This window comes from Carya illinoinensis, chromosome 1, assembly GCF_018687715.1.
Source record: "Carya illinoinensis cultivar Pawnee chromosome 1, C.illinoinensisPawnee_v1, whole genome shotgun sequence".
In the NCBI taxonomy this organism is placed as follows: domain Eukaryota; kingdom Viridiplantae; phylum Streptophyta; class Magnoliopsida; order Fagales; family Juglandaceae; genus Carya; species Carya illinoinensis.
This window is the reverse complement of record NC_056752.1, coordinates 35,666,818-35,738,906: the sequence shown is the minus strand read 5'-3', so window position 1 is coordinate 35,738,906 and position 72,089 is coordinate 35,666,818. Positions and strand designations below refer to the sequence as shown.

General features: G+C 36.0%; 4 protein-coding genes and 1 pseudogene across 7 annotated transcripts; 2 read left to right on the top strand and 3 right to left on the bottom strand.

Moving 5' to 3' along the window:
• The first annotated feature begins 14,489 nt into the window (after window positions 1-14,489).
• On the top strand, window positions 14,490-27,887 carry LOC122316284 (non-lysosomal glucosylceramidase-like). Its single transcript, XM_043132817.1, has 18 exons — window positions 14,490-15,350; window positions 15,697-15,807; window positions 15,964-16,020; window positions 16,185-16,261; window positions 16,351-16,450; window positions 17,687-17,760; window positions 18,415-18,515; window positions 18,953-19,056; window positions 20,493-20,546; window positions 20,651-20,706; window positions 20,803-20,841; window positions 23,392-23,533; window positions 23,840-24,024; window positions 24,425-24,492; window positions 24,699-24,771; window positions 25,194-25,255; window positions 25,405-26,671; window positions 27,322-27,887. Exons 1-18 carry the CDS (start codon window positions 15,270-15,272, stop codon window positions 27,575-27,577), a joined length of 2,907 nt encoding a protein of 968 aa, XP_042988751.1. The 5' UTR covers window positions 14,490-15,269; the 3' UTR covers window positions 27,578-27,887.
• Window positions 27,888-34,287: 6,400 nt separating this feature from the next.
• Window positions 34,288-36,512, top strand: LOC122316269 (UPF0481 protein At3g47200-like). Of its 3 annotated transcripts, none has more exons than XM_043132804.1 (2): window positions 34,288-34,513; window positions 34,822-36,512. In XM_043132804.1, exon 2 carries the CDS (start codon window positions 34,832-34,834, stop codon window positions 36,326-36,328), a length of 1,497 nt encoding a protein of 498 aa, XP_042988738.1. In that variant the 5' UTR covers window positions 34,288-34,513; window positions 34,822-34,831; the 3' UTR covers window positions 36,329-36,512. The 3 variants fall into 3 exon arrangements, with proteins under 3 accessions (XP_042988738.1, XP_042988741.1, XP_042988744.1); XM_043132807.1 differs by having other exon boundaries at window positions 34,377-34,513; window positions 34,653-36,512; XM_043132810.1 differs by having other exon boundaries at window positions 34,379-34,513; window positions 34,656-36,512.
• Window positions 36,513-36,953: 441 nt separating this feature from the next.
• Window positions 36,954-43,153, bottom strand: LOC122293008 (annotated as a pseudogene).
• Window positions 43,154-48,887: 5,734 nt separating this feature from the next.
• On the bottom strand, window positions 48,888-51,946 carry LOC122316258 (disease resistance protein RPM1-like). 2 transcript variants are annotated; one of them, XM_043132796.1, is made up of 2 exons: window positions 50,186-51,946; window positions 48,888-50,014 (listed from the first exon to the last, which is right to left on the bottom strand). In XM_043132796.1, exons 1-2 carry the CDS (start codon window positions 51,817-51,819, stop codon window positions 48,973-48,975), a joined length of 2,676 nt encoding a protein of 891 aa, XP_042988730.1. In that variant the 5' UTR covers window positions 51,820-51,946; the 3' UTR covers window positions 48,888-48,972. The 2 variants fall into 2 exon arrangements, with proteins under 2 accessions (XP_042988730.1, XP_042988727.1); XM_043132793.1 differs by having other exon boundaries at window positions 48,888-51,946.
• Window positions 51,947-58,115: 6,169 nt separating this feature from the next.
• LOC122302468 (disease resistance protein RPM1-like) lies at window positions 58,116-61,200 on the bottom strand. The gene has a single exon (XM_043113753.1). The coding sequence runs from the start codon at window positions 61,144-61,146 to the stop codon at window positions 58,288-58,290; it is 2,859 nt and encodes a 952-aa protein (XP_042969687.1). The 5' UTR covers window positions 61,147-61,200; the 3' UTR covers window positions 58,116-58,287.
• Window positions 61,201-72,089: the final 10,889 nt, after the last annotated feature.

The following is a 72,089-nucleotide window of genomic DNA, read 5'->3' as shown; positions in this document are numbered from 1 at the left end:
GTACAAAAGAAGTGGAAGCTGAAGCAGAACATGAAAAAATCAAATATTACGAATAAATTACACTAAAAATACCTAAACAGTGAAAAAGTATCTTGAAATGTGAAAAATAGCCACACTGTGGCAGGATGATCTAATTGATTGAGCACAATGCGTTCCAGCTTCACATAAGCTGTTTTATTTTCTTTGGTAATGAACTTTTTGTCCATGATCTTCAACGCATACACAATTAATTCCTCTGTCCTTCTTTGCCCTAACAACCTGTTAGCATCATTTATTTCATGTCCAGAGAAGATCAATAACTACTCATTGTAGCACTGAAAGGTAAAAAAATCAAAAACAGGAAAAAAGTGGTAAGTTTTCGTTAGTGTTGGTTTTCGTTAGTGTAATATAAGTTTATATGTTGATGTTAGTGCATCCCACATTGGTTTAGTAAAGCTCTTGTATAATCTTTGGCCTCCTATATATATAGGTCACCTTATATAGTACAATTGATATATATATAATTAATACAATTCTAACATGGCATCAAAGCCACTATTATGATTATTTAAGTACTAGTAGTTTTCATCATTCTTAGCATTTTTCTGCTGCCTCTGTCTTCTACGACTGAGCCATTCAAGTCTTGCTCACTATCGTCAGATAGTTGCAATCACCATAAGGACTACTACAAAATTTCAAAATCATTATACCTGAAGCTATGTTTTCATCACGTGGCATAGCATTGGGAATATCTCATTGAGACCGACTCAACGCCGTCAAAATCACTTAGATTAGAACTTGCACACATCCCAACATGCTGACACAAGTTTTTGTCCACCACCCACGTGCCTCACGCGTTGCACAAGCTCTGCAGCTCCACATCTACGTGCCACACACGCACTTCTCATTGTTGACACCAACCCTAGTCTTATTAGTAGCCACGTCATCCTGCCACCTCAGCTGCAAGGTGCCATATTAGTAGCCTTCCACATCAACATTGTTGACTGTTGACTTTTTCTATCTAGGTGTTTTTTACATATTTTTGCGTGTTGGTCTCATTTTTGCTATCTATTTTTGCATATATGGTCTCATAATGGCTCAAAATAATGAGATTATTTGTCATATTCATGTTATATTAGATGGTAGATACTATTTAGTGAAATCTCCATCTTTTTGCAACTTTCTTAAAGGTCGTGAACTATGATTTTATTGCACGGGTGATTGGACAAAGCCAGTGCAAAAAGAAGATGAACGAGTAGAACAATTTCTATAGCACCTTCTCATATGAGATAGCCATTACCACCAGATCCTTACTTGGATGTGCAACACCTCCATTCTAGCTATTTCCAACCTACTTGGTAGCTATGATGATGCTTTACCTACTTAGACCATGTTAGCCAGACATTATGCTACTCCTCATGGGTCCAGAGAGTACCAACTTTTGATTGAGTTATATCAGCTCAAACAGGAGCCTGACCAATCCATCAATGATTTCTTTGATCGTCTTTATCACATATGGAATCAGATTGATTTCTTTGACCCACTCTGGAAGGATCCCATTGATGCTGACATGTATGCCATTTGTCGTGATCAGTATTGTCTCTATTAATTTCTCATGGCCCTATAGGACGACTTTGAGCTAATCCGTAGTCAAATGCTTAATCAACACTCCGACTTCTTCCCTAGATTTTGCTATCAATGAGCTGATACGTTAGGAAACTCATGCAAACATTATAGTCTCAGAACAAGCTTAGTGTCCTGGCTACCGCTCCATTAGTTTCCTCCTCTGGCCAACCTTAGTAGTCTGGTTCTAGAAAGCATGGTCCTAGCAACTACCGATCCAATAGGTTGTTTTGTCATTATTGTAACGTCCTGTCCAGGTCATCGAGACCTGTTACAAGTATAACAAGAAAGTAACTCCTACTGATGCTATTGCTAGTTCATACACTCTCAGGTTTCTAAAACCATTAGAGATGTGTCTTAGCCTTCTGGATCCACTATCATTCTCTCCATAATTGACTTGGAGAACCTCCTCAATTAGGTCCTGATCCGGTCTAGGAATGCATCATCCTCCTTTGTTCTTTCTATTTTGCTTGGTACATCTCTCTCTTGGCTTATGGATTCTACCTATCACAATCATAAGACACCCTCCTCATCCTTGTTCTCTAAAATACATTCTGCACATCCACCACTTGTTATAAACACTACCAATGGATCAACAATGCTTGCTCCTAATATAGGCTCTATCTCTACGTCCAACATTTCCATTTCTGAAGTGCTTCATATTCCTAAACTCTATTATAACTTGATGTATGTGGGGGAATTGGCTCAACTTGGCAACCATATTATTTTTTACTACTCTGGTTGTACTATGCAGGATCCATGGATAGGTCAGGCACTTGGGATAGGCCATAGAGTGGAACGTATGTTTCTAATAAGCACTTTGCATCTTCCCTCAATTCCTCTTGGTCTACCCATTGGTGTTTCTTCTTTCACATCTGTTTCTCCTTCCTTCACCCTCTAGAACTCTTGACTTGATCATGCATCCTCTTCTCGGATACAACAGTTACTTTCTCAAGGTCTTTTAGGTTCTATGTCCCAAGATACATTTGATTGTATTTCTTGTGAGTTTGGAAAACATCATGCTTTGCCTTTTAATAGCATTGAGTCATTGTCTAGTAGTATTTTTGATTTGATATACTCTGATGTTTGGGGACTTGCCCTCATAACTAATATCGGTGGATCTCGTTACTTTGTTATATTTATTGATGATTTAACTTATTACAGTTGGATTTATCTTATGCTCTCTCATTCTAAACTATTGCATATTTATTGTAACTTTACAAAAATAATTGAAACTCAATTTTCTAAATGTATCAAAATTTTTGATCTAACAATTCACTTGAATACATGAAATCTGCTTTTCAAAGTATCTTACAAACATATGGCACTATCCATCAAACCTCCTGTCCAAGCACCTCTCAGCAAAATGGACAAACTGAACAAAAAATTCGTCATATCTTTGACATAGTTTGAACTCTTCTCCTCTTTGGTAAAGTCCTTGCCCCATTCTAGGGTGAAGCTACCCTTACTGCAGTTCATACCATTAAGCACATTCCAAGTTCGGTCATCTCAAATCAATCTCCATATGAGCGTCTGTTTGGATCTCTCCTTGACTATTAACACCTCAGTTCCTTTGGTTTCTACTTGCTTTTTCCTTCTTCAGTCTCATGAACATACAAAGTCGGAGCCCCATTCTCGCTTTTGTTGCATTTTTTTGGCTACGACGAGATTCAAAAGGGCAATCGGTGTTATGATCCTATTGCTTATCGCCTCCGCATTTCCCATCCCATCATGTTGTGTTTTGGGAACATTGTCTGTTTACTGAGATATCCACTTTTAGTCCCTTTATTTCTCAATCATATGCCTTAGAACTTTTTCTGGATGAGCAATCTAATCATTCTCCACCTATGTCCATATCCGATGTTCTATGCATTCCACCTACTTACTCCTTGGACACTCCTAAGCCAGGATCTTCGTTTCTTGAGCTGCCTCACTCTCTGACTGCAGTCCTTGAATCTACCTTGCCTGCAGATGACACAGCTAACATTTCCCTTCACCGTTCTTCTCGGGTAAGATCTCTTCCTACGCATATGCTTGATTTCTATTTTTACACTTCCATTGCTACTTTGCATGAGCCTCAGTCCTATCATGAGGTCTTCACTAACCCTTTATGGAAAGATGCAATGATTAAGGAACCATATACATGGGATCTAGTTTATTTGCCTCATGGAAAATATGTGTTTGGTTGTAAGTAATTTGTGTGAAGAGATCTATATGCAACCTCCACCTAGTTTCTCTCATCCATCAGCCAAGGTCTTCCGCCTCCATCATACTCTCTATGGCCATAAGCCTTAAAGCAAGCCCCTCACGCCTGGTTTGCAAAATTCACATCTATGGTTTCTCGCTTAGGCTACTCCCTTATTTCCTATGACTTGGCCTTCTTCATTCTTCCAACAAAGGTCTCATTTGCTACTGTTTTATGTGGATGGCATGATTATTACTAGCAATGATCTTAATTGCATTCAGGAACTTAAGGACTTCCTCAATCGATAATTTGAGATTAAAGATCTTGGTCACCTTAGTTTCTTTCTCAGCTTGGAGATCACTTCCTCAATAGATGGATTTTACCTCACCTAAGCCAAGTATGTCTCTGATTTTTTTTTCTTGAGTTAGCCTTACTAATAGCAAGATTGCTTATACACCTATTGAGCTCCATGCACATCTGACCCCCTCGTGCAGGGAACTATTGTCTAACTTCACGGTTTATCGACTGTTGGTTGGCAATCTAGTTTACCTTACAGTCACTCGTCTAGACATTTCTTATGTTGTGCATCAGGTGACCCAATTCATGTCTGCCCCTCGACAGGCCACTATACTATTGTCCTACGCATTCTTTGGTATCTTAAGGGCACTCTCTTCCATGGTTTGCACTTTTTTGCTCAGTCTCTACTAGTTCTTCGAGCATACTCTGATGTTGACTGAGCAGGTGATCCTACTGATCACCATTCCACCACAGGTTACTGCTTCTTTCTCAGTTCCCCATTAATCTCTTGGCGTAGTAAGAAAATGATTATTGTCTCTCGATCCAATACACTACTGCTAAACTTTTTTGGCTCTGATGGTTATTATAGGATTTAGGTGTATCTCTCACCTCTGCCACTCCTCTTTACTGTGACAATCGATGTGCCATCCAGATTACTCATGATGATATTTTCCATGAGTGAACCAAGCACATTGAGATTGACTATCATCTCATTTGTCATTATTTGCTTCAGGGTTCTCTTCAGTTCCTCTCAGTCTTCTCTCAAGACTAGCTTGTTGACATTTTTACAAAGTCTCGTCCTACGGCTCAATTTCGTTATTTGGTTCACAACCTTAAGGTAGTTTCTCATCTGCCTTGAGTTTGAAGGGAGCTATTAGTGTATATGTTAGTATTAGTAAGTCACACATTAGTTTAATAAGACTCTTGTATAACCTTTAGCCTCCTATACATAGGCCACCTTATCTAGCACAATTGATACATATATATAATTAATATAATTTTAATAGTTTTTATGTTCGTTAAAGAAAAAGGTCAAAGCTTGAAGTTTGGACTTGGTCGTTTCTTTTGTGGTATATACTCTTTGACATGAAGAAGATTCTTTCCCTACGTGTGGTGGAAAAGGACATCGATCTTGATGATTATATTATGGACTTATAGTATTGTTTAATATAATTTCACAAACTGATATGGTTTCCTGTAATTCATCAGATTGTAAAATTAATTTTATTATAAAGTAGATCTAATGGATCACATAAAATCATGTTAATTTATAAGATTATTTTTTTGTAATCTCATTGTTTAATAATAATTAAGGAGACTGATTTATTGTTGATCGTCGAAAATGGATGTTTGACTGAGACGGGGGAAGCTAGAGAATTGAATTTCATTGGTTTGGCAGGCATGCAAGCAGGTTGACCGATTCGCTCTCAAAATTTTGTTAGCTGTTTGAAGTTTGGACATTAAGGCATTGATCTTCTTCTAGAAAGTAGAAAATCAGGAATCAAAGCCTCGCCGGTTAGTTTTTTGAAGTACTCTAGAAGTGCCGTTCCTTCAAAAAAACACATTGGTTAGCCTAATTCGGCTGACCATCTTCATCAGAGGACAAATTGTCTTATTAAAAAATTACTGTAAAACTGAGGAGTTTGATTTATATTGTATGATGGATTCCAAGAAAATTAGCCCTACTTTGGCACGCTTACTACTTATAATTAAGGGGTTAAGATTGTGATGTAAATAATTAAATTTCTTTATCTTCAATTTAATGTTTTGAGATAAATGGAAAGGATAATGATAGGTTTACTAGTTTCTACCACCCGTTTATTACTCCATAATATATTTGAAACTTTTATTTTTTTATTATTTTTTAAGTATTTTTTAACATCTTTAATTATTAAGAAAAAATTAAAAAAATATATACAACTTCACTAATAGTTATTTCTTTAATCATTAAGTAAAAAATAATAAAAAAATAAAAAATTACACGTGATAGGTCTATTTATTAAGGAGAGGGTTTAGTTTACGTATGAGGAAGAGTGTTAAAAAATAAGTTAAATAATTAAATTTATATTTTTTGATCAGTTTAAATTTTTGATAAAAAAATAATAATTTAATGACAAAGGGTCAAGACTACTTAACATGTTTGAACACTCAACATCTCAAAGACAGTATCTTTCCATGCATGATCTTTGTAAGAAAAAAACAGAAAGCATCTTATCAGGCTCAAAATACATATTTCCATTGATCTACATGCTCTCTCTCTCTCTCTCTCTCTCTCTCTCTCTCTCTCTCTCTCTTCTTTTTCTTTTTTAATGTATATGCATTCTTTGGTTTCAACAAGTGTTGAGACTTTAGTGGCATCCATGCACATGATGGTTGCTTGACGATGGCTATATATATATGGTAGACATCAACATGAATCAGATAAATTACAGTCGTGGTGTTAGGAATCATGACAAGAACAATATTGTCAAAACTATTTTACTATCAATTAATTGATGAGATTATATCACTTCATTTAAAATATAATATATTTAAAAATACTATTATATTTTAAATTTTAAGATTTTTATCTGGTCTAAGTTTCAACGTTGGCATAATTGCCTCTCGCAACGCCATGCCATTGAAATTTAAGCTGGTACAGGCGTTTACGTCATGTATAAATTGAGATCTAGATATTGATTAATTTTCCTTGGAAACATTAATAATTGTGTTCTTTGACTATCACCTATCCATGCATGTCGTTATAATTTTCTACTAAATTATTAATCTGATGTCGACAACATGCATGAACACAAATGTTCATAAAACAGTGGCTGAAAAACCAGCTCATGATCATAAGGACGTACCATTGTTCAAGCCAATGACTGACGGCCACCCGTCAAAGTTTAGTCCACGAATTAGCCCTCGTTTTCAAACTCTAGTTCATTTTACGTACAGAAGATGGATAAGGCCGGCGATGATATATGAAGCAAGACAGACAAGTTTGATTGCATTAGATTGAGACCACTATTGTCTATTAGATTAAGGACGAGGGGGACTGGGAAGAGTCGATGATTGTAGCATTCATGAATCATGAGGTTCTTGACGACGAGATATTTAAAAAGTAAGATATTGCGGTTTGTCATGTCATGGATAATTTTTAGTACGTATCTTTGCTCCTGTTTCTCATGTTGTTCTCATGTTGTGGGTGTTGTTTTTTCTGTCTTTTAGCGGGTGGATTGTTTGTAAATAAATTTAATGATATGATCAAATATTAGATTAGGATTTTCCATAATTTCTCATCTAAATGCTTTTTTTCAAAAGATATTTTTCTAAAGTTAATAGACTAAAATTGAAGAAGACTCTAGTTGCCTTCTCATATGCCCAAAAGGACGCTGTTAAAAACAACATGGTGGTTGTTGGTTGTGGCTGTCTTAGGAGGATGAGAGAACTATTGGTTCTTCATCAACTATATATTAAAGCATTTTGGTGAGGGTTGACAAAAATGCTAGTCATGCACCAACAGCAACCCATGGTGCTTATATGTCGACAATACATGAAGATTAAAAAATAGTCCATCAATGGAATAGAGATTTGGCATTTTAGCCATGGGATGCATGGCCCGATGCTGGTTGTTGGGAATTGGGTCCGTTCGGTCATAGAGTGAGCTTAAAAAGACTAATATGTTTGGTTACCAAACCTCCTCAACTCATTTCATCTCATCATTACACATTTTTCAAATCCTCATACACTTTTTTAAATTTTTATATAAAATATAAAAAAAAATTTAACTTTTTCAAATTCTCATACACCTTTTTCAAATCCCCATACACCTTTTTCAAATACCCATACATCTTTTTCAAATTTCTATATAAAATATAATAAAAAATTTAACTTTTTCAAATCCCAACACACTCATAATATTTAAAACTAATATTCTAACAATATTTTATTCAACTCAACTCAACTCAACCTAACATCCAAGCCCCCCAGCTCGAGCTGAGCAAGATCGAGTAGAGGTGGGTGCCCACTGCTCGTCTGCCCCCTTGTCTGACCCCCACCTAGCTGGGGCGAGGTCTGCCCACAAGTTTGGGCTACCAAGGTACAGGACCCAGGCCTGCCTAGGATTTCTCCAGTCTAGTCCACTTATATATATATTTATTAAAAAAGTTGATTAGGAGGAAAATCTCAAAACGACGTTATTTTATTATAGGGTTTTTATTATAAAACCTCTTAACCTTTTCCCTCATTGCACATTTCTTTTTTTCCTATCTCAACCTCTCCGTTTTATGACATCATCGTCACCCCCAATCGGTATATCTCTCTCTAGTTGGTTTTGGTTGGTGGTTCACTTGTTTTTGTTTGGGTGTAAGCCATGAGTGGGCGGTGGGTAGATGGCCATGGAGGGCAATTCGCTCTTGGCATCCTGACAGGGACACCAGCTCATCAGGGCCGGGGCCAAGGCTCATGGGTCCAACTCTCCCCTCCACCTTCCGTAGCGAGGATGTGAGGGTGGGATTGGGGTGGCCCCGTTTGGAGGGCGAGTAGCACCCCTAAGATCAAGTGGGAACAAGGCTACTAAACAAAAGGCAAGAATCCTAGGATGAATGCTATTAAAGAAAGACAGCAAAAGTAGGGCAGCCAATGTCAAGTACGAGGTGGCCAATATATAAAGATAGGCAAACGTGTGGGGTCGATAGTAAGAGTACGTTGGGAAGCACAGCTCTCCAAGGAAGTCGAAACCTTATATTTGAAAATTAGACTCAAGAGAAGAATAACACCAAATATGAGAAGAGGAATGATGATATGTGCAACGCTATAGTACTATCATCCTATATGATAAAGAAAGATAGCGCCAATATATATAGCATTAATAAATCGGGTAGAGTTGTCCCCCAAACTTTAAAGAAAGCCCGAAGATCAATATCCCACGAAATTTGACCATGAAGATCAATATCACTCTTACTTGGAGCTATCCCTTGCTACTTGCTAGACCCTTTGACATAGTTCTTCGATCTTTTCTTATAGAAATAAAAGGAACATGAAGCAGTGATCTTGACCATGAGAAACTGTATCAACAATGACAGTCATGGAGTAAACACTTGACATGGAAAAGATAAATTAATCAAAGAGAAAGACGAAGAGTGAATGAAAACTGAAAAGGGAGGAAGTTAGAGGGAGGTCCGGCGTAGCCAACCAACCTAGCAAAGCCTTTTTAATTTGGGTGACTTCAGGCCTCACAGGGGATCCAGAAGGAGAGACAGGCACTCAAGTTTAATTTTTGTATTGGAATTCACATGCATTAAGCTTATCTCAAGACATTAATGCATTCTTTTATACATCTGACTAATTTTTTTATGATCAAGATTCTCTAGAATTTTTAAGGTATTGAATCTTATACAATTTGGAAAATGGCACTATTATTAATACTATTATTGTTTTTTACATTTGAAAAATGATAAATAATATATTAATATATAATATTGAGTTGGTAAATGACGTAAACATTAATGAGTAAAAACCTATATAACTATTTAATTTTAAAGTAACGGTTAAACTTAAATGACTTGTTAGATTATTTCAAATTTCCTCCAATTTGATTTTGACTTCTTTTTAAGTTTTCCTCCACTGTCATATTTTATTAGTCCCACATTGATAAGAGGTACAAGCAAACTTTTAGTGGCCGTTAATAAGTGAATCGATTTCACAATACATAAATAGGAATAATATAAGGGCAGACACGTAATAGTAGTGCCATCCAGTGCGCAGACAACACGTGCGTGCAACACATTGATACTTTAGATGCACTTAACACTCACACATAGTCACAAGTAGTGATGGAATTATTTTTAATTCAACTAAAATGATATGTTTTTTCATTTCTAATAACAGTTATGTTCACACATTTATGATAAAAACTGTTTTATTTAAATTTAAATGAAACAATACAACTGCCCTTAAACCTTTTTTGCAGAACTCAATTTCGTAAGTGAGATAATATTTATCTAAGAGACATTAATAATGGTTTCATTGTCTTTACTCTTAAATCACTGCTTGCTATTTTTCTAACACGACTCTACATGGCGGAACGGTTCACGAATCCTGCAAGTGTTAATTCATAGTTTTCTTTAAGAGTAATGTTACATACAGTCATTTTTGCGCACTCTCTGCGCATTCCACTGATATGATTGGCTGGATTAATTTTTTTTTAATACACAACCAATCATATCACTAGAGTGCACAAAGGAGTCTGCGAAAATGACTGCACATAGAATTTTCCTTTCCCTTAATGATTTCATAAACCAATAAAAAGATCACATACTATCTTGGTTCTTATGACACACAGCTAGGTTGAATGATTATATATGTGAGAATATATCTACATTTATATATAATATCACGTGGGAATAAGAACGATATTTAAGAGCAGCATAATCAACAGTCGATCATGAAATAAAAAACAAATGAAGAGATTACCACATGTTCTAATATTTGAACCGTCCATCATATATGTGACATCCGATTCTTGGATTAAGTACAATCTTGGTTCTTACGCTTGCTGGAATATGATAATTGGAACCCTCCGATCCATTACGTGAGAATCCACATGTTTTTAGGGTATATGAATATATGTGTTTGAGAGGAATAAAATAAATAAACAAAAACCTAAGTGCATGGTTTAAAAGATTAGTTATTCTATTCTCAATTGAGCTAATACGTAGAGTACATCATTTATATTGTTTAAATTATAAGATTTAATTTATAAGATTTAAATTATAAAATTAATATTTTAATAAAATTATTAATTATGCCATGTACTTTACTATATATACTCTACACACCAACTTAAAAATAGATTTTTTTTTAAAAGATTGTGGATATTGTACTTTGGATAGTGACTTAATAATAGAATAATTATTTTAAAGTGTTGCAGACGTGTTAGGCTTTTAGCTCGTGACCACGTATCCGATAGCAATTTATATGATGTCAATCAAGTGGGCATCTTGCATAATAATGGCCAAAAAAAGGGTTGTATATATGAGGCATGAGCCAACAGGGAGATGTTCCGATGCCTAAATTATAAGGGGAATTTTTCTTTTAACTCCCGATTTTGTCGTTTGTGCCATTGGAAAGGGTTCGGACGTGACTTGCGTCCTTATGCGCGAAATGATCTCTACCATACAGGTCCAATAGCTGATGGTGTTTATTGAATTGAAAAAATTTAATTGTAAATATAATCGTGTATTAATATGTATATTAATTTAATATAATTAGTTAAAAAATAAATTTTATTAAATATAATGTTAATTTAAATTTTAAATATAAAAAAATTAATATTGATATGTCAGTTAGTACACGATTTTATTTGTATGAAATAAAATTAATTTTATTTCATATATAAAGAGAGTTTTTTTTTTTTTTTTTGAAATCAAATACATCTCTATAAACCTTAAACAGCAGAGTTTACATGACTATATTCTGGCAATAAAGCCATTACATCTGATTCCTCGTTAAGAGAGGATTTTGCTAAGTTATGAGCTAGAGTATTTCCACTTCTCTTAATAAACAGAAACTTCCAACTAGAGAAAACCATTAGCTGCAATTTAATATTAGAGAAAATCATTCCCACTCTATCCCATCTTTCTACTTGAGAATAGATACCTTTAACAACCTGGGATGAATCCCCTTCAAATAAAACACAAACATAGCCCATTTCCATAGCCATTTTAACTGCTTGATATGCTCCTATTGCTTCAGCCAGAAGAGGATCATTAAAACCAGCTTGTGTTATTTTCTTTGTGCCTACCACCTGTCCTCCTTGGTCACGGGCTATTAAACCCAATCCAATAATACCCTTCTCTTCACAGATTGCAGCATCCCAATTGATCTTCAAGAAACCTGCAGGTGGCGGATTCCAACTTGTATTTAACATTTGCCTTCCTCTATTGTTTGTTCTGCTTCTTTTATGAACAGTTTTGTACTCCTCCAAGGATTGTTTGGATTGATTGACTATATGTATATAAAGAGAGTTTTAGTATTTAAGATAATAATCTAAATAATTAAATTCATTTTATTTTTTCAATTTAAAAATGATAATAGAATATAGCGTCAAGATAGTGTTGAGTAGAATTTTTCTTTGAAATGTCGACATTTACAATAAAGTCCGTTCCTTCATATATACATGAGTCGGTTGGAGACCTGTTTTACCTATCTTATTTCGTGCCTTTAACACCATTATTTCATTTTAACCTTTACGTTTCTCATTTCGTGCCTTAAGATCATTATTTCTTTAAGTTCTAATTCTACCATCTTAACGTCTTGGGCCCAATACTAATGAAGACTTTAGTCTAAGAGATTGATATAATTACAAGAGTAATGCTATTATATCCCTTAGTTTATATCTCTCATTTCATTTCCTTAATATGCCATTACAATGTAATACCACGTGACTTATTTAAAAAATTAAAAGCATACATAAAAGGGTTGAAGGAATTTCGAAATTTTATCTTCATCTTTTAGTGTTTTGAATATATTTTTAAAATTTGTTTAATATGTTGCATGGCACCATACTGTAATGCCACATCAAAGACATAAAATGAGTGGTATAAATTTCGGGGCATATTAACGTTACTCTATAAGTATCTATCCAAAATATTTATTTCTATTATCTCCATTTGACCTTTCTTTACATTTTTTTTTTAAAAAATTAAAAATTGATGGGCTATGCCACTTCATCATCGTGAGATATTGAGCTGAGTTAAGTTCTTTATAAATAGTAATGAGTTGAAATAGTAAAATAAGTTTTATGAAATCCACCTAATATGAATTTAATGTGTTTAGATGTTAAAATGAGTTAAGATTATAAATGTCGTGTGTAAAAAAGTGTTGCGTTGAAAAAAATTGTGAATCTCAATATAAAAAAATTTTAAATTAAGATAAATTTAATAATTTAAAAATTAAATATTTAAATATTCGATTCAATATAAAATTAGACTAAATCAATTCAGTCCAAATTGGAAATGGTGGCTAAGAATTTCGACTTTTAAGTTTTTAACAACTTTTTTCTCACCGACATCCGTAGATTTGTACGCATCAAAACAAACACCGGAGCCACGCGTTTGGTATGGAAGCCCACTGGCATTACTAGCCTTCATTGCGATCAAATGCGATCTTGAATGCGTGGTCGGGGCCCCTCCAAACACCTACACACCAACATTTTAACAAAAGCATATTGCTGAACGTATACTATACGATATATCAGCCTCATTATTTGAAGCCAAGCAAACTAGATAAGATAGAATATTTCGACATAAACCTACTCGAGATCAGCTATATATTTTTCTCAAGGAATTTCTACAATCAAGTTCGTTAATTCCCACAACTACAAAGTTTATTAGCTTTGCTAGATACAGTCGGTAAATATAGTCGGCGTGTAGTCGGCTGTACGGAATGAATAAAAAAAATTATAAAAAAATTATTTTATATTCAGGGGAAGCTACATGAATAAAAAAAAGTTATAAAAATAATTTTTTTTTTTTATGTAAGTCTCGTATTAATTCTTTTTTTTCTCCACGACTATACACCGACTGTATTTTTCGATGTAAAAAGTATTTCTCTTTCCGGTAATGACGCGAAGGGCTGAAAGATGCTTCACACGGTAGCCTACTTTTATAGAATCTTCAATGTTCCGAGTGGCGTGGATTTTGCCCTTTGAAGTTGAAGCTTTGGTCCAAAATGGATGGCCGTTGGGTATTAAAGTCCACACCATGGCCACTTTTAATTTGCACGTATTCTAAATTCCAAAACAATATAATAACTACAAAAGCACCGCCCTGGCGCCATCAATTATGTATTTGTACGGCACAATCGTCGACACCCAAACACCACATTTACCGCTCACCATCAAACAAATCTATTTTAATAGTGAATTACAAATTATAAAAAATATAAAAAGTAGTGATCCAATGCAGAGCCGACCACATTTATATCTCGGTAGTCCTACGCCCACCCAACAATCCACCGTCCCCCCCAACTCTCAGCCACAGACCACCGGCGGTACCATACTAAAATAATATCCATCTTCGTACCTATTAAAAGTAGTGGCCCAGAAAGAAGAACAAGAAAATAAAAATAAGCGCAGGAATTACAAGTTGTTTAAATAATAAGATTAAATTTATAAAAATATTTTATTTTTCTTTACTTATTTTAATATTTTTTTTATTTAGAATTATATACAGTACATTATAAATCAAATTAAAATAATAAAATTTGATTTATAAGATTTAAATTTTACATATTTTATTAAGTGTTATTATTATTATTATAGATTTAAAAATATAATTGTTTTTATTTATTATTTTTACAAATTGTTTTTATTTATTGAAAAATCAAAACATAAAGAAAGTAACCAATCTTAATCTGAAACAGACTAACAACCGGAGTATATACATTCAATACCTTTTCACTCTCTCTCTCTCTCTCTCTCTCGCTCCCGCTCTTGATCCAGCAGAAACAGACTCGGCACGGAGAAAGCTATTCTTTTGAGAGAGAGAGAGCAGAGCGTAGCGCCACCTGGCGATCTCGGAGGCGGTGTTTAGACGCTTCAAAGTCACAGGCGGCGGATCCTGCGCACGCCACGCCACGACAGCGCTTTTCGATACTATATGCTCATTTCCCTCCCACCAATCAATTCATTGTTGTTACTATCAACGTTTTGTTTTTCGTTTTTTTAGTTTCTTTTTCCTCTTTCTTAACTTCCTTTTACTGTAAGTCGAATCCCAATATATTCGGTCCTCTTTTGGCGTTTCGGTGGATTGAATTTCGGTGCTTTGGGATCGGATCGAATCGGACAGCTCCGGAGGTTTGAGGATTGTCTAGTGTTTCGGATCGTGTGAGCGAGACTGTTGTTCGTATATTTTGGCACAGACAAATGGAGGAATAATCGTATTTATGATCTTTGTTTCGAAGTCGAAGCAAACATCCTTGGTTTTCCCTTGTACGCTTTGGTGGTTGTTGTTTGGTGCTAAAGGAAGTTGAGTGGTATTTATTATCGCCTTTCTGAGAAGAATTTGTGGGGGGAGGTTTGGAAACACTAGACGGGTTTCGTCTGAGACTTGAGCTTTATAGTTTTTTGGTACTTTGGTTGGGATTGCGCAAGTTTTTTGAAAAAGATTTGTGTTATATATATTATAGAGGATTAGTCGACATGGTTAGTGGGAATTTGTTCCATTGTAGAAAGAATTCATGGCCGCCCGAGGAGTATATCAGCAGGAACACTTTGCAGTTGGTAAGCTTTTATGTCGCTTGCATTTTTTTTTTTGTCAAAAATGAATTTCTAATATTCATTAGACTCAATTTGGTTGCTGAGAAACTGTAAGAATGAAAAAAGAAAAGACAGACTTTGGAAACTAGAATTTTCGCTTTATTTACCAGAAAGATAGAAATTGAAAAGAAACAATATTAGAAGGATTGCTGTGCGATTTAAATTGTTGTGATGCACTTCATAAATGGTACATTGGTTTTGTCAAAACAATTATTGTCCATTACATAAAAGTTGACTGTTGGAGTTAGGATATCTGGTTTTAATATTGTACGTTGACTAATTTTTCTTTTTCTGTGAGTGTTTTTTGTAGTTTGATTTTGATAGTGCTGCCCCTCCGGAACAAGCCTGGAGGAGGAGATTAAATAGCCACGCTAATATTCTCAAAGAATTTAGTGTCACATTTATGGACGCAATAAGGATGGTAAGAGATGGTTCTCTTACTTATTAGTTCACTGATTATGGAAACAGACGTGTGCAATATTTAATCTTGTGCATAGCTTATCCTATATTTATATAGATTTTCAGTTTCCTTTCCCAGTTATGTCCCACTCACTATTTGTGAATTTTGAATTTCAAGGTTCGACTAGGTATACGATTGTGGTCCTATGTCAGGGAAGAGGCTTCACATGGGAGGGTAATTTCTATTTTTCCTTAATGGAGAGGTCATTCATGTTAGATCTATTTGACCTCCTTAATGTTCAAAGTCCAATGAACGAATTAAGAAACTTTTTTACATTAGTTTAGACCATTGAAACTTAGCTTCAGAAACCTGAACTGCGACTGGTAGTATCTCTGCAGAAAGCACCTATTGATCCTTTCACTCGAGAAAGTTGCAAGCCATCAGCATCTCAAGGGGTTCCGCTTGGAGGGATGGGGTATGTGATGTATCAAAATATAATGCTTCTTTTCTTGTTTGTAATAACGTTTATTAATCATAGAGGATCTACCTCTGTTTATATCACAGGAGTGGCAGCATATCTAGAGGTTTTAGAGGGGACTTTAGGCAATGGCAAATTGTTCCTGGTATATGCGAACCTTCACCTGTCATGGCAAATCAATTCTCAGTAATGCTCTGACTTAGCCTCATCTACTTGCTATGAGGTTTCTATTTTTAAGATATGTATGATCCGTGCATTTCGACATTTCTGTGTTTATGACATTCTTAACTTATCTGGTGTTACAAGGCATGGTTTTTTATGTATTTTTTGCATGCCAACTCATATTAGAATTGCATGCAGTAAACTCTTTATGTGAGCGTATAACTGAAAATAGTTTGGTAGTTTGTAGATCTTAGTCTATTGTGATATCAAGCATATTATGAGTTGAAGTGCTTCTGTAAAAACATTGTTGCTAACTGTGAACTGAATCAAATGTGAAATGAGATATCTATTAAAAATTGAAATACTGAGAGCTATTATATGTAGATATATGATGAAGCAAAAAAGTTATGGTATTTATGACCGAAAGATGCTAAGCATGCACCCAAAGATCTTGTTTCTTCATAACCTCCCTCTCTTTCTCTCTTTGTGTCTCTCTCTGCCTCTCTCTTTGTGCATATGTGTGATCAGAGGCCTCATACTTCTCTTATTGGTGAAAGTTTACATTTTAAGAGTTTAGTATGCCATTTAATTATATTCTGAAGCAAAAGAGAAAAATGAAATGAGATAAGTGAGATAGTTGCTGGATACTGAATACCGTTTGCAGTAAGAATGAGCAACAGCCGCTTAGTCAGTCTTGCACAAAGAACCAAGCAATTATTGTTGGCTTCAAAATGGGATATCACTGCTTCAAAGGAATGCAAGGCAGGCTGAACTCTAAGATCATCTGGAAACTATTCTGCTTTGTGATAAAATTACAAAAAAATCAGTCATGAGTCTCTTGCCACTCTTATTTTCATTGACATAGATGTAACACCACTGGTGCAACAATCAGTTAAATAAGTGTATTAGTTATGCCGCCCAAGCCTAACATGGGAAGCAGAAGGGTGGAGAAACCAGAAATCATGTCTTTTTAACGTCAATTATCACCAGACACTTTTGGCAAATTGAATGTGTTAAGGGCCTTCTCATTTGTTCTATTTCCAACAAAGGTCCATGTTAGGATATTAAACATTAGGAGAGGGTAACGATTTCCCCACTCAGTTAGATAAAGAGAACCTTGATTTATAAAGACCGATATTTGTATGTCCTCTTATTTGTTGTGGGAGAAGCAAAAGATCCCTGTTCCACTGTGCAAATTGGCATGTGGATCTGGAACCATGAATTTACTTCTGATTGTACTCTGTTCTTTTGCTATTTCAGATTTTTATATCAAGAGATGGTGGGAACAAAAATTTTGCGTCCGTTTTGGCTCCAGGCCAACATGAAGGGCTGGGGTAAGAAAAAATCATGAAGTTTTTAACACTTTATCAAAGCAATCATGATTTGAATTTACAGGCTATTGCAATATTTCAGCTTTAATGCTCTTAGTTTGACATGATTTGAATTTACATGCATATGCTCCTACATAAGTTTTTACTTATTCCCCTAGTATGATCCCGTGGATCTTTCTTGTAAGTGATTGTGTGTGTCGCTATAGATATTGACTAGTCAAATGGTTTGGAGATAGCCTGACGTAAGACCTGCCAAAACAAAATTATAATTATGCCTTTTGATCATATTGTTAATTGGGAGTCTGATTGCCCTTTAGGCAAGAAAAGGCAGTCTTGGCACTCTTGTTATTAGGAGAGCGATATATATTGTAGATGAATGTTCGATAGTGATCTAAATTAAGTTGGCATTGACAGATTTCAATAATCAACTATAAGGTCCTTGACATTTAATGGAGATGACATTAAGAGTTAATACCTCTACTAGATGGATTCTGAAGATCATTTTTTTAACTTCATGACTGAGAGGGACTGTTCTCTGGTTATTATTGAGTGAGGGAAGAATGGAAGAAAGAATGTATGAATCCACTCATTTCCTCTGATTTAGAGGTTTAAAAGCAGAAATTAGCTATGTTACTGATTAATTTCATGCACTGACAGGAAATCTGGTGATCAGGGTATTTCATCATGGGGCTGGAATTTAAATGGTCAGCATTCCACATACCATGCTTTGTTTCCAAGAGCATGGACAATATATGATGGTAACATTCCACTCCATTGTTTCTATTTGCTGTATGTACAGATATCTTAGGCAATATCATATTGCTGCATGAACTACCACTCAATTGTCGCTTACACCCCATAAACGTTTGACTCACAACTTCAACCAAATTTTAAAGTTTCAATGGAAATTTTTGCCTCCACTAGAAATTGCTTTAGTTTGGATAGGCATATATATAAAAAGACAAAAATACCTTAAAATCAAAGCTAAGTCTTTCGATTGTGGTGGATGTGCAGTTTCATCTTTTATATGTATTTCTGTCAAATTTGATGGTTGTTTTTGACGGAGGGTGGTAACTGATGCTGAAACTTTATATTAGGGTTTGAGGCATTGAGTAAAAATGTATGTGCGGAAGTCACATTTTGACCATATATTTTATCTTGGATTCTTATTTTGATTAAGATACTTCTCTTGTAGGTGAACCAGACCCAGAACTGAAAATATCTTGTCGACAAATATCACCATTCATGCCACATAATTACAAGGATAGCAGTCTTCCTACTGCTGTTTTTGTTTACACAGTATGTTTATTCAGTTTCTCATCTCAAATTACTGTTTAATGACATGGATCCTAGCTCCATAACCACAGAGATGTTTGCAAGAGCTAAACTATCTCTAAGTTCTAGCATCTATTTCTGTAGGCGGTTGGAGTTTTAGTAATTCAATGAAGTATGCTCATACATGTGAAAGAATAGGTATATCTCCCAAGAAATGCATCTCATATAACTGCTGTCACCTGGTTTTGTTTGAGTACTGCCCTCAGTCGCATCAAAAAAGAATATGCAGTATTGTCATAATATGTGTTGCTGATCTTTTTTAACAGGCCGGTGCTGATTTGAAAAAATACTACAAAATGTCGTATCTTTTTCCATTAATATTTTATCATCCCTATCTATATTCCCGATCCCTTTCCATGTAAATCTTTTGGAATATCTCATTCAATTATTTGTTTGCATTCCTTGACCTGAAAACAGTGTCCATACTATTTCACATGGTTACTGATGTTCTTTTTTTAAAAAAAGAAAAAGAATGGTTACCGATGTGGAGTAGCTAAATGTGCTGTAATCAAATGTGCTTTTTCAAGTGATGAATCCCATTTGGATTTGCTCATGTGCATCAACCATAAACAGAACCACTAAGGCCTCATTTGGTTACACAAACCATCTCATCTCATCTAATCATTACAACTTTCCCAAACTCCCAGACAAAATACAATAAACAATTCAACTTTTTCAAATCCCAAAACGAAAATAATATTAATAAATTATACTATAAAAATATTTTATTCAACTTTCAACATCTCATCTCATTTCATTTGTGTAACCAAATCAGGCCTAATTTAAGTTTGTTTGTCCAGTTTCTCAAGTAAGTAAATAAAATGTGTTTTATAATTTGAACTTGAATTTGCCACCAACAATTTGCATCAGCGAGCGAGCCTCAAGCTCAAGTAGCATCTGCAAAACTTGAAAGAACAAGATGGAGGTTGAGGTGGTTCAAGACCAACCGGGTGCCTTTGTAAATTACCAATAAAATAACGTATACTGTTTGCATTAAAGCTCTTTCATACAAGTTATGAATAAATCCTATCACTCGTCTTAGCAGACTGTAGATAAAGCCAAAGACAGTCTTTTTTATAAGTATAAATTTCGTTGAAAAGCGCAAAAGGCGCACTCATGTATACAAGATAGTCACCTATCAAGAATTAAAAAACGATACAAAAAGTATGGAGTTTAACCCATTAAATTCTATTGAGCTTCTCCATCGTTCGTTCACAGTCATCAAAATTTCTATTAAATCCTGTTACTCATCTCAGCAACCTGTATACGAAGCCAACAATGAGTAGTCTGATTACCTTTGTGACTCCCTCTTTAAGGGACAGTTTAGTAAGTTTTCTGATAAGTGATTTTTTGGTGATTTTGATTACTGGTTTTGAGACTGGTACTTTTTCCTGTTGCAGTTGGTTAACACTGGTCGAGAAAGGGCTAAAGTCAGCCTTCTATTTACGTGGATGGTAAGATTACTTCTTGTTGCCAGAGTTTCGTTACCCTTAATCCAAGCAATTAAAAGGTTTAGCATGGTTTCTTGGATATTCAGTCATGGTTTCCTCTTGTACAGAATTCAATTGGTGGCATCTCGCATCTTTCAGGAGATCATGTTAATGAACCCTTTATGTAAGTACATGTGCTAAAAAAAGTTTATTTCTTTCCTTCATGTTCCCTGCATCTTATCAGTATTTATTTTTTACTTTCTTCTCTTTCTTTTGATAGAGGCGAAGATGGAGTCTCTGGCGTACTTCTACATCACAAGCAAGTCATAAAACCTTAATAGCTATATGTGACGGTTGGTTTGCATAATTCTCTTGATTATTTCCATGCTTTCATACGTTAAGTGAGGGCAAGGTATTTAACAGAACACCCCCAGTGCTGTGAACGCACAAACACAATGGAAGAGAGAGGAGGTGGGGGCCAAGGGGAAGACTATAGCACCCTATCAAGAGAAACAAAATGTGCCTAGTACAAAAATAAATGAGGTCTGCATCTAATGTCTTTGTAGTAAGTTATTAGGGAAGAACTTATCAAAAAAAGTTATTAGGGAAGAAATTGCTGAAACCAGCAGAGTACGAAAAATAAATAGTTATGTTACCTATCTAATTTAGATAGATTCAAATGTTTTAAGACATATTAGGAATGAATTAGCAGATAATATATAAAAGCATCTGAATAAGCTCTACTCGGCATCTGCCTTTTACTATCTTATTCATGGCAGATACATGATGAGATTGTATATTAATATATTAGGCCGCTTTGGTGTTTTGGACACTCCTTGCTTTGAACAAGTCATAAAATGATTGAAACACTAAAAAATGTTAGCATAATTTTGAAGTCATCATGACTTTGAGGCTTTACTCTTGATTCAACCACCTCTAACGCAGTTTTACATCTCAAACCTGATTTTTCAAGCAGGTTAAGGCACTTAGGACATGGATTTGTTCTGACTCATTAGGATGTTTTTTGTGGGGTAAAAAATACAGTCCTGATGAAAATTATTATCCTATATGAAGCAACTTTGGTAGACATTTGGACTTGAATTTTAATGACTCACTTAAAATCAATATCTCAATATCTAGGAAATATGTGAATTAGTTATATTATTTTAGCGGTGGTATTAAAAGATTTGCCTACTCTTGGAAATTTATTTAAATATAAAAAATAAACCTTTTTATATCTTCAGAGCACTAATGGTTAGAAAGTCAGAATAAGTGAGATAGTTGCCTTCTTATTTTTATTTTTTTTCCTATATGTCATTGTCAGCTTGTTGAAACTCCCGCATTGATTTATACAGGCAATAAAAACCCCCTATCTGTTACTTATCAATAAAAAATAAAAACCCCCTATCTGTTTGTATGGTTTCTACTTGCTAAATATTTTAGAAGCTTGAAAGCTAAGAGAAATAAAATTATTTGACTAGTGCATATGCATTTTTGAACAATAGAAAACATAAAGCAACAGGTAATTTTTTAGTCTCGGGCAGTAAGTTCCAATTAGAAAGAGTGTTGACCCAACCATAGGTAGCCCAAGTGGTAAGGGCGAACTTGTGTGCAATAGCCTCATGTCACAGGTTCGATTCCCCTTGGGATCAAACTGCGATTTAAGTGGGAGGTCATGACGGTGGGTTGTTGTGCTAGTCTTCCCGGTGGTTTAGGTTCCATGGGTGAGTCCTAAGGGCTTAGCCATGGGGGTTCCCCTGTCATAAAAAAATAAAAATAAAGAGAGTGTTGAATGTGATGTACATGTAAAATGGATTGGTGATGCCATCTAGGAAGTAGGCATTAGATGGTCTTTTGTAGGTGTGGCAAGTTATATGGAAAAATCCGCCGCCTTTGGTTGGGGAATGGTCAAGGAGATTGTTTTGTGGCTCTTTTATTAAGGTGCATATTTCTTTGTGTCTGCATCCTTTTTGTTTTGTTGTCTTGCTCAACCGGTGTTGCATTTTGCATAATTTCTATTTTTTGTGTTTATTTGAAACTTTTGTTTCTGCTCATATGCTATATGCCTAAGGAGAAACATTATTATTAGATGGAAGAACCCATAGGAGTTGGCTCAAGTGGTAAAGGCCTTGGGCTCCCAGGTCTAAGGTTCAAATACCCTTAGGTGCAAACAATTTCTAGGTGTCATTGGACTAGGGGATTTTTGGGATGCCCTCCATATGATAAGGATAAGGGTAGGTGGTGTATAGGATCCTACATTGCCTAGGAAGGAGAAGTTCTTGCTTTTTATAAGGTTCTAATGGGATTCCAATTGTATCATTGACTAGTCCTTTTAGAGTATAGGTCATGTGGTTTGGGTCTTCCATTAGGGCGTTACAAATGGTATCAGAGCCAATCCCAACCAGAAATGTGGGACTTGAGCCGTGCCATTTATAACAGACAAGCCCGACAAGGACGTCGGGAACTTAAGGGGGGTAAATTGCCATATGATAAGGATAAGGGTAGGTGGTATATGAGATCCCACATTGCTTGGGAATGAGAAATTCTTGCTCTTTATAAGGTTCCAATTGTATCATTGACTAGTCCTTTTGGAGTATAGGCCATGTGATTTAAGCCTTCCATTGGGACGTTACAATTTTCCCCTTGAATTACCGGAGGTGAACTTGCGGGAAACTTCTTGCTGAGATCCTGTGCACCCTTAGGATTAGTTGGGATGATGTTCCTGGACACCTGGTGCCAATCAAAAAATTATTAGATGGAAGATTTGAAGTTACTGTCATTCACAACTTCGTATATTTCTTTTTAAAATTAACTAGTTAACTATGATACTCGATTTCAATTGTTCCTTAGGATTATGCCAATGTTGCAGGACTGCGAAAGGCAATCCTCCTGTTACTTTCGCAATAGCTGCATGTGAGACTCAGAATGTGAACGTGACTGTTCTTCCTTCTTTTGGGCTGTCTGAAGGAAGTTACAATACTGCAAAGGGCATGTGGGATAGCATGACCAAGGTAATTGTTTGTTATTGTTTTCCTTTTCAGCCAGGGGCTGGGGATGGTATGTAGTCTTTGCTTTGTGCTTCTTTTTTTGTAAGGAGTCACTATAGTTCTCTGTTCATTTTTTCCATGAAGACTATAGAGCTTGGAACTGAGTACATAGTGGCCATACTCAATTACTTTTGAGTCTTTCGGTTACTAAGGCTCTGCTTTTGTAGAAGTCACAACTTCTTTACAATTTTTAAGCTTGTGATCGAGTATTGACTCTAAGGCTCTAATGCTCGAAAGAATTCACTCTAACTCTCTTGCCTGTATCTTTAGGATGGGCAGTTTGATCGAGTTAACTTCAGTTCTGGACAAAGCATTCCCTCCTCACCTGGAGAGGCAGTTTGCGCTGCAGTTTCAGCCTCTACATGGGTGGAAGCTCATGGGAAGTGCACCGTTGCATTTGCTCTTGCATGGTCATCTCCAAAAGTAAAATTTTTGAAGGGAAGCTCATACCATAGGTATTATGCTCTCCTTTACCTGGTCTTTATGTACATGTCTGTGTGTTTGGTAAGTTACACTTGAAACTCTTCTCCTAAATCGGAAATTACCAACTTACCTATGTTTGCTGTGGTAATTTAAGAAGTAGCGTTTTGACCTTTTCAAATATTTTAAGTAGAAAGGTTTGGAAAAGATGTGTACATTTTCAGGCTCATAATAATTAATATAAATTTACAGGCATGTTATAAGTACTTGCTAATTTAAAATCAAGTGGTGTGAATTTCTGCACTCCCTTATGTGTAATGGTTGGAAATTGTGTCATTGTCTTTTTTGTGACAATATGTCATGACAATTATTTCTTAAGCATATTCATTTTTCTTTTGTTTGATTTTTTTTTTCTTTTTCCCTTTTTGGCTGTAGGAGGTACACAAAATTTTATGGCACATCTGAAAGAGCCGCCTTGAACTTGGTGCATGATGCACTAACTAGTATGTATCTTTTGGTTTAATCTGTTCCATATTCTATTGAAGCCAGGCCCTATTATCTGGCCACCATTTGCTGTGTTTTAAGTACTAAGCTACTGAAATATTGTAGTTTGCACTTTTTCATTTTTGTTATAAGCTTCGCAAGGGTGATGTATGTTTGAGAATGCTATGCGTGTTATGACATGATATTATCCTGAAATCTTGAACAGATTATAAGCGGTGGGAAGAACAGATAGAGAATTGGCAAAGTCCTGTCCTGAATGACGAAAGGCTTCCAGAATGGTAATACTAGTCAGACTAATATCATTTTATACCAAAATTTCACTTGGTGTTATCAATTTGTGAAAGGCTTCAGAAGCCCATCAGCAGAAGCCTTTTTAGTCTTGATGTTGGACATTCAAATCTTTCGATGTTTAAATTGTGCCAAAATTTTTTATAATTCCAAAAGTTGTCTCGGGTGCCTACAAGGAACCCTTCATGTTTGGCGAGCTCTTGAGCATCCTTGGTGTGCTTATTCTCGACAATACTCCCCAACTTCCACGTAATGGTTCTCAAAATCACATTGATAGCACTGGGTCTTTATTGCTTGCAAATCTTTTCCTAGCGATTTGCTCGAGTAATTGGTGATTTTGACTCATGCTATTTTTTCTTGATTTCTTTTCTCTTTCATGGTAGATACATAATGCTCTGTCTGATATTTGCAGGTACAAGTTCACGTTATTTAATGAGCTGTACTTCCTGGTTGCTGGTGGAACAGTCTGGATTGGTAGTCTTCTATGCTATCTTTTGCAACTTAATATTTTACTAGGAGAATTTGGTTTCCTGAGAACGATGATATTAGCAATGTCTTTTTCTGCGGCTACATGTTTGTCAGAAAGTTCAGAAATAACAGACTGCTTTAATCTTTTTTAACAGACTCTTCGTCTTCAAACATGAGAAATGATCAGCATCAATTAGTAGACGTGGAAAATACTGATGTCAGAGTAACTGAAGCTAAGGACAGCCGAAAAGACTCGGTTTTTCAGCATGCTAAAACTGGTACTGAACTAAAAGACAAAGATGAAGATGTATTTCCAAAGGGTTCTTGTGAAGATGCAGCAGTGGTTCCTGTGAAGAAGGGACATTCCAATCACCCTTTGCGGCCCCCCACATTGCTGGACCCACCAGATGAAAGTGATGATGTTGGAAGGTTCCTATACTTGGAAGGTGTGGAGTACATCATGTGGTGCACATATGATGTACACTTCTATGCTTCATTTGCTCTTCTTGAGCTGTTTCCTAAGATTGAACTCAATATTCAACGTGATTTTGCGAAGTCTGTGTTATCTGAGGATGGAAGAAAAGTAAAGTTTCTGGCAGAGGGGAATTGGGGAATTCGTAAGGTTAGAGGAGCGATTCCTCATGATCTGGGAACACATGATCCGTGGAATGAAATGAATGCATATAATATTCATGATACAAGCAAATGGAAGGATCTGAACCCAAAGTTTGTGCTTCAGGTGTATAGAGACTTTGCTGCAACTGGGGATATGTCATTTGGTGTTGATGTTTGGCCAGCGGTTCGTGCTGCCATGGAATACATGGACCAGTTTGATCGGGACGATGATGGTCTAATTGAGAATGATGGGTTCCCAGATCAAACATACGATGCTTGGACAGTTCACGGCGTGAGTGCTTATTGTGGATGCTTGTGGCTTGCTGCACTCCAAGCTGCAGCTGCAATGGCCGTTGAACTAGGCGACAGAAGTTTTGCCGAAAGGTGCAAAAGAAAATTTTTGAAGGCCAAACCATCATTTGAGGAAAAATTATGGAATGGTTCTTATTTTAACTATGACAGTGGCTCAAGTAGCAACAGTAAATCCATACAAGCAGATCAACTGGCAGGGCAATGGTATACGGCATCCTCAGGGTTGCCTTCACTTTTTGATGATTTTAAAGTCAGAAATTCTCTTCAGAAAATCTTTGATTTCAATGTAATGAAAATTAAAGGAGGCAGAATGGGTGCTGTAAATGGGATGCATCCCAGTGGAAAGGTGGATGAGTCTTGCATGCAATCACGTGAAATATGGACCGGTGTCACCTATGGAGTGGCAGCTACAATGATCTTAGCTGGAATGGAGGAGGAGGCATTTAAAACTGCTGAAGGTATTTTTATTGCAGGCTGGTCAGAAGAAGGATATGGGTAAGTTCCTTGCATGTGCCTTAATCATTTGCATGGTGATTTGATGCCTCATTAACTTGATCAAGTATGTCAATATTTTTATTTTGATCATATTTGTGGTGTGGGATGACCAACAATGATAACAGCGATTACCTACTGATAACCATGACATCTTAAACAGAGTCTAAGATTTCTGTGAATTGTGTTATGTTACTTTAGCTGAACTGGAGATGGAAATTTTCACAAAGCTTCAAATATTATACAATGCCAGCCAAAATCAGCTCTTTGAACCAAGTTTAGGGCTGTTTTGGTGCTTTCTGAAAATTTGGTCAGGCCTTGGTGCATATATGACTCCACTCTGGTTTATATGAAAACCATACTTATAGTGCTTAACAATTGACCATACAATGCCTTCTCCATTTATGTTGAACCCGTACAACTTAAAACAGCCCTTTGTTAGAAGTCCAACCTGGGTAGATTATCCTAGGTTGGAACTTGGGTGTGTGCTCTGTCCTCAGCCAAACGTAATGCAATGTGTACCAGTCAGTATCCCATGTAAGATGCAAAGACCTCACAGTTTGGAACTACATATGTTAGGGGGCTGTTTTATCTTCTCCGATAGGCTCTATCTGTATTTAATTTGAGACATCTTCCTTTTCTCTAACTTGCAGATACTGGTTCCAGACTCCGGAGGGATGGACGGTGGATGGGCACTTTAGATCTCTTATATATATGAGGCCACTCTCAATATGGGGTATGCAGTATGCATTATCGTTGCCCAAGGCAATTCTTGATGCCCCTAAGATCAATTTCATGGATAGAATCCACTCATCTCCTGGTAGTTTTAAATCCAATGAAACAGGCGTTAGAAAGATAGCCAATAAAGCAAAGTGCCTTGGAAATTCTGTTTTCCATTGTGCTTGCTGATTGTAGCGTGTAGGGTTCGTTCCATCATCATTGTAAAGAAGTGTTTATCATATTTATCCTTTTTTCCTCAAACCCACAGGTGGAAATCGAACACTAGTTTAGGTTTGGGGGAAACTGTTTCTTTTAGAAAATGGCCATAAATGGTCAGGCACCAATCCTGCCAATCCATTTACATGATATATAGAGTAGGTCTTTCCCTTTCATCAATTTTTCTTTTTAAAATTTTTTACTTTTCTTATTTGTTGTAAAGTGAATAGGTAATACCGTAATATCCTTCATCGATTTAAAACAAAGGGTACTTTTTAGTTTTTGTGTTTTTGTTGCTACAGTCTGAATAGTGAACTAAAATTTAATTCAAATCTATAAATAGTTACCTTAATCTCTTGATGCAGCCCTCTCTCTTTCACCCTATGTTATCACTATCTTTCTGTCAAAATATATTAATTATAAATAATAAAATAGTGTGGTACAAAGAAGTAATAACCTACTATACAAAGTCCTATCAAAACACGATGCATCGGCTTTGCAAAGTTAATAATCTAGAGAGAAAGCCTGACAAAGAAGGTTAGAACAGCTTGAGCATATGATGCCAGCACCAAAACATCTTTTTCAACATAAGCTGGCATGAATACACCAGCTTCATTACTAGAAATATTCATTCAGTGTTTGTAACTATTGATTCTTAATTCCTTATATACTCTCTTACATTATTCACTTCATAGCTATTGTATTTTAAACTATTTGTACTCTTTCTTTAATTTTCATGTTTGGTGAGATATAAAAAATTTTATGACACAAATTTTAGAAAATAAATACATGATAGTTAGGTAATTATTCCCCTATATTTAAGGATGTGCATTCGGACTAGATTTTTTTCTGATCCAGTCCGAAACTTGGACATCCGGTTCAATCAGGGCTGTTATCCTTGGACCCAAGCAGGTAAGAATGATATTATACCCGCTTGCATCAGATTATGGATGCGGATACTGGATATCCACATCCCGAACTTATCATATAAAAGTCTTAATTTGTTCAATTCAATAGATTTTAAAGACCAATTATTATGAATCTAGAAAAAAGAAAACAATTTTGCCCTTAAATAGGCCGTTCAAATCAGAATCAAGTGAACTTTGTAAGAACCAACGACTCCATGGAGGGAAAGTATTTAACACAATTAAATATTTTAAATAAATCGCTCTGGTTTCGGAGGTCCGGAGAGTTGGCTCTTATTACTGAATATCAACTCCAATATCACAACTATAAAATCTAAAAAACTTCATAAAATATTAATTCATTTGCTCAACCCATCCATGTTCCTTCACAAAAACACTAACCAAAACTCTCAATAAAATAGAATAACAACTCCACAAAGACTTGAATTATTCATAGCTCGACGTACCAAAATAACCGCTAAATTACATCTACAAAAATATGATCCTCTAAAAATACTTGTACCCTTAATACTTATTAAAAAATGTTTATAAAACTTTTCCAATACTTCTTAGTCGTGTTCTCTAGCTGAACCATAAAAAATATCTTAAAAATGTTATGGAGATAAGGGGCGAGTTATCAATAACTTAGTAAACAGAGGATATATACTAGTATGTAAATATGAACATTTATAGAGATCAGAATGTAGAACAAAACATTTTCATTTTCAGAGTGTGGAAGTGAAAACATGTTATAAAAAATTAGAGCGAAGTTTTAGAAATATTCATATTTAAAAGTACTTTGGCATAACGTATCTGATTTATCATCATTATCATCAAATCAAAGCATCATATCAAATCAGAGGCCATGTTTAACTCATGTGGTAGGGTTGTGCATCTGTGGATACCCAAGTAGGTGCATATTAGAACTGAAACAAATTACCACTATTCTTTCCCGTGGCAAGATCGTATCACATCATACAGAAACAGATACCATGTACATCCCCCGTGGTAGGGTCCCTCAACTAAACAAAGCAAATATAGAATCAGATTTAGAACCAGATGGTTATGCCATAGATTTTTCAGATATCACATTTTATCAAAACAGAGTACTGACCAGAATCATATCATCTTCATATTCAAAAATATTTTATTCAAAATTTTTTGGGATAACATAATTAACCACCATCATACCAGAATATCATATCACATCAGAGGCCATGTTTAACCTCCGTGCTAGGGTTGTGCAAATCCTAATAACTAACTGAACAGAAACAAAATGTGAATATTTCCCTTATTTATTCTCAGAATCTTGATTGTGCACATAAGAAAGATCACCAGAAAAAACCACTTTGTTTCCAAAGTGGGTGCACCAGAAATAGAACAGTTGGTACTAACCCAAATAGAAGCCACTATTAGTACCTGTGGTAGGTCAAACAGATCACCATCCATAAATCATATCCAAATTCAGAATGTTATGCCAAAAGTTTTCAGAAATCACATTATATCATATCAGAGTACAGAACATCTTCAAAACATAACATAATTATATCACAAAAACATAATTTATGCACAAAATTTCATATTCGCTCTCTTTTGCACAGTTTAGAAACTGAATATCAGAAAAATAAGCCCATGTCTACACTAGTCATGACAAAAATGCTTTCTCTTTCATCAGAGTTCACGAATGATGTCAAACAAATAACTGAGGTTGTTTTCATAATTCTTTTCATAATGCATATTTTCATAAATCAACCTCAATTCATTTTATTTTTATGCAAAGTCTAGCATAGGAATCCGCTTACCTAAACTTTTTAGCTTTTTCATAATTTCTCCACAACATCATTGAACAAAGATCAATTGTCACCTATAAAATTGACACTTACTTCTATAAATTTCCAATCGAACATGTATATCAAAGTTTAAACCTGAAATAATAAGTAATCTATTTTTCCTTAAAAATAATCTACAACTCTCATAACCCTAAAATATCATCACTTCCCAAATTCATCAATGTCCACTTAATATTTACTTAACCTAATTCTCACTTATTCACAAGTTTATTTTAAAAAAAAATCAAATCCTAACTCATTTTTTTTTTTAAAAAAGAAAAAGTTGTTGAAATAAAAATATTACTTGACCTAAAATAATTTAGAACTCAAACTCAACTCAAAAGAATTTTAGCACTTTAAAATAACTTAACGTAACACACTCAGAAAAATATGAAAAAAGAAAAGAAACCAATTAAGTAGAAATCAAGTCCACTGAAATAAATCCTTAAAGAGTTTTGCTACATATAAGCACAGTCGTGCACTAATCTGTGTACCAATACTGATTTATTTATACTTAAAATTTAAATTAATACTGTTTTCAATAAAATTTACTTTTTGACCAATCACATCACATTAATGTACAGATTAGTACACAATTGTGCTTACAACTATATTTTTCCATCCTTAAAACAGTTTCCTCTCTCTATAATTTTCTCTCTCTAGATGAGCTCTCCATCTCAGTAAAGTGAGCTAGCCCCTCTTAGTAGTTTTTCCATTAGTTTCCAAAAGTACTTCATCTTTATCCAAACCCCATCTCAAAAGTTTCCTTTTGAGGAAGCAATTTCAACAACTTCTTAACTGTGGTCACAGAGTCAACCCACTCAGAAATCCTTTTCCATTTATAGCAAACCGAATCTTCCAACAATTAGAAATATGTCTGCAAACTAAGAAGACATCGATAGCCTCATTTCTCAAGCTAAGGCGTTATCTTGGGATGATCTGCACCTGGAACCTGAAATCACCACAGCAACCTACTAGCCAAATCTGACGCTGGTTGGTAAGCTGTTGTCATCCAAGCCACTCAACAGAAATACATTCCATGCCACGATGAAAGCAGCCTGGAGTTTTGTTCTGGGACTATTGATTGAGGACATAGAAACAAATACGTTTCTATTTACGGTCCCTACTCAGCAGGAGAAGGATAGAATTTTAGCAAATAGACCACGGAATTTTAAGGGCTTTCACATGGTCTTGAAGAACTGGCCACCTAGGTTGAGCATCCAAGAGGTAAGCCTTAAAACCTCAATTTTCTGGGTTCAAGTCCATGAACTTCCTTTAGAAATGCTTACCAATTAGAACGCTGAAAGAATAGGTAATGTTCTTGGGAAATTAATGGAAGTTGACAAAGCATCAATCTTTGGAGTAGCCTTGCAAAGGTATTTGTGTATAAGAGTAGAGATCAACATTGAGAACCCTCTCCCTGATGGTTTTGATCTCAACAGGCTAGGACATATAGCAAAGAAAATTCTACTCAAGTATGAAAGACTTTTAGACTTTTGCTATTGTTGTGGTCATTTGGGGCATGTAGCTCAGGCCTATCCTTTGATCGTTTTTATACCAGAGAATTCAAGATATGGGCCTTGGATGCGTGCCGAGAATTCAAACTTCAGGAGGGTCCTAAGACAGCTTCAGGAAGTAAATCATCAAGTTGAAGGAATGCCACCCATGATGATCCAGCAACCAGTAGCTATTGAGCCAGTTAATTCTTCAGGGGCTCGGTTAATTCTCTTACATGTATTATCAAGCAGACCAGTTCATTTGTTAGCTATTTTACAAGCTCCGAAGTCAGTTTTTGCTATGATTAATAAGCTGTTTAGGACTTTCTTTTCGGGTTTAGTTGAGGGGAAACAAAAAACAAATGGGTGAACTAGGAGTTGTTATGTAAACCAGTTGATGAGGGAGGTGTTGGCCTACGAACTCTCCTTGATGTACAAAAATCTTTACATTTTAAATTTGCTTGAAAATTGCTTATTGAAAATTCATTAGTGAATCCTTTGAGGGGGACTTAATTTTGGAAGAGAATTTAGGCTTCAATTCTATTTGTGCTTAGCCAATCCACATGGATTGTAAGAGAAGGAAATCTTTTCTTTTGGAGAGACAAATGGTTAGAGTCAAGACTGATATGCGAAGAGCTTAGTATTGTTGACATTCCGACTCTAAAAATAAAGGAATGCATGGTGAAGAATAGTTGGATGTAGATTTCTTAGTGCAACTTGTGGGTCGAGAATTCACGGACAAGATTTTAGCCAAATTAGGGTGCACAACAACTAGTTCTGTTATTTTAATTTGGTTGGATAAGTCGGATGGCAGGTTCTCCACTTCCTTTGCTTGCGATTTGGTGCATGTTATTGCTCCAAAATGGCAGTGGCCCGAATGGATATAGCATACAACTTTACTAAAGAAATTTTCCATTGCAATGTGGAAAGCTTTTTCAAATAGCTTGAATGTGGATGATTGAATATGGGGCATCGGTATTCCCGTGGTCTCTAAGTGTGAATGTTGCGAAGAGGGAGCAATTGAATATTTAATTAATCATGTTTTATATGTGGGCAAAATTGCATCTAAATTATGGCAGACTTGCTCGAATTTTTTGGGTCTTCCTTTTGTATCAAATCATTCTTGGGATCAATTGATGGGAGCTTGGTTTCAAAGAACAAAGAAATCCTCACAGGTGGGAAGTCTGTTTGGCTTGGTTCCGACGATCCTGACTTGGAGTTTGTGGTGTTAGAGGTGTTATGCTCAAATGGAAGGGCGTAAGGAGCCTTTTGATGTTTTATGATGTAAAGTTAAATATTGGATTAGCTAGGTTGCCAGTTGACTGTGAGCTTCTGACCGTTTGGATAAGATGGACATTTTTATTTTGCAAGAACTGAAGTTGCCGATTGCTCCTTCTCATTCAAAGCAGGTGCGTGCAATTTCTTGGCATAAGCCAAGTTTGGTTTAATTGAATGTGGAAGGGAGTAGCCTAAATAATCCTGGAGAATCTGGTGCAGGTGGCTTGTTAAGAAATCATGATGGATTGCTACAACTTGTGTTTGCAGAATATACTGGTATGGGTTCAAATAATATGGTAGAGCAGATGACACTCTTCTTTGGTTTGCGACGCTGTAAATTATATGGTTTTAATAATGTTATCCTTGAACTGGATTCACTTTTGATAGTTAATTGGTTGAAAGAAGGCAGATGTAATGTTTGGTACTTAGTGGATTTTTGGGAGGAGATTTGCAGCCTTCTAAGGGACTTGAATGTGCAGTAACAACAATGTTTTAGGGAAGGCAACTCTGAAGCAGATTGGCTTGCGCGACTGGATAGTAGAGGATGCACTGATGAGTTTCACGTGAAAATATTCCTTATTTGCTGAAAGGAATCGTGAGAATTAATAGAAGTGGCTTGCCGAATTTGAGAATGGTTTAATTCCACTATTACGTCGTTGCCAGTAATACGAATTTGTTGTGTTTTTTTGCTTGGTTTTATCCTTTCAATTTTTATGCAACAAGCTTGGAAATAAGGTTACCCTATTGGAATGTCTCCTACAACGGTATTCCTCTATAAGAAAAAAAATTGAGAATATTCAATAAAGTCTGGAGTTACCTTCCTTCCACCAAAAAAATAAAAAAAAATCACAAAATAACTAAACTTACTTTACTACCCAAACGCAACAACCTTAGAAGCATCATGTGGAAGGAGAAAATTGTGGTAGGATGAGTTTTACGTAAGATCAGAAATGTTTTACGCTTCTTATTTCGCCTTGTTTAATGTCTATAGCCACCACTTATCATGTGTCGACGGGAGCCCAATCCCTTTGGATGAAATAAAGATTATGATCATTTTTTTAATCAGAAAATTCATTGTTTTCATAATAAACAGTTCCTAAGAATGTTATATGTTTTTAGTTATATATTAAGAATAGAATATTTAATTAAGGGGTTTGATCTCAAATTTCACTTAGCACGGAATGTTATTTTTAAAAATATTACAACAGACGGATCATCTCAATTATTAATTGGAGTCGTTTGTCTACACGCGCCTAAGTCAAGGTCGTCTTCTTTACTTGGTGCATATCGAACTCAGTCTCCGTCTTTATGCTGTGTTTATCCTCTCAGCTTTTTCGTGATAGCAGAAAGGCGAAGGAAACGATATATAATCTACGGCGCCGATCGAGAATTTAACCCAAAGTACGTTTCATTACCTTCTTTTTCCTGATTAGATCTAAATCAATTTTTTATTTATTTTTTTAGTTTAAGAAATTAATAAGTTATTTTACATTTTCTTATTATGTTCTTGATTCTTGAACGACGGCTCAATTGCAAAAAGAAGAAGGATGTGCTTGTAATAAAATCTGAGATTTTAAGGAATAAACAACAAAATCTACTCATGTAGATGTTGTGTTTAAGGATCTTCATTATATTCTAAGATGCATCATGTGAAAAAGCTTGGCTTGAAATGCAATAATATTATCGGTAAACTATTCTCTGTTATTTAGAATAAGACAGATGCTTGCTGGTGGAGCTCATCCTGCTCTCTCCATTGACGAAAGATTGGTCAGCCTCGGTAGTACTCCAATTGATCAAGAGTGTTGTGTATTTAAAGTGCACCACCGTTTACGCCAGATAAATGTTGCGGCATATGAACCTGATTTGCTTGCCATCGGTCCTTATCACCATGGAAAGGATCACCTTAGTTTTATGGAAAAGCACAAATTGAGATTTCTCCAACGAATGCTTAAAAGAAGGGATGAGAATAGTGCAGAAAGATACATCACCGCCATGATTGAAAAGGAAGAAACAGCTCGTAGATTCTATGCAGATCAGTTTCCTGAATTATCCAAAGAAAAGTTTGTAGAAATGATGCTACTTGATGGGTGTTTCATCATTGAGTTGTTCCGCATCCATCGTGATGCAATCTTCCATGTTTTGGAACTTGACCAAATCTCCCAATCAGTTGAAAATGAACCAATCTTCCAAACAAATTGGATGATTAATGGCATAATGCGTGATCTACTGTTATTTGAAAATCAATTGCCATTCTTCATTCTTACTGAATTGTTCGAGATGAGCGAGGGTTGCAACCAGCAATATGATTATGTGAGGGAGAGGGTCCCAACTCGACTTCTTGATCGTGCCCTGGCTTTCTTTTGTTTAACTTTGGAACTATCATGTGAATTGAAAGTCAATGGATCAAGTTATGTTTCAGACGCCAATATTAAGCATCTACTTGGTCTGATACATAAAGCTATGAGTCCTTTACCTAAGGTCAAAAAGTCTCAAAGGGGAATGAAATTCGAAGAGACACATAAATCAAAGGATCTAGTTGGTCCAAATGAGAATGAAGACTGGATGTCAGTACCTTATGCCACAGACCTTCAAGATGTTGGAGCCAAAATCGAGCAAGCAATGAAATTTAAGGATAGGCTATTTGGTGAGCTTAAGAAGGAAGAGTGGAAGCCAATACCAAATGTTATAGAGCTTCAAGAGGCTGGAGTCAAATTCAACAAGGCAGAGACAGGTAACTTGTTTCACATAAAGTTCAACAATGGTATAATGGAAATTCCGCCTTTGAATATTTTAGATAACACGGAGTCAGTCTTCCGAAATCTAATTGCCTATGAGCAACATAGCCAACAGAGTAATCTCAATTATGTTACCGACTTTGCAACCCTCATGGATTATCTGATTAACACTCCAAAGGATGTCGAATTACTTCGTCGAAACGGAATAATTAATAGTTGGATGGGTGATGATGAAGTTGTTTCCAACATGTTCAACAAAATTTGTTGCTACACCCATTTTAGCAGGGACTTCTATTATGCTGACATTATCAAGCAAGTGAACAAGCATTGTCACAGACGCTGGAATGTAAGGATGGCAAAATTAAGACGTGATTATTTCAACAGCCCTTGGGCATTGCTTTCAGTTCTAGCAGCTATCTTATTGCTTCTACTAGCAATTGCACAAACCGTATTTTCCATTCTTTCTTATGTTTTCAACTGAGTCATGGCTCCTCAGGAAATATTTTCTCTTTCGCTTCCAAAATCATTTTATGTTGAATATTGGAAAGATTAATTGGGGCTGCATTTCTGCTTACTTTTTCGATTTTAATTTCCCGGATTTAACTCTCTCATGTGCATCTATTTGAATATTGCAGCTTCTGATGTTTATCCATTTGGCTTCCTCACTTCTTAATTATTCTATATTTTACTTTTCTCCTCCTCCTCCTCCTCCTAATGATAATGTGCACGTGCATAGGCAACAGGGAGAAAAAATAAACCAACTTCAAAGAATTAAAAAGAAAAAGAAAAAAAAGAGCCCTTGAAATCCCGTAGGAGCAAAGTGATACACGCCGATCGAGGGCATGCAAGTGCATAGAAACTTCGATTGGCATAAATCTGCAAATAACATATTACTAATCTGTAATTCTATTGCCTCCAAACAATCAACACAGTGGCTATGACAAAAACATTAATTCCAAGAAAAAAAAAACGTAGAAAGAAATAATCAAGACAGTGCTTTGATTAGCAACAAACATAGTTTGCACCCAACACCTAAAACCAAACCGAAAGAGGAGAAAAAGAACAGGTACGCATGAAATCTCACGAGAGTTGTTCAGAAAAACAAGAGAACTAAGTAACTTGAGATGAATAGAAACTATAAGCAACGGGAGATGAATCTGGAACGATGGAGTCTACCACGCAATGTGCAGAAAAGAGGAGCTGTTGGATATATTGTTTCACCTATATGAATCTGGACGCTTTGGCTTGCTTTGAACAACAGCCTCAAGCCTCTCCATCACGGCTGGAGTCAGCAGTGGGATGGCATCAATGGCTTTCATGTTCTCTTGAATCTACAGAGGGAAAACAGCTCTTATTAATTTGCTATGAAAACAGAGTCCAACATTTTTTTTTATGCTTACTAAGTTGATCATTTCTTGACTTCTTAGAACCAAAGCTATACATGCATTTTCAATAAAGCTTTTAATACATGTTTTAAAGTAAACCAGTGCCACCTCTTTGGAAGGGACTTCTGAGTTTTAACACATAAATCTATCGATAGATTGAAATGAGAGTTGTAACGAACCGTAAATGAAAGGAAAGAAAAGTAAAGACCACATAAATAAACAGCAAAAGTACAGTGGAAAATTAAAGATTACAAGAGCATTTGGACAAGAGATAAGACATGAAATTCTCAAAATTCTAAAAACTTATCATAATTTCATTTCCAAACATTTTTAATTTCAAATTTTTAATTTTTTTTATCTAATCATTACCTAACCATTATCCAAACATAAAAACCAATACAACTTTTACAAACTCCAAAACAAAGCACAAAAATCAATAGAACTTTTACAAACTTTAAAACAAAAATAATATTGAAAATCATACTTAAAACAGTTTTTTAACTTACCTATCAAAAAAACAGTTTTTTAATTTTGTAATATTTTTATTCAACTTTTTTTCTTTCTCTCCTTTCCCAAAACGCACTCAAACTATTTCACTACTATTCATAGAATTCAAAGATACTATAACTGTCCAAATGAGCCCTAAAACGAGAGGAGATATTTTGGAGGCAAACCACAGTGGAAGGTAGGCCTGCAACCCGATGTATCCAAGCCGGGTTTAGATCCGATCTGACCTGGTATGTAATATCAAAAAGTGGCAAACCGAACTGAGCCGACCCAATCCAATCCAATCGGGTCGGGTCATAGTGCGGTTGGGGCACCATCATCATCGCCTCTGCAAACTCTACCTTAACTTCCTCAGCCCTTCTCCAGTGCAATCAAATCCTCCCTCGCCTTCGAAAACTCTCCTTCCTCTATACCTTCACCAACGTACCAATGCACAAAAGCCCTCTTCTCATACATCAAATCACCCCAGGAGCCACTGTGAGTGGCTAGTAATTGATTCCACACTCAAACCCAGTTGGGCCCCAATTCACACTTGTAAGAAAAAAAGAAAATCAAAGAAAATAGAGAGTTTATAATATTCTTTCTGCTCTCTCTTTCATTCCAGTCTCCATTTTTTTTGATAACCCAAAATATTATTTGGTTAAAAATTTTAGAAGTGGAGAGAGAGAGAGAGAGAGAGAGAGAGAGAGAGAGAGAGAGAGAGAGAGAGAGAGAGAGAGAGAGCTTACAGATTTTGCCTCCGACCCTGTAGATTTCAATAGCCACCATCTTTAACATTGCAGCCATTAATTATCACCCAAAACCCAAAAACAGCTTAACATCCCTCTCTCTGGCTTTAAAAATGCAATGTTGAAAAGCATTAAAACTCTGAGGGTCATCGAGATGATAAACAGAGTTAGTCTGAAACTCTGACATCCACGTTCGAAGTAGCATCAAAATGCAGAGATGCAGTCAAAGAAAAAATCACTCACCCACAAAACAAATTCCCCAAATTTGAAATTTATATTACTAGATGAGTTTAATCGCAACGAGAGCAAGGGGATCTGAGAGAGTAACGAAAGTGAGGAACAAGAGGAGCTTCGCTTTTTCACTGTAATGGGTTTTGAGTCGGGTTCAAATTTCATCCGATAATGGTCGGATTGGATCTTTGTCAAAACCGACGTTTACTCAACCCGACTTTAACAGGTTCGATCCAATCGGATTGTGCGGGTTATGCGGCCCAGGGGGTATTTTGCACAGGCCTAGTGGAAGGTCTTCAATGGAAGACGTCACAAAGCCCTTTTCAAAATGCACTAAGTAATATAAAATATGTATCAAGCATATTTGAAAACAAATTGGACACCTTGGAGCACAAATATGGTAACATCATGATTTACTAGTCTTCTTTAACAAATTTGAACGATATGCGTTGATTTCAGATCTATGGATAATACCATAGAGGGTGGTGAACAAGTCAAAATGACCAATTATACCAATTTAGAACTATTATGATGTTGCCTTTGATATAACTCTTAATGTTCCATCTGTCAAACATGTCTTCTGTACGTGTAGAATCAATAACATGGATATATTGTGTGCAAACAAAGGTGACAACTTTGGTAATCATCTCAATCAGATATCAATACATACAGAGTATGTCGATCAGCTATATATGAACCAATCACACACAAAACACAAAGCTTTTGCTAACGAGAAAAACCTAAAATGGTGAAATGCCTTGGGTACTTTATCCAGTCAAAATGGAATTCACTATGAAGAAAAATAAGTACAAAAATGAGTAGTGCTATATAAGGTCTTAGGGTTCAAGTCATACGTACTCTCTTTGAAAAAGGTGGTGCACACCATGAAAAGTAGATTTCTTCATATGGGTCCCAGTTTTGCCTATTTTTTCAAAAAGGGTGCACGAGACTTGTATATTCTAAGACTATATAAATCATATCCCTATAAAAATGACAGAACATGTAAACCGCCACACGATAATCTTAATGTTGTACCATTCACCCTTGCACAAAGTTCAATACAACCATAAATATTGCTTCCCTTTTGACAATACCATGCTCCAAATCCATAGCGTGCCTCATCACCACGTTTACAACATTTTAAATTACAATATTTGTACTTCCACTCTCAAGTGAAAGAATTACACACAGTGAGGATTGTATTTCTGATATGATACAAGCACAAACTAAAACCCTTCAGATCTGGTAATGAGCCTAATCCTTGAGCTCCAATAACAATGTTTTATCATTCTGATGCAATTCTCTATGATCTTCTCACTTAAAAAAAAAAGTATGGCATTCTCTTTGAAAAGCCCACTCTGTTCTTATTTCTCCAGAAAATAATTTTTTTTGTAAGAAACATAATTTCTCCAGAAAATAATTATGAGACTATAAAAGTTGTCTCTATAAGATGTATTTTATAGACAGTGTAATCCCTAAAAATCACAATTCGGTTGAAAGTGCCGTTCATGAAATATGCCAACACTACATATGACAATATGCAAACCAAACAATAAGCAAATAAAACCCATATGAAAGTAAATGTCACTTCATCCAACAATAAATACATTTCAAACACATGAACACTTCAGATCTCACCTGAGATTCCTTTGTTGCTCCAGTAATAATAGAAGAAACAATCGGATTCGTAGATCACCATGAAATTGCAAGCTGAGATAATGGCACGTCATCAACCAATGACCTATTAGCGAGATCCTACAAGAAAAAAGTAACAGCTTTACATTCTACCCTTCTTTCTTTTCTCCCAAGCAAAGGGTGATATTTTAGTTTAACTATGCAGAACACTGATGAAAAGTAAATATCACTCATCCTAAAAGAAGCCAAATATGAAAACCCCATCATACAAGTACCCGCACCCTACTGAACTTGACGGCGTTGTACAGTATAGGAACAAAAGCTGGGACGCTTCACAAAATTAAAATACTTTGTAACTAAAAATCATCACCCCCCCCCCCCCCAAAAAGAAAAGAAAGAAAAAGCGAAAAAACAACTCTTGGTCAATTAGCAGCACATATTATACATATATGCCAATGGTGAAGTTAATTTATTTCTTGCATAAATGTAGATATCACAGAGGCATTGCTCTTAGAATCAATTTTGATCCACCACACATGCTACATGAATATACATTCTATATAAAGGGGATTACATCATATTTATTTTTGGAAGTTCAGCCAACAAGAAACGGTAATAAATTGAATCCACAACCCAAATCAGCATTCAATAATGAGGTAAAAAAAGATATGAAAGCAGAGTGGTAATAATGCTAGAAGTGAACAAACATGTTGTTGGGAACATAGAAAACCAAGTCATGAAAGAGAGAACAGAACAATACAATCCAGAAGAAGCTTACCTTGTAATTTTCCAATGCAAACCGGCTATAGGGGGTACAACTTTCTTATTGTATTTTTCGGTGAGCACTCCAGAAGCAAGTGGGCTTCATGTGGTAAGACCCAGGCCGTAGTTGGCGTACAGAGGAACGTACTCAGACTCAACCTGTAGCCATTCAGAATGAAATCATAAACAAAGCTCAGTTATTTATAGACAAATGCATGTGGCATACACGTAGCTTGTCACTCATGCTTAGGATGCTTAGGTGGTGTTCTTGTATAAATGTCCCGTGTACTTCCACTATGCCTAGTCCTTGATAAAATTCTTATTTCACTGATAAAAAATACATGTAACTTTATGCACATATTGCTGCAACTGCTCCATAATCCATTGCTTATGACTTACAGAGCAGAAACTGTTCGATAAAGGAAACACCATACAAGAAAAGGCCAATACTTGAGGGTAAAACTTTTCCCCCTTTAGCGCAAAACCTAGGAACTAAAACGTTGGCGAGCTGCCATTCCTTTGCGGTAGGTAAAGAATTAATGCCGTCCCTCTATTGAAGCTATAGAATCTAACAAAACTTTGACCAAGCCCAGTGATTGCAGTTAGATGTATAAAAATATTCAGACACGAAAATTGCGAATCAAATGTAGAGTTCAGTTTTAGATTCTTATTATTGGGGAGGGAACAGAATGAAGTATGTGTTAAAGTAAATAGGAAAAAAAATGACAAGATGAGGCACAATGAGGAATGTGCCTATTGCTCATATTGACAAGCGACAGACAGTAAACTAGAGTAGGGGCTAAATTGAATCCTAGTGTAAGCCAAACCTGAGAAGTAAATATGAAAGTTTCCATTCATTGCGAACGGACTTACAAATACCTTTGGGTAAATGACTTTGATGATCAATTTGAAAGAAGAAAAACGCTATCTTCATCAAAATAAATTTCGGCCCCAGAACTACTATATATGAAATGATCCCCATCCGGGAAACAAATCCACAAGCACCGAAAATCAATTAAATAAAAAAATCACATTGGATTCTATTCCCTCGAAAATAACAACGCATTTCATAAAAATAGAAAAACCAATATTTTGCTGTCAAAACTCCGAAAAGCAACAATTCAGCAAAAAATAATATGAAAAATCCCGACTAAAAAAGGAAGGAGGGAAAAATGACAGACCTTGTGACGGTACAAAAAATTATACTCAGGCTGCTCGACAATCGGCCCCACCAAATCGAACCTCCCAACAATCCCCCAAGCCTCTGTGATCTGCTGGGCGGACCACTCGCTAGTCCCCCCGTAGAAGGCCCAGCCCTTATCGATCACGTAGTGCATTTCCCTCACGGTCTCCTCAATCGGCGTGGATGAGTCCGGGCGGTGGCAATAAATGACATCGACGTAGTCCATGTCGAGGCGCTTGAGGGAGGCCTTGGTCCCTTTGACGACGTGCTTCCTGGAGAGACCCTTGTCATTGGGGCCCGATCCGCCCCAGAAAATCTTCGTGGAAATGACAATATCAGAGCTCTTCCACTCGAGCTCCTGGAAGGCCTGGCCCATAATCTCCTCGGCGCGACCATTGGCGTAGACCTCTGCTTGAGTCCAATATCTTTGTAGAAGCCGAATAATCAATATACTCCGGGAATTAACTCAGTTTACGATCAAATTCTGAAATCTTTTGATCTTTTCAGTGGCCCCATATTTGGAACCCAAACATACTCAGTCAACAAGCCCATCACTCCGAAAACATTTCCTCATCTCCAATCAATTGAAGTCCAACTGGAACCAACCATACCAAGTCAAAAGCCCATTCTAAAAGCTAATATTGGTCTAAACCTGAACCCATCCCAGGAGGCAAATGCAAATTTCCTAATCTCAGATTCAATCAAAATCCTAGAAAATGCACAATCTCCCCTGAACAAAGAACCCAATCTACAGTCTTCAATCATTCAAAGCAAATATGAAGATCAAACTACTACCATTACCTCTCCTCCTACTGTAATCTGCAAGGCCAACCCAGTTACCTTGACTCCAAAGCCTTCATTTGAACTGAAACCATCTTTGATCCAAAAAGATTTCAAGCACTCATTGGAAACTGTTGGTTGAACAAATAAGAGAGGCATGTAGCACGTTGAAAATGAAATTTCTCTAAAGAAGAGAGCAGCAGCACAATATCCCATAGTCACATGCTACAAAGTTCAGAAAGAAATTGGCGACATAAAGGATGTGGGCAAGACACTAGCAACAATTGCGAAAGAGAAAGGATTGAAAAAATAGATCAAAAAGGAAAAGTTAGAACCAAAACCGAAAGACAACTCTTCATAGCATAACCAAGAGGAGGTGGGTAATGCTTTCTTCTCTAACCAGACATTAAATTTAGAGATTGAAGTGGTTAAGGCGAAAGACAACTCTTCATAGCAGAACCAAGAGGAGGTGGGTAATGCTTTCTTCTCTAACCAGACATTAAATTTAGAGATTTAAGTGGTTAAGGTGGTGGGCCCTAACCTGCCACCACCCCTAAAATGAGGATCTTGGCCTGGAATTGTAGAGGCATTGCTTGGCCTCTAGCAATGCATGGTTTGAGGCAAATCAGGACTCATTTCCCTAATTTAATTTTCCTATCTGAAACTCTACTTGCAGATAATAAAACTGCTGGTGTTGTGAATAGACTAGAGTTTAACTTGTATTTGCATAGCCCTCCTCCAAGGAATTGGGGAGGCTTATTATGTATGTGGCATCTTGGAGTCGATGTTGAACCAATTGTTGTTAATGGTAATGTCATGGCTCTATTAGTGTACTCAAATCCAATGTATATGCCTTGGTTACTTTTGTTAGTTTATTGTCCTTCTCAAATGCATGAAAAGCAAAATTTTTGGACACATGTTAATACCATAGCTTCTAATTTCCTGGGACCCATCTTAGTTTTAGGTGATTTCAATACCATAATTAGCTAGGTAGAGAAATTTGGTGGTAGGCCCTTTGCATCTTCTTCAAACCCTACAGGCTTAGAACAATTCATGAACTAGCAAGGATTAGGGGATCTAGGATTTGAGGGCTCTAAATTCACTTGGTCTAACAAAAGATTTCGTAGAGGTCACATAAGGGAAAGATTAGATAGAGGCATTGAAAATCCTAATTGGACTCTCTTTTTCCCAAATACTAAAATAAAACACTTGCCTATCTACTCATCGGATCATGCCCCTCTTCTCCTGGACACTTCTGCCTCTAAAACATTTTTTCATTCCTTTAAATTTGAGGAATTTTGGGCAAGGGACCCAAACTGTTTTAATATAATCAAAGAGAGCTGGGAGAATACTTTAATTGGTTCACCTTCATTCATACTCTCTCAAAAGCTTAAAGATGTGAGGAAAGCTTTAAAATCTTTGAACAAATTAAGTTTTGGATATATTCAAACCTCTATTAAGCAAATCAACCTTTTATCTATCCCAGGTCCAGTCTGAGGATCCCTCAGATTGCAATTTGCATCTTGAGGAACATCTAAAATTGTGTCTGTCGGAATAATTGAAGTATGAGGAAATTCTTTGGAGACAAAAATCTAGAATTCAATGGTTAACAACTATGGATCTTAATACCAAATTTTTCCACATGTCTTCCACAATGCGTAGGAGAAGGAATGACATTTCTTATCTAAATGATTCTTCCAACCAGTGGATTAATGATCCCTGTGTTGTAAAGAACTTGTTCCTAGATCATTTTCGCCATATCTATCAATCCAATTCTCCAATTCTCCCTCAAGACCTTGAAAAATAGTTTCCTGACAAAATCTCCTTTGAAGATAATGACTTCTTTTGTGCTAGTCCCTCTGATGAAGAAATCTTGGAAACCGTAAAGCAAACTCCATCTTCTAAATCCCCAGGGCTGGATGGGTTCACAGGCTTTTTCTATAAACATTACTGTGAGATTATAAAAGAGGATCTTATTATAGCAATAAAATACTTTTTTGAAAATGGTCAATTTTTGCAAGAACTAAATCACACAAATATCGCCTTAATTCCCAAAACAGATTTTCCTACTAATGTTCATCATTATAGGCCAATCAGTCATTCGAATGTGTGTTGTAAAATTATTGCAAACAGGCTGAAAAAGGTCCTCAATTTTTTCCCCCCTTATCAATTTGCTTTGATTCCTAGGAAAATCATTCAGGAAAACACAATAGTGGCACAAGAGATTTTTCATTCTATGAAAAGAAAGGAGAAAAGCAGGATTGATGGCCATACAAATTGATATGAAAAAAGCTTTTGATTTCATGGAGTGGGAGTTATTTTTAAATATTTTGAATTGCCTGGGATTTCAATAAAAATGGATTAACTGGATTAGAACTTGTATCACTACAGTCTCCTTTTCGGTGCTTATTAATGGAGTGCCTTTTGGGCACATTACTCCTTATAGGGGTTTTAGGCAAGGCAACCCTCTTTCTCCGTTTCTTTTCATCATCGGTAGTAAAGTTCTCTCTAGGCTTATAAATAGGGAAGAAAGCTTAGGCCATATTCGAAGGATCAAAATGGGAAGTGATGGTCCTCTTCTAACTTATTTACTTTTTGCGGATGATCTCATTTTATTTGGCTCCACTTCTGTAAACAATGCTCAATCCTTTCTTAGGTGTCTTGAAAAATACTCAGTTTGGTCTGGCCAAAGGATTAATAGAATCAAATCATCCATCCATTTCAGTAAAATCACTCCTCTCAATTCTAGTAGAAGTATTAGATCAGTTCTAGACTTTAAGCTTGCTCTAAACAAACTCAAATATCTTGGCCTTCACTTAAATTTGGACAGAACTCTACGATGACATCTTGAACAAAATTCAAGGTAGACTAGTTGGCTAGAAAGCAAAACTCTTATCACAAGTTGGTAGAACAACCTTGATAAAATCAGTAGCTAGTTATATTCCTACCTACATGATGTCTAGTTTCCTCATCCCAAAGAGTGTTGCAAAGAACATTGATAAAGCCTTCATGAGGTTTTGGTAGCGTTTTGACCCTAAGAAAACCCGTAATTTCATTCCAAAATCATGGAATTCCATTTGCAAATCCAAATCCATAGGTGGTCTTGGAATAAGACTCATCTCTAACTTCAACAAAGCTCTCTTAAGTAAGCTTGGTTGGTCTTTTCTTAATAATGATTCTTATCTTTGGAAAATTGTTCTTGCCCAAAAATGTCTGAATAATTCTTCTTGGCTTGATGTCTCCATAAAGCATAGTGACTCAAAGGTCTGGAAAAAGTATTGCAAAACAAAGAGAATTCCTTGCTACCAACTTCTGTCATCAAATCAACAATGGAACAATCACCCTTGGATTCCCACCCTCTCATTGGCTCTCCCCATTCCTTCTTCGAGTGATGTTTTCAAAGATTTTGATTTAAAAGTTTCTAAATTAATTTTAGAAGAACTTAGAGATGGAACACCATATTGCTGCAAGCACTCTTCTCAGACCAAACAAAGAGAGAAATTTCAAAAATTTCACTTAGTCAATACTATTATCAAAACTTGAGAGATAACATTAAATGGATTCACCACTCATGTGGAAACTTCTCTGTAAAATCAGCCTATGTAGCCATTGTCTCTCCCACCCACAATTTTGAGATAGGCCATACCCCTCACATTTGGAAAAAACTCTAGTCACTCCATATCTAAGACCGTCTCAAACTTTTCACCTGGAAAGTGTTGAACAATGTGTTGCCGACTAGATCTTTATTAAAACAGTGTTTATCATTTGAAAATGATCAAGTCCTCTATCCCATTGTCAGTCTGTGAAGGAAACTATTTATTTCTAGATTATCCCTATTCTAAAATTCTTTGAAGGCAATCCCCTTAGCCATTAAACATTGGCATTGTAGGACAAGATATCAGAAGTTGGATTAAGGCCATTTTGGATCTTGTGGCCCTTCTCAACGTTCAATCTCAGGAGGTCCATCATTTCCAACTGTTTGCAATAATAGTCATGGATTACTTGTGGTTCTATAGAAATCAACTCACTCATGGTTCTAATTCTTCCCATATAACTCAGTTTGTTACTAATAATACTTGGGAACCGCCTGATATAGGTCATATTTCGGTTGCTTTTGATGAAGCGGTTAGGATATTTGGTGGTGTAGTAGCTGCAGTGTGTAGGGATCATTTGGGAAATATATTGGGGTGTGTTACCAAATTTTCTTCTATTTGTAATCTAAATGATGGGGAAGCTTTCATTGTCATTAAAATGGCTGTAGATAGGAAGTGGAAAAACATTAAATTTGAAGGAAATTCCCAAGTGGTTATTTCTGCTCTTCAAAACTCTCTTCATATTGGTCCATTGAAGGCAAGACTAGAGATTCTCGGATTTTACTTGATAGCTTTGAAATGTGGAAAGCTGTTAAAATACATCGGGCTCAAAACCAGTGCGCACACATTTTGGCGCAATGGGCATCTTCAACTAATTTATTTGGAGATATTCCCCTTATCAGGTTACCAGAGTGCATGCTGGAATTTCACAATGGGAAAGATTCACCAGTTTTCTCATTGTAATTATTTATTATTTGTAGTTGTTGTTCTTGCTGAACTTTGATGCTCTCTCTGTATTTCATACTACTGCTTATATCAATGAAAGGTTTAATCTTTTCGGAGAAAAAAAAAATCCCTAAAATGCCATGTTTTAAAATTGAGGGCAAAATCGTAAACTTGCAAACCCCTCTCCTTGTTGAAGATGATCGATATATGCATCAGGGGATGTGGTGAACTAAGAAGTTAATGTGTAAATATATAGATAGTGTTGCTGTGAACCCTAGGGCGAGAGATGTGCGAGAAAAGATTTATAAATAGTCATGTTGAAAACCTTAGGGGGAGTAGATCATGTATGTGCTGTAGTCTGTACAGCACACAATTTTTTCTTAAATTTTATGTATTTATTTTGTTAATAAACAAGAGATAATAATATTGAATGAGACAAGGGATGTAGCTTTCCTTCCATGAAATTCCTCTTTTTTCCATGATCAAAATCTTTCCTATTCAAGAATTTCAACCCAGCTAGCTAGCGAGCTACAAAGATCATTATAATTTATTGATGGTTTCTTTGTTCGTGACCTCTATATTATATAATCAAAGGAGAATGATCTCTCCCCTCTGATATACATATATATATATATATATAAATATATATTATATACACATATATATATATATATATATATATATATGACTACTCCAATTCCCTGCTTTATTAATGTGTAGTTCCCTAAAGATTAATCTGCTTCTGTTGATTAATTATTGTGGCTGCTTGGTATGTTATGTTGAATGAATTTTTATATTGGTTAAGAAGGTTGGCAAAGAACATGATCTATTCGCCCTGGCCTCTGGCCTATCTGCGATCTTCATGACTAACGATAATGAGCATTTACAATCTTGGCAAGTGTACACTGTATGTATTATGTGTTTCCACAATACTTTTGGAGTACTTACAAAGATCATTTGTTATATCTACAAAGTAATTCATCACTCTAAACCTGGAAGCCCTTTGCAAAGAGTTTCTACTCCATGCAGCAACTTATTTAATTATATACAGTGATCATGAGTACAAATAATATCTAGTCTTTTTTCTTCTTCTTCTTCTTCTTTTTCTTTCTTTTTATTTTTATTTTTATTTTTTATTCCCCCCTCCCCCGCGGGGGCCCTTTTTTTTTTTGGGCTAAGTCCATGAATATTGACAGTCTTATTACAAATTTACATGCAGCTCCTATTGTTTTCCTTTTCCCCTTATCTCCTTGATATGTAAAAGAATGCTGAATTAACCAAATATCACCTCTGATCCAACAACACAGAGAACTAGCTTATATTTACTAAATCATTTACAAGTATGATGAAATATCGAGCCCATGTCTACGAATATGTCACTTCCAACGTGATTCAAGGTCGTGGCTTGTTGTGGTGGTAGCACTGGGCCCGGGAGAATTCTCTCCATCACAAAGATCCAAAGTATTGACCTCCCATCCACCTTCTCTCCAGTTGGTAGAATAGACTTCTGGGATGTGAGCTACCTTCCAATAATCACTATCCTTTACATCTGGACGAAGAGTCTGGATAAACTCTACGGGCATGTCAAAAAATTCAAGAACTTTCAACTTGGTCAGATACTGAATGCCTACCGGCACCATCTTCAGCAATTGACACCGCTGGATAATTAGCTTTTCAACAAGAGGCATTGCTCCCACCTCCACTTGCACGCATCTGAGTTTATTGAATTGGTCAAGGCCTAAAACCTTAAGCTTGTTGAACCCACCCTTCCTGAAATACAACGTGTCTCCCTCATAAACCTGAAGTAATTCCAGGTGTACAAGATTGGGCAGTTTTTGAAGGAGCACAAGTGGGTCTTCCTTCAGTCTACTCCATTTCAGATACAATCTGACCAGTCCATGCAGTAATGGTATCCATGGAGGTAATGTCTCCAAACGTCCTCTCAAATACACCCGCTGGATCAATGGAGGCGGAGAAGAAAGGTGCTGCAAATCAAGAATCTCTTCCTCCTCTATTGAAGTTAGAGACAACGCAAGAAGGTTGCTCAGTTTTTTTAGGGATGAACATAGAGATTTCCCATCTTCTTTTCTCAGCTTTACAATGCCCAACCTCCTTAGTTGGTACAGTTTCCCTAGCTCCACCATTATAGCGCCACCACCTTGGTTTGCTTCTATGAAACAGAGCTTCTGTAGGGATCGTAGAGCTCCTATATTTCCTTGGACCTTAAAACCATATCGAGAGTGAAAAACTTCATAAGACTCAAGTTTGAAATGATATACAAGGAGATGTCGAAGTCGATGGAGCTTCAAGATCTCAACAGGCAGTTCAGTGACGCGGCAATGTTTAAGATCCAAAGTCTCTAGGTACTGAAGCTTCCCTATAGTTCTTGGGATGGTTTTAACCTCGGTGTCCTTCAAGCTTAGATATTTCAAATAAACCAGGTTGTCAACATCAATTGGAAACCTTTTTAAACGTGATTTTTGCAGATCTAAAACATTTAGCAGCTTAAAACCACCAGGAAACAAGCTTTGAATGTTCAGCTTTTCTACCACCCGAAACATGAACAAAGAACGGAGTCGAGAAACAGACCTGTTTTCTTGTACGTTTTGCAGTGTGTTATGTATAGATAGGCGTCGAACCTTATCCGGCCACATCACGTTCTGATCTTTAGCAATGGAGGTGAAGTTCTGATCTCTAGACTTTGACACAATTATCTCCCGCTGCACGTCATGGATGCGATACGTTTTGACCCTCCCATCGCTGGTTAAGGATGCCACTTGCAACAGACCTCTATTCAAGAGTTCGTTGAGGTAGTCCTCCGCAACTTCTTCCAGTGCTTTCCCTTCTTTGGCTTCGACTAATCCCTCCGCTATCCATAACCGAATCAGCCTCATTTGCTCGATCCTATGGTCCTCTGGGAAGATGCTCAAGTACAAGAAACAATCTTTTAGGTAGTAAGGCAAGTCGTTGAAACTTAGCGAAAGTACTTTCTTCAGATCCTGCAGTTTGTCATTGCCATCAATTTCAGCCCCAAGACTACGGCCAACGATATCCCACTCGTCAATCCTACGGGTGTCTTTTGATGCCAAAACGCCACTGATTGCAACAATTGCAAGGGGCAGTCCCTCACACTTTCTTAAAGTATATTGACAGATATCCTTCAAATAAGTAGGGCATGCATTCCCTTGAAAGGTTTTCTTACAGAAAAGATCCCAAGATTCCATTGGGGACAAAGGCTTCAAGTTGTAAACCTTACCTACAGATTCCACACCGGAAGAGGTACTGGAGGCCACACCAGCATTACGTGTAGTGAGCATTACTCGGCTGCCACAGTTGTTGTCGGGCAAGGCATATTTGAGAACATCCCATTCATTCAAGTGCCACACATCATCTAGAACCACCAAGTACCTGCTTTTCTTGAGCAAGTCCTTGATTATTCTCCTCAGCCGGTCGTTGTTCATGTTTTCCAATCCTCTGGAACTGGTCTGCAAGTGTCGAATCATGTTTTTGAGGAGTTCTTCTATCTTGAAAGATTGAGAAACAGTGACCCAAGCGCGCCTTTTGAAATGTTTCTTCACTTCTTCATCATCGTAGACTTGCTTTGCCAACGTAGTTTTCCCCATTCCTCCCATTGCAGCCACAGAAATCACTTCACGTCTATTGTCACCCTCCACCAGCCACTCCACCAGCTGCTGCTTAGGTTCATCGATCCCCACCAAATCAGTCTTTTCTAGAAGAAGAGCATCGCCTCGACGGTGTTGCCATGTATTTTCTGCACTAGTGGAGCCCGAAGTACCTTGTTGGATTCTGGTGAATCTGGGAAGCAGACTCCCGTGAACATGGCAAAGATTTTTTATTCTGGATCTGATGGCTTGTAATTCAGAAATAATACGATAACGAGCTTTAATGTTCTTGATACAACAAGAGAATTTGTGGATAGCCCCATATAATCCATCTGCACGATCATGTACTTGAAGAAGCATGAATTCATCGAGCGCATCTTCAGTTTCATGAGCGATCTCTCTTATTTGCTTAACCAGGACTTTGAATTCTACGTCACTTTCTTCCGAAGCATCTGCAACCTTCAGGAATGCTCTCATACGCTCTAGTTCTCCTCTCAGATTCAGAACGTCTTCCGGATCCCCTATCAAGAGTTGCACCACGTTTTCAGCAAAGCAAGCAAGCAGCTTGTCAAGCAGATTGCAAACACCGCTATCTGCCATTAATTCTTTGATCTCCTCAGTAACCTTATTAATCAATCTCTCCAAAGTTCTGAAGACATCTCCACTTTTAACTGTCAGATACTATTCGGCTTGCCAATGCTAGCTCATGTGGTCATGTAGTTTTGTTGAACTATATATGTGGCTATCATGCATCTCGATATTCTTTGGTTCTTTCCTCCTTTAATTTATTCCACTCGTTTGATGATAATATATATAAGATTGTTGACTCGTCAATGCTTTTTAAAAGTAATGCTAATAAGCATAGCGTCGTAATTTCTATGACCTTCATGAAGAATGTGATATATGTAAAATAATGCAGCCTTAGATCATATATATATATAATCGTTGTTAACAAGCAATTCATGTCATTTTTTTTTAAAGCAATTCATGTCATGGAAAGCTAATTTAAGTACATGTTTGAACTTGCGGTAGACAATATAACTTATGATTTTATGACTTATAACTTATAAATTAAGTAATAAGTTTTACTATTTAAAATTTAGTTACTGTCTGGTAACCATATGTTTAAAACACTTTCAAACATGTTACGTTTATGTAGAAACAAATTAAAAAAATATTTTCTAAGATAGAAATGACGATTATTTAAATTTTTAAGTATTATGATCATATTCTTAAAAGTTTGAAAGTTGTAATTATTTTAAAGTTATATGGATATTTTCATCTATTAACAGTTTTTTTAAAATTTGAATTACGTTCCGCATTATTTGAAAAAATACGTTTGAGAAAATTCCTCAAATGTACTTTTTAGTTTATTTAATATTAAAAGTGTTTTAATATGTAGTACACAAGCGACCTAATTTTTTTCATTATAAAGAGCTTTTAAGAATATTTAAACACTTTTTAAAACTCTTAACGCAACTCCAAACAGGTCCTAAGAAACAAAACCTTATTATATTAATTGCCAAGCGTTAGCTGTTTAAAATATTTGTCTCTGACTGTGTCTAGAGTTGTTGCCATTCGATCCTATATGTGAGATAGGAACTAAATATGAAAGCCCCGCCGATTACGCAATTCAATAAGTGATCTATTTAATTCCAGACATTAGCTGATCCAATTCAACTAATTTTGTGACTCATGCATGATGCCTTATACTAGGCCTTGCCAATTTTGGCCATTGGTGATACTCCTCATGCCCTGGAAAATCGTATTAATATAGGTATGATTTTCTTCAATTATATGTCCCTATATATTGGCTATATGTAGGATAAGAAAGAATCTGCAGTACTAGCTAGGAATTGTTTGTCTTGGTATAACACGTACGTTTTCTTTCTTTCTTTATTTATTTATTTTTCTGTTCTTCATTTTGCAATCACGTACGTAATATTAATTGAAGCCAATAGTCAAGAGGCCGTGAGGTGGATTAATATGAATGAGTCGAGAAATAGTACTTGTTACTAAGTTACAATTTCCAATACTTAGTGTGGGAATTGAGCTTCAAGTCTTCATTGATTTAGTAAATTCTTTAATATTAGTAGTGCATATAAAAAAAATAATGAAGTGGACCTTTCACTAAAATTAACTATTTCTAGGAAAATTACAGCCCCGATCGCGATCGGCCTGTCTTATTCTAATTCTAGCTAGCTTGTAGGCAAAGCAACGAAATTCCAGTCAAAGCCAGCTCAAGGAAAATGTTCAGATATTGCCTTGCTCGATCTTGTTTTTTGTTTTTTGTTTCAAGTGAAAAAAACAAACTATTCAAGTACGTTCTTTTCCCATGAAATTCCAATGTAGACTTTAGAAACCCGTGTGTACGTTGAATTTTCAAGCCTCCGTTCATATGGCTTTTCACATTAGTTAGTCCCAAGATTACCAAATCGAACTCTGTTATGATCCTGAGAGTTAAAAATGTAACTAAATTAGTGGATCTTTTGATTTAAACCAAATCAATTGAGATTAACAAAAGTGCCTTGCAACCCTAGTATTTATTGCACTCACATATATAAAAAGTAGTACTCATTGTTTAATAGGGAAAATTTGAGTTTTTTTTTTTCAAAGAAAAAAAGGACTGGGAGGGTGAACCTATATCTAGGCATGATGACCATAACAACATACGATTTATATGTGGGGAGCCACTCAAGCTAGAGGAGATTAAAAGAACTATAGACAATCATCAATAAAACAGTGTCTATTGAAAATAGTCGATCAGCACTGATCCCCCAAGCGATTGAGTTGCTTTGTAAAGGCGTGTATATAATATGACTATGAGATTCAAGGTATTACATAAGAATTTAGTATGAGATTGGAGGTATTACATAAGAATTTAGTGTTCAAATTTAGACCTGTACATTAGCTTGATCGAATACAAGGCTTTAGATTTGGGTGGACTCTAATATATGAAATGACAAAATATGGGGTTTAAATTTTTTAGCAAGAATGTAATTTTGTTGGATGGCTAGTTTAAGATTATCATATGTGAATTTTAGTACATAGGCTCTAATCAAGATGGTGGGATTGATAGTTAATATATTATTGACAAGTAGTTTTGCTTCAATCTAGTTTAGTATATGGAAAAGAACGAGTATGAAAAAAAAAATAAAATAAAATTTGAGGGGAAATATTATTAGGCTTGTAAGTCCATTGTTGAAGTTTATATTATTAGGCCTGAACTGGAATTTGAGGTATCTGAAGATCAACACAAGGTGCGTGAATGTGTATGCCAAGAAGATTAGTAGGTATTTAAGATCTGGTGCAAGAGATTTTGGAAAGTTAGGATTTTTAAATATTAAATTTGACATAATAATCGAAGTTTAGAATAAGCATGGATGATGAGGGATAAGTATTTTAGGCTTTACTTTGGATGTAACAAATTTTGAGGATGGAATTTTCTAAGGAGGGGAGGATATAACACCTGGGCCTAGCACCAAACTCGCATTCTAAAATGTTTTTGGATTTATATATATGAAAAGCCCACTCGAGATTAACAATTTATTTTTGGAATAGGCTACGGGTTTAAAAGTTTATTTTTGTGGGATGTGTATTTTGATTGGGCCTGATAATTAAGTTAAAATCATTTGATATTATATATTATGGATCAGGTGGAATCTTTTTATTTTGTTTTGGGCCAAAATATTTTTGAGAAAGGTTGTATTATTGAGTCAAGGCCCATTAGTATCGATAATTTATGGAAAAGCCGAAGAGACTTTTGAACTACTCTAACTGGCCAGCCCATTTATTAATTCCATACACTACTCAAGATGTGTGCCTAAATACTTTGAAAGGGGCCCAAAAAGCCCAAGCCCTTGAGAACCAAGAATCAGACCTCATGTCATGCACATCTCCACGCCATGCACATTTTCCTTCTCACTATGGTTTTTCAGTAACAGCTATATATGCACCCCCACACGTTGGAATAAATGGTTTCCTCCTAAAAAACTAGGGTTGCCCCCCCTTCCTCTACATTCAGATGATCAAAACTAAAGCCCCATGTTCAATCGTCAACCCCCACGTCCAAACTATGCATCGGAGTACCATGTGAGCCCTTATGGTTTTTGCGCTTTAAATGTATGAAAGAATGAGAACCAGGCATTGTATTGGTACTTGCGGCCTTTCACCAACACCCTATAGCACCCAACACCTTCACGATCCTGTTAGGGACCTCGGTGTAGTCCCTAAACATTAAGATCCACGAGCTTGCCTTGTTGTGGTGATGGCCGATTGTGCCTAACCAACTTGTTTGGCCTTAAAGCGTGAGAATGGAGGGTCCCTAGGTTGATGAAGGTTTAGTGTTTGAGTGATGGAAGTGATAATGATGATGATGTAGTAGGGTAAAAGTTCAATTCGTAGAAAAACATTTTTGCCAACAGAACCAAAACTGCAAAAAAGTCATAAAAAGCTCATACGACGGCACCAATTAACGCAGGAAATGGACAATCTTTTTCCACCATTTTTGCAAGTTTAGGAGATGCTTTTGCCAAGAATGCATGTTCACATAAGCTGCGACAGATTTGGTCGCAACATGGGGTTTATTCTCCGCACACCTATAATTTAAGGCGAAATCTAAGGCATCTGAGACAATTTTTTAGTCGTGTTTTACCTACGATGAATTCGGTGGAAAAATACATTTTACTGCAGTTTTTGATATATTTGTCATGAGTTGGGCTCGCGTTAAAAATGCATATGTGTTGTAGTGTAATAATCTAGAGAGAGCTTAAAACAGAAGGTTAGAACAGCTTGAGCATATGATGCCAGCACCAAAACATGATACACAATAATGTGGCATCTTTTTCAACACAAGCTGCATGCATGCACCAGCTTCAGTACTAGAAACATGCATTCTGTGTGGTCATTGATTTTTCATTCTTTGTTTCTTTGGCCATCTGAACATCACACTCTTCTATCGCTTTATTAATTTCAAAAAACATCAACCTATTGAAGAGTTATCACTATCGTTTGTAGGTATTGGAAAAAAATCAACCTATTCATGAGTTTTCAATGGAAGTTATGTTTCTTGTAAAAACAAAAACCTATTGATTCTTAATTTCTTATATACTCTCTTACATTATTCACTTCATAGCTATTGTATTTTAAACCATTTGTAATCTTTCGTTAATTTTAAATTTTAATGTTTGTTGAGATATAAAAGTTTTTATGACAGAAATATTAGAAAATTAATACATGATAGGCAGGTAATTATTCCCTTATATTTAAAGGTGTGCATCTGGAGTGGGATTTATTTGGGTTCAATCCAGAACTTGGACATCCGGGTCAATCACAGTGGTTGTTGGCCGGGATCGGACCTGGTCAGATAAGACTAATATTATACCTGCCAGCATCAAGTTACGGATGCGGGTTGGGGATGTGGACACTGGATACCCGCATCCCGAACTCATCATATAAAAGTCTCAATTTGTTCAATTCAAGAGATTTTAGGGCTGATGACTAGTAATTATGAATCTGGAAAAAAGAAACATTTTCGCCCTTAAATAAGCCATCAAATCAGAATCAAGTGAACTTGGAAAGAAGCAATGACTCGTTGGAGGGAAAGTATTAAACACAATTAAATTCTTTAGAACTGTAAAAAACAAACAAGAATAGTCATATTTTGAAGCAATATCAATACAATGGATATAGTTAGCGAGGTTCAGTGAACGAGACAAGGGATGTAGCTTTCCTTCCATGAAATTCCTCTTTTTCCATCAGATGGAGCCAAAATCTTTCCCATTCTTGGAAGAATTTCAACCTAGCTAGCTACGACGATCATTATTTATGTATATGCATTGATGGTTTCTTTGATCGTGACCTCTTATATATAATATAATCATTAAAAAAAATAAAGAAACAAAGAACATTGTCGCCAATCCATAATGGTTTTTATCTATTCCTTGGGAAATTTTGGTGGCTATATATAATCGAAGGAGAATGATCTCTCCCCTCTGCATATATATATATATATGTTCACACTGCCCGGCCTGCTTTATAAGTGTGTAGTTCCCTAAAGATTAATCTGCTTCTGCTCGACAAAAATCTCATGCATGTTCTTCGGTTTAATTTCATTACTGGCTTCTAGTATTTATATTTTTTTGTTGATTAACTGTGGCTTCTTGGTATGTTATGTTGAATGAATTTTTATGTTGGTTAAGAAGATTGGCCGGCAAAGAACATCTATTCACCCTCTGGCCTATCTGCGATCTTTATGACCAACGATAATGAGCATTTACAATCTTTACAGGTGTATGTACACTGCATGTATTATGTGTTTCACAATACTGTTGGAGTACTTACAATGATGATCATGTGTTATATCTACACAGTAATTCATCACTCTAAACCTGGAAGCCCTTTGCAAAGAGTTTCTACTCCATGCAGCAACTTATTTATATACAGTGATGAGTATATGTATGTATGCACAATCATTTACAAGACCACCATGCACTAATTCACAGCTACCTGGCCTCGTGCGTGCGTGCGTGCGTGCCCTTATCATCATTGTCCTCTTGAACCACAAGTAACCCCGGAGCCCCAAGCATTGCAACCTGCCTGAACTGAACTGCAGCTGATCTGTTATATTTCCAACTATTAGAGCTAATTGTAAAGTTACATATTTACATATATACAACTTTGATCTGAAACACAAGCTAGCTTCAAGCACGCAGCCTCCACCACTGTATATCACCTTCACAACTACAAATAATATTTAGAGTCTTTTTTCTTTTTTCCCTTTTTTTTTTTTTTTTTTTTTTTTTGTCTTTTACCTTTTTTTGTTTTTTTTTTTTTTTGGGGGGCTAAGTCAATGAATATTGACATTCTTATTACAAATTTACATGCAGCACCTATTCTTTTTTCTTTTCTTTCCTTTTCTTTTTTTTCTTTTTCTGCCTTTTCTCCTTTATTTGTACAAGAATGCTGAACCAAACATCAGCTCTGATCCAACAACACAGAGAACTTAAATATTTACTAAATCATTTACAAGTAGGATGAAATATCGAGCCCATGTCTATGAATTATATGTCACTTCCAACGTGATTCAAGGTCGTGGCTTGTTGTGGTGATAGCACTGGGCCCGGGAGAATTCTCTCCATCACAGAGATCCAAAGTATTGACCTCCCATCCACCTTCTCTCCAGTAGGTAGAATAGACTTCTGGGATGTGAGCTACCTTCCAATAATCACTATCCTTTACATCTGGACGAAGAGTCTGGATAAACTCTTCGGGCATGTCAAAAAATTCAAGAACTTTCAACTTGGTCAGATATTCAATGCCTACCGGCACCATCTCCAGCAATTCACACCGCTGGATAATTAGCTTTTCAACACAAGGCATTGCTCCCACCTCCACTTGCACGCATCTAAGTTCATTGAATTGGTCAAGGCCTAAAACCTTGAGCTTGTTGAACCCACCCTTCCTGAAAAACAACGTGTCTCCCTCATAAACCTGAAGTAATTCCAGGTGTACAAGATTAGGCAGTTTTTGAAGGAGCACAAGTGGGTCTTCCTTCAGTCTACTCCATTTCAGATACAATCTGACCAGTCCATGCAGTAATGGTATCCATGGAGGTAATGTCTCCAAACGTCCTCTCAAATACACCCGCTGGATCAATGGAGGCGGAGAAGAAAGGTGCTGCAAATCAAGAATCTCTTCGTCCTCTATTGAAGTTAGAGACAACGCAAGAAGGTTGCTCAGTTTCTTTAGGGATGAACATAGAGATTTCCCATCTTCTTTTCTCAGCTTTACAATGCCCAACCTCCTTAGTTGGTACAATTTCCCTAGCTCCACCATTATAGCGCCACCGCCTTGGTTTGCTTCTATGAAACACAGCTTCTGTAGGGATCGTAGAGCTCCTATATTTCCTTGGACCTTAAAACCATATCGAGAGTGAAAATATTCATAAGACTCAAGTTTGAAATGATATACAAGGAGATGTCGAAGTCGATGGAGCTTCAAGATCTCAACAGGCAGTTCAGTGACTCGGGAATGTTTAAGATCCAAAGTCTCTAGGTACTGAAGCTTCCCTATAGTTCTTGGAATGGTTTTAACCTCGGTGTCCTTCAAGCTTAGATATTTCAAATAAACCAGGTTCTCAACATCAATTGGAAACCTTTTTAAACGTGATTTTTGCAGATCTAAAACATTTAGCAGCTTAAAACCACCAGGAAACAAGCTTTGGATTTTCAGCTTTTCTACCACCCCAAACATGAACAAAGAACGGAGTCGAGAAACAGACCTGTTTTCTTGTACGTTTTGCAGTGTGTTATGTATAGATAGGCGTCGAACCTTATCCGGCCACATCACGTTCTGATCTTTAGCAATGGAGGTGAAGTTCTGATCTCTGGACTTTGACACAATTATCTCCCGCAGCACGTCATGGACGCGATAAGTTTTGACCCTTCCATCACTGGTTAAGGATGCCACTTGCAACAGACCTCTATTCAAGAGTTCGTTGAGGTAGTCCTCTGCAACTTCTTCCAGTGTTTTCCCTTCTTTGGCTTCGATTAATCCCTCCGCTATCCATAACCGAATCAGCCTCATTTGCTCGATCCTATGGTCCTCTGGGAAGATGCTCAAGTACAAGAAACAATCTTTTAGGTAGTAAGGCAAATCGTTGAAACTTAGCGAGAGTACTTTCTTCAGATCCTGCAATTTGTCATTGCCATCAATTTCAGCCCCAAGACTACGGCGAACGACATCCCACTCGTCAATCCTACGCGTGTCTTTTGATGCCAAAATGCCACTGATTGCTACAATTGCAAGGGGCAGTCCCTCACACTTTCTTAAAGTATATTGACAGATATCCTTCAAATAAGTAGGGCATGCATTCCCCTGAAAGGTTTTCTTACAGAAAAGATCCCAAGATTCCACTTGAGACAAAGCCTTCAAGTTGTAAACCTTACCTACAGATTCCACACCTGAAGAGGTACTGGAGGCCACACCAGCATTTCGTGTAGTGAGCATTACTCGGCTGCCACAGTTGTTGTTAGGCAAGGCATATTTGAGAACATCCCATTCATTCAAGTGCCACACATCATCTAGAACCACCAAGTACCTGCTTTTCTTAAGCAAGTCCTTGATTATTCTCCTCAGCCGGTCGTTGTTCATGTTGTCCAATCCTTCTGGAACTGGTCTGCTGACTACACTGAAGAAGTGTCGAATCATGTTTTTGAGGAGTTCTTCTATCTTGAAAGATTGAGAAACAGTGACCCAAGCGCGCCTTTTGAAATGTTTCTTCACTTCTTCATCATCATAGACTTGCTTTGCCAACGTAGTTTTCCCCATCCCTCCCATTGCAGCCACAGAAACCACTTCACGTCTGTGGCCACCCTTCACCAGCCACTCCACCAGCTGCTGCTTAGGTTCATCGATCCCCACCAAATCAGTCTTGTCTAGAAGAAGAGCATCTCCTCGACGGTCTTGCCATGTATTTTCTGCACTCGTGGAGCCCGAACCTTGTTTGATTCTTGTGAATCTAGGAAGCAGACTCCCGTGAACTTGGCAAAGATTTTTTATTCTGGATCCAATGGCTTGTAATTCAGAAATAATACGATAACGAGCTTTAATGCTCTTGATACAACAAGAGAATTTGTGGAGAGCCCCATAGAATCCATCTGCATGATCATGTGCTTGAAGAAGCATGAATTCATCGAGAGCATCTTCAGTTTCATGAGCGATCTCTCTTATTTGCTTAACCCGCACTTTGAATTCTACGTCAGTTTCTTCCAACGCATCTGCAACCTTCAGGAAAGCTCTCATACGCTCTAGTTCTCCTCTCAGATTCAGAACGTCTTCCGGATCCCCTCTCAAGAGTTGCACCTCATTTTCAACAAAGCGAGTAAGCAGCTTGTCAAGCAGACTGCCAACAGCGCTATCAGCCATTAATTCTTTGATCTCTTCAGTAACCTTAATCAATCTTTCCAAAGTTCTGAAGACATCTCCTTTAATTCCCACTCCTTTGATGATAATATATATAAGATTGTTGACTTGTTAATGCTCTTTAAAATTAATGCTTATAAGCATTAGCTAGCTTCGTAATTTCTATGACCTTAATGATCAAGAATGCACTGATATATATATATATATATACACGTAAAAGAATGCAGCCTTAGATATATATATATATATACAAGCAATTCACGTACGTCATTAAATGCTGATTTAATTAAGAAATAAATTAAAGCAACCTTATTATATTAATTGCCAAACGTCAGCTGTACGTTTAAAAGATTTGTCTCTGACTGTGTCTAATTAGGGTCTTATTGGTTGAAACCTAATTAATAATGGATAGATCTAGAAGAGTTGTTGCTATTCCTAAATGAGATAGGAACTAGGAAAGCCCCGCAGATTACGTAATCCAGTAAGTGATATATATATTTCGTTCCTGCCATATATAATTAGCTCCAATTCAACTAATTTTGTGTCTAATTAATGCATGATGCCTTCTTATAATCCATGCTCCTCTTGTACTAGGCCTTGCCAATTTTGGCCAATATTGGTGATAGTACTACTCCTACCCTGGAAAATCATATTAATTATAGGTATGATGATTTTGATCTTCAATTATATCATGTCCCCTATTGGTTTGATAGAATTGAGATCTTCTTCAATGAGTTGAATTCGGATAGAGATAATTCGCAACATCACTCTAGAATTTACGCGTTATATCTCTATCAATTCGAAGTAGATCCACCCGTTCGATCGGTTCAACTATACAAATATATAATTGACTAGGATCAATTGTTTGTCTAGGCCGTATAACACGTTTTCTTTATTTAGTTTTTATTCATGTTGCAGTCACTTACCTAATTAATATTGAAGCTAGCCAATAGTCAAGAGGCCGTAAGGTGGATTAATATGATTGAGTCGAGAAATGGTAGTACTAGCTACTAATGAAGTTACTAACAATTTCCAAAACTTAGTGTGGGAATTGAGCTTCAAGTCTTCATTAATTTAGTAAATTTTTTAATATTAATAAATAGTAAATAATATTGGAAGTGGCCTTTCACTTATAACTAAATTAATCAACCATTTCTAGGAAAATTACAGTCCCGGTCGACCTGCATGTCTTATTCTAATTCTAGATACATTGTAGGCAAAGCAACGAAATTCCCCACTAGTCAAAGTCAGCTAGCTCATTAAGGAAAATGTTTAGATATTGCATGCCTTAGCTTGCTCGATCTTTTTTTTTCGTTTTTTGTTTCAAGTCCAATTAAAACACTGCACGTTGCAAGTATGTTCTTTTCCCATGAAATTCAAAGGTGGACTCTAGAAACTCGTGTGTTGAATTTTCATGCCTCGCATGTGGCTTTTCACATTTTAGAGCATTCACATCCAGATATTTATAAAATTTCTTATAATTTAATTAAAAGTCACGTTCTTTAAATTTTTTTCCTAAATTTTATTCATATTTTAAAATCCTCCTACATCTCATTCTTCATCTCTATTTCTATTCTATTAAATAATATTTCTCTATTATTTCTTTATTACTTTTTTCTCTCACTTCTATTTATAATCTTAACAACTATCTTTTTTGTCTTATTATCTTTTCTTTTTATAAATCAAATTATATTCAATAAATACTTTATTAACTATAATATAAATAATTTTTTTATTGATATTGAGTTTCCAAAAATAAAATTTCACAATCTCAAGATGTACAGGACCTCAACACAACTATGAAAAAAAAAAAACTCAAAATTAGAAAGCTGAAGCCTAAAACAGGTATTAAAAAAATAAATAACATAACATAACAAAGAAGAAAGAGGCAGAAATGGAGACCATCTCCAATGCACCGGGATGTTCTGAACAAGTCGCAATTGAAGGAGGGACTGGTGAGAAGCTGGCTTCTCCTCAAGCTAGAAATGGAGACCTTCTCCGCCCTTGCCGCTTATCTCCTTCACACATTCGACCTCTACGACTCTTGCTCCAGAGGCCTCATCCTCTCCGCAAGACAATTTCTCTCTCTTGCTTTCTTCATACCCTTATTTGCAGCTCAAAACAAAATGTATTGGCTATGGAGAAAGTTCACGAAATGTAGAAAAAATAAAAAAAATAATGATTAAGTTTTGAGAACTTAAATTTTAGTGTCTATATAATGCGTGAATTTTTTGTGCTAAAGTGCGAGGAGAGGGGCCAACATTTTACAGAGAAGAAGATGCAGGGACGAAGGGGAGAATGCTTGGGCAACGAAACGATGCAGATGTACAGTATTTCAACAAATATGGAGAATTCATGTACAGACCGAAAATGAAAATATCATAATAGGGATCGGGATGGAGATGAATTTTTGAGCAAAATCCTAAATTATTCCTTAAATTATAGGAAAAAAGAGGAGATGCATATCCAGATGGGGATGCTCTTAGTAGTTAGTCCCAAGATTACCAAATATTTCATGTCCATGCCTAGTTTGCTAGATAACAAAACAACGAGAAAAGTTGTATTTTGTGTGAAGTGACAGTACTATCACATAATTAGTTGGTTTTAGAATAACTCATGTATAAATATAAAAATATATATATAAATAATGAAATAAAAAAATAAAAAATAAAAATGATTTTAGTGGTGCTGATTTAAATTAATTGGGATTGACAAAAGTTCCTAATTGCAACCCTAATATTTATTGCACGCATTCGCATATATTAATAAAGGGTAGTATTAATAGTATATAGTTCTGGTTTAATAGGGAGAGTTTGAGTTTATTTATTATTATTTCACTTTTTAAGAGAAAAGGATAATTAATTAGGAGGGTACGTACGTACGTACTCATGTGGCCCTAACTATCTAGGCATGATAAGTACCATAACATGATGAGCACATTTATATATATATGTTGAGGAGCCACTCAAGAATGAGCTAGCTAGGAGCTTAAAAGGAACTAAATATACAGCTAGAATAATTAACAAAACAGTTCTGTTAAAAATAGTCAGCACTTTCCCAATCGATAAGAGTTACTTTGTAAATTGAAGGAATATTGTATCATATCATGACCAAGTCTTTGTATACTGTGTAAAGAAAATGTTTAGGATGCAGTTTTTTTCATATACTTTAATCATATTAGTAAATTATGACCGAGCATCGATCAGTTATAAAAATGAAGTCATGGTTGGGCTTCCTCACGCAAGGAATCAATTGCTTTCTAATTTGAAGGCATGCATTAATAAATTAATGCATTCAAAGAAATGACCAAAAGCTTCTCCACTAGCTTTTTTTTTTTTTTTTTTTTTTTTTTTTTTTTTTTAATGGGTAAGCGTTTTTTCATTAATTTAAAAATAAATACCGAAGGATGCCAAATTATATTAATATTGTTGGACTAGATCATTGGCTTTAATTATAATATCACTACAAGAAAACTGCTCAGTTTTGGCCAATTATTTCCTTAAAAAAATGACTAATTTTTATTAAAATAGATCTGTTTTGATCACAAATAATCATTCTCGTGGCATATAATTCATCACAAATGAACATCTTTCTTGTAGTGAATATTTATAAAGACCTGTCCATAAATTAAAGATTGGCTTTTGCAATATTGTTGAAGTAGGATTGTTTTACTATAGTTGAAATCCACAAAGGTTAATGATTTATGCACTAAACTTAATTAATTGATTGCTTGAGATCGAGCATTCAATGAAACGTCTAATTTTCACTCTTTCATCCTCTATATATATCCTCAAGAAGGAAAATAGAGAGAATTTCTGCTCAAGATAAAAGATATTATAAAGGATTAATTGTCCCTTGAAAAAGGAATCCAACTCATCTAGATGCCATCAAAAGAGGATCGGGAAGCGCAAGTCGCATGCATGAGTAAATTATGAATATATTTGTGGAGAGGCACATAGCAATATTTGAAGGTTGGTGAATGGAAATAAATTAGGAATATTTAAGTACAACAACAACAAAAAAGAGTTGAGAAAAATGGTCAAAGAAAACATGAGTAAGTGGTGCGCGCGAGAACATGATGTTTGGATATAACAATCAACATTAATAATTAAAGTTATTTGGATAAAAGGTTTTTGAGAAGTGTTTTATATTGGAATTTGTAAAAGTAATCATATATAATTGAAAAACCATTTAGGTAAAATTTTGTAAGGTTTTTATTTTTTTGTGAAAGTTGTTTTATTTTTGCAAAATAGAAAAAAAAATTTATTCTAAAGATATTTGGATTAAAGTTAATAACTTTCTGAAAAACTGAATATAAAATTTTTAAAATAGGAAAGTTAATTACTTTCAACATTATTTTAGGGCGATTCAGTTCTTTGAAATGGAGAGGCAGATCAAAAAGAATTCAATATTAATGTGTTCTTTAAAGTAAAAATAATAATCTCTCTTCTTTTTAATCATATTAGTAGAGTGCGCAAGAAATATCTAAAAAATAATTGTACATAGAACTTTTGATTAAAAAACAAACATTAATGGGCTATATAATTAAGTATAGGATTGCAAGTTGTAAATCGAATCATATAAAATATAAGGCAATCTCCAAGTTGTTGACCTCTCAAATTATAGATCTATTTTTGTCATTTTCTATATATTGTACGTACATGTACCTACCTCCCTTGGGCCTTCCTGTTTTTGCTGAGTTTAGCCAAGTTGTGTGGCAATTCTTTGGTTTGAACATTTCCGGCCAATATTAATATATGTGTAAGATTTATATATACCAATCAATCCAACGCAATATGGTACGTACGTGTCAATTTCTTCGAACGTAATATCAGTAAAATGATAACGACTTTTCTTTTATTTATTCATATAATTAATTATAAGCTGAAATGAATATATAGATGGAAAAGGATGGAAAGATTCCTTTGTGAATTTGTGTGGAAAGATTGCTTCCAAATTAAAATCATCGTAAGTCATTGATAAACCAAGAGATCATCAAGGCACGCGCGTGCCAACCTCCATAGTCAAAGAGAAAAAGGAAAATGATTTCGATTGTTTACCACCAAGACATAGCCTAACCATTATTGAAGCAAATGTAGTTTACCTTAAGCCTAATTTCAGACAGGCTGAGTATTGTTTCCTTAATCCATGTCAGATAGACCACGATCCTTCGAGCAGAATATGTTAATTTCATATTGACTTCACATCAATTTTATGATTTACAACAAAAATTGTTAATTACAAATATCATATGTTCGTTTCAGGTTGCATCAAGTCAAATTCATATCATAAATGAAGTTGTTAGAATTGTATTAATCAATTGATCTATATATCAATTGTGCTATACAAGGTGGCCTATGTATAAGAGGTCAAAAGCTATACAAGAGCATTACTCAACCAATGTGGAACTCACATAATACATATACACTAACACTAACATTTACACTAAAGTCCCCCCTCAAACTCAAGATGGATGAAAAACTACCTTGAGGTTGTCAACTAAAAAATGAAACCAAGTTCTAGGATGAGACTTTGTAAAGTTGTCAGTAATCTAATCTTGAGAGGAGACAGAGAGTAACTGAAGAGAACTTTGAAGCAAATGATGATAAACAAGATGATAATTAATCTGGATGTGCTTGGTCCACTCAGGAAAAATATTATTCTGAGCAATCTTGATGGCACTATGATTGTCACAGTAAAAAGGAGTGGCAGAGGTGAGAGGTATACCTAAATCTTGTAGTAACCATCGAAGCCAAAGGAGTTTAGCGGTGGTGTCTGCTAAGGCACAATACTCAACCTCAGTTCTAGATCAAGAGACAACACTCTATTTCTTACTAAGACAAAACATCAATGAGAAACCGAGAAGAAAGTAGCAACCTCTGGTGGAACGGCAATTAGTGGGATCATCGGCCTAATCTGCATCAAAGTATCTTGAAAACCTAGTAGAGATTAAGCAAAGAATTGTAGACCATGGAACAGAGTACCCTTAAGAAACCAAATAATGGTTAGGACAACAATATAGTGGGCTTTTTGAAGGACAGACATGAACTAGGTCACCTTATGCAGAACATAAGAAATGTCTTGATGAGTGACTGTAAGGCAAACCACGTTGCCAACCAACTGTTGATAAATTGTGAAGTCAAACAATAATTCCATACATGAGGGGTTCAAATGTGCATGAAGCTCGATGGGTATATTAGCAACATTGCTGTCAATAAGACCAGCTCGAGACAGAAGATAAGAGACATACTTGGCTTGGGTGAGATAGAATCCATCTGATGAGGAAGTGATCTTCAAGCCAAAAAAATAATTGAGGTGACTAAGATCTTTCATCTCAAATTGTTGATTGAGGAAGTCCTTAAGTCTCTTAATACCATTAAGGTCATCATAGTAATAATCATGTCATCCACACATAGTAGTAGCAAAATGAGACTTTTGTTGGGACAATGAATGAAGAGAGCCAAGTCATAGGAACTAAGGAAGTAGCCCAAGCAAGGAACCGTAGAGGTGAATTTTGAAAACTAGGCACAAGGGGCTTGATTAAGGCCATAGAGAGCACGTTAGGGGTGAAAAACCTTGGCTTGTGGATGAGAGAGACTAGATGGAGGTTACATATAGAACTCTTCACACAAATCGTCATTCAAGAAGACATTTTTTATATCCATATGAAAGAGCTTCCACTGACAAGAGGCCGCAACAATCAAGAGAGTGTGAATAGAGGAGTGATAGGCAACTAGGAAAAAGTCTCCTTATAGTCAATGTCATATGCCTGTGTGAAATATTTGGCAACAAGTCAAGATTTATACCTCTTAATAGAACCATCTAAACGAGTCTTGATCTTATAGATCCGCTTACAACCAATCACAGATTTTCCAGGAGGCAAATCAACCAAATTCCATGTATGGTTCTTAAATAATGCACCAAGATCCTCAATCATTGCATCCTACCAAAAAGGATTAGTGGAGGCCGCACAATAGGAGTGAGACTCATGCAAAGTAGTAAGGGTAATGTAACAATGGAAATCATGTAGATGAGTAAGAAGAGATCTTACTTGAGAAGAACGGTGAAGGAAAACATTAGCTGTGTGATCTGCAGGGGGCAGAAACAGGAATTGTAGCAGGAGAGAGAGGTAGTTCAAGAGATGGAGATCCTAGCCTGGGAGTGTCCAAAGAGTGAGTAGGTGGAATCAATGGAGCATCTGATATAGACACAAGCAAAGAATGATTGGATTGCTCATCTAGAAAAAGTTTTAAGGTAGAGGATCATAACACCAATAGCCCTTCTGAATCTCGCTGTAGCCAAAAAAGCAACAAATGTGAGAATGTGACTCCAACTTTGTATGTTCTTGAGACTAAAGAAAGACAAAGTAAAAAGAACCAAAGTAACAAAGTTGTTGATAGTTAGGTGAGATCCAAACAAACTCTCTATGAAGATTGATTTGAGATGACTAGACTTGGAATGTGGTTAATGTTATGAATTGCAGTAGGGCCAGCTTCACCCTAGAATGGGGTAGAGACTTTAGAAGATCGGAGAAGAGTCTGAACTATGTCAACGATATGACGAAGTTTTCTTTCAGCTTGTCCATTCTTCTGAGAGGTGCCTAGACAAGAGGTTTGATAGATAATGACATATGTTTGCAAGATATTTTGAAAAGTAGATCTTTTGTATTCAAGTGCATTGTCAGATCAAAAATTTTTTATACGTTTAGAAAATTGGGTTTCAATAATTTTTGAAAAGTTACAGTAAATATGCAATAGTTCAGAACAAGAGTACATAAGATAAATCCAACTGTAAAGATTGAAATCATCAATAAATATAACAAAGTAACGAGATCCATCGATACTAGTTAAGAGGGCAGGTCCACAAACTTCAAAGTTTATCAAATCAAAAATACTAATAGACAATGATTCACTACAATAAAAATGCAAAGAATTTTGTTTTCCTAACTGACAAGAAATACAATCAAAGGTATCTTAGGACACAGAACCTAAAAGATCTCAAGAAACTAATTTTTGTATTCTGGAAGAAGATGCATGACCAAGTCGAGAGTGCCAAAGGGCAAAGGAAGGAGAAACAAATGTGATAGCAGAAACACTAGAGAGTAGACCAGGAGAACTGAGGGAAGATGTAAAGTACTTATTAGAAACATACACTCCACTCTAGGGTCTATACCTAAGTGCTTGTCCCGTCCGTGGATCCTCCACAGTACAGCCAGAGTAGTAAAAAATAACGCGATAGTCAAGATGAGCCAATTGCCCCACAGACACCAAGTTATAAGAGAGTTTAGGAACATGATACACTTTAGAAATGGAAATGCTAGATGTAAAGATAGAGCCTATATTAAGAGCAAGCATAGTGGATCCATTGGTAGTATGTGTAGCAAGTGGTGGATGGACAGAATACATTTTAGAGAATAAGGACGATGCGGTATCATAGGATTTTGATAGGCAAAATCCATAAGCCAAGAGAGAGACTTACGAGGCAGAACAAAAAGAGCAAAGAAGGATAATGCATTACTAGGCTGGATTAGGACTTGATTGAGCAGGTTTTCCAAGTTAGTTGTGGAGAGAGTGATGGTGGATCTAGAAGATTGAGACGCATCTCTAATGGTTTCAGAGACCTAGGAGTGTCTAAACTATCAACAATAGCAGTAGAAGTTCCTTTCTTGTTACGACGATAACAAGTCTCAATCACATGGCAAGAACATTTACAATAATGACAAAACAACTTATTGCAGTAGCTATTGCTAGGACCATGTTTTCCATAACCAGACTGTTGGGGTTGGTCAAAGGAGAAAACTAATTGAGTGGTAGCCAAAACACTAAGCTTTTTATGAGTCTATAATGTATGCAGACGAGTTTCCTCACGAATCAACTCATTGACAGCAATATCTAGGGAAGGAGTCGAAGTGCGATTAAGCAGTTAACCACAAATCGACTCAAAGTCATCCTGTAGAGCCATGAGAAACTGATAGAGACTATGTTGATCATGGCAAATGGCATACATGTTAGCATCAATAGGATCCTTCCAAAATGGGTCAGAGAGATCAATCTGATTTGAAATGATACTCAACTAGAGAGTAACTCGTTAAGCTTAAATTTTGTTGGAAAATTTAATAAAATTAAAAGGTAATGATATATCTACAACTCTCTTACAGTTTTTTATAATTTATTTTATAATTAATCAATAAAAATATGAAATTTTAATAAAAATAAATTTTAATATTACGAAATTATCCTTCATTTAATATAAAATTGTAAAGAGTAGAAAAAATATTTTATGTTAACATTTTTCATTAATAAATATTATTTGGTGCATGGCTAATGCGAGTTATATCATATATGACATGTCACTACATTAAGGTGGGTCAAAGGGACACAACAATTCCTGTTGGTGTGAGAGCCACTTATTATTAATACTATGGGCAAAGAGGCCATAGAAGAATAGAACAATGACACCATTATTTTTGTACCTTTATATAGTCGTTTGTTGTTTTAAATGAAATCTTTTCATTCACTCTATATATGTAGTAGCATTAGGAATATTTGAAATGACAAACTAGTTTTTTTTTTTTTAATGAGTAATAGGACAAACTAGTTGTACCAAGAAATACGACCAATATAATAATGCTAAATACAGCCATGAAGTGTGTAAGCGTCACATGATCTTTTTGAAAAGAAGTGTGATCTACTATTAATAAATAAATTTTTTTATGTAGGTATCATATTTACTCTCTTTTTTAAAAAAATTATGCAACGGTTGCGCACTTTACAATTGCAAATATCATTTTTCTTTTATTATATAGCCCTTAGAAAGAAAACCAATCTTAGTGTTTCAATACCAATATCTATATGGGGGCAAGGATCGGATCTTATCTTTGGTTCGAACTTTTTCTATTTTACAAGATATAAGTTTAAGGAAAATGAAAGAAAATAACGGAATTTGTATATGTAGATATCGTACAATCTGTTATTATTTTATCTTTGTTCTCTACGATCAATCAGTTATTAAATTATTAATATTTCTTTAAAGCTATGGCTTAGAAAATAAAAAAATAAAACTATGGCTTAGGATAAAAACTTAGAAGTTGGAAAAATAAACAAAAGCTTAGAAAAATTTATTATCTCTGTGATAATACACAATCGTTTCGACTGGACTCCATAGCACTAAGCGTTGCTACTACTGATTTGTATTTGCCACCACCAAGTCTAACTTCATGATCTCATAAATTTCAGAGGTCCATTCTTTGATCTTTACATTATTGCAAAGCATCATCTGCCCTCGCTTTGTCGACATCTCTGTTCTTTGACACAAAACAAATTTTATGGTTTCACTTGGAGTTGGCAAATGTATGCTATATGTTCTTAAATTATTTCCTTTTAAAAAATATACATATTTTAGTTGTTATAACATTGTTATTCACTCAAGTTATTTGACAAATTGTAATATTTTGTTATTAATTTGTAACAGTTTTGGATTAATATGTGAAGGCTATACTACTATTAATAGTTTAGAATTATGAAATTTATTTATATTTAGAGATAACATTTAATTTCTATTGAAATTGAAATTAGGTTTAAGGCCAGAATTGGCCTAAAAATTCTCTAAAACTATATTTTGGGCCAAAAATTTGCTCATTAAAGACTCCTAATGCCAATAGGCCCATAAAGGCTTACGGTTGGGCGGACGGCCCAAGTGCCAATCACCTGATTGGAATACGACTGGAGCACCTGCCTAAACGATACTGGGCCAAGGCCTGGGAACCCAACTCCCCCCTCCTCCTACCAAAATGGGGGCGGGGTCCCTAGCTGTCCGCTTGCTAGGGGCAGGTAACACCCTTAGACTAGCTCTTAGTTGTGAGCAAGTAATCAGTACAAATTTTGCTTCCTTGGTTCAAAGTTTGCGGCTGTCTTTGAGACGGGAGATTTTGGAGCGAGAGTGAGGAG

Excerpts from the sequence above, each read along its gene's own strand:
- LOC122316269 (XM_043132804.1), top strand. The coding sequence starts at position 34,832 with ATGCTTGCTGGTGGAGCTCATCCTGCTCTCTCCATTGACGAAAGATTG.
- LOC122302468 (XM_043113753.1), bottom strand. The coding sequence starts at position 61,146 with ATGGCTGATAGCGCTGTTGGCAGTCTGCTTGACAAGCTGCTTACTCGC.
- LOC122316284 (XM_043132817.1), top strand. The coding sequence starts at position 15,270 with ATGGTTAGTGGGAATTTGTTCCATTGTAGAAAGAATTCATGGCCGCCC. Across the intron at positions 15,351-15,696 it reads GCAGGAACACTTTGCAGTTG|TTTGATTTTGATAGTGCTGC; the intron begins GTAAGCTTTTAT and ends TGTTTTTTGTAG. Across the intron at positions 26,672-27,321 it reads TGGTCAGAAGAAGGATATGG|ATACTGGTTCCAGACTCCGG; the intron begins GTAAGTTCCTTG and ends TCTAACTTGCAG.
- LOC122316258 (XM_043132793.1), bottom strand. The coding sequence starts at position 51,819 with ATGGCAGATAGCGGTGTTTGCAATCTGCTTGACAAGCTGCTTGCTTGC.